At 38.5% G+C, this 72,089-nt stretch overlaps 1 long non-coding RNA gene across 1 annotated transcript; it reads left to right on the top strand.

Moving 5' to 3' along the window:
- Nucleotides 1-33,457: 33,457 nt before the first annotated feature.
- Nucleotides 33,458-36,149, top strand: LOC131606712 (uncharacterized). Its single transcript, XR_009284991.1, has 4 exons — nt 33,458-33,851; nt 34,001-34,133; nt 34,210-34,469; nt 34,702-36,149. It is a non-coding gene; the product is annotated as an uncharacterized LOC131606712 (long non-coding RNA).
- The last annotated feature ends 35,940 nt before the right edge of the window (nt 36,150-72,089 follow it).

Here is a 72,089-nt window from a genome sequence, read left to right as displayed (position 1 = left end):
CCACTTCTATATCTACTTCAAATGATCAACACAACAATGGAAATGGAAATGGATATTCTAGACCACTAGTATTTGATGGTGAAAATTTTGAATACTGGAAATATAGATTGGAAAGTTACTTTCTTGGTCTAGATGGTGATTTATGGGACTTACTTGTGGATGGTTACAAACATACGGTAAATGCTAGTGGAGCAAAGATGTTAACACAAGAAATGAGTGATGATCAAAAGAAACAATTTAAAAATCATCATAAGTCAAGGACTATTCTGCTGAATGCTATTTCTCATGCTGAATATGAGAAGATTTCAAACAGATAAACTGCCCATGACATCTTTGAATCATTGAAGATGACTCACGAAGGAAATGCCCAAGTCAAGGAGACAAAAGCTCTTGCTTTAATCCAAAAGTATGAAGCCTTCAAGATGGAGGATGATGAAAACATTGAAACAATGTTCTCAAGATTTCAAACTCTAACTGCTGGATTAAGAGTGCTTGACAAGGGATATACAAAGGCTGGTCACGTCAAGAAGATCATCAGAAGCTTGCCCAAAAGATGGGGCCCAATGGTGACTGCAGTCAAGATTGCAAAGAATCTGAATGAAGTATCTTTGGAAGAACTGATCAGTGCTTTGAGGAGTCATAAAATAGAGCTGGATGCTAATGAACCTCAAAAGAAAGGTAAGTCAATTGCTTTAAAATCTTTGAATAAAAAATGCACTAACGCTTTTCAGGCGGAGGAAGAAGATTCTGAAGAGTCAGAATCAGAAGAAGAAGAAGATGAACTGTCCATGATCTCCAGAAGGGTAAACCAACTCTGGAAGAGTAAACAAAGGAAGTTCAAGAACTTCAGAAGTTCTAAGAAGCCTGAAAGAGGAGAATCTTCTGGACTCAGAAGATCTGACAAAAAGAAGGTCACGTGCTTTGAATGCAAGGAGCCAGGTCATTACAAGAGTGAGTGTCCAAAGCTTTGGAGGGAGAAGCCCAAGAAGAAGTTTCAAAAGAAGAAAGGCCTTATGACAACTTGGGACGATTCAGATTCATCAGAATCAGAATCAGACTCTGAAGATGAGCATGCAAACATTACGCTCATGGCCACTGTTGATGATGGATCAGAATCTACATCAGAATCAGACTCAGACTCTGAAGAGGTATTTTCTGAACTATCTAGAGATGAGCTAGTTTCCAGCCTAACTGAAATTCTGGAAATCAAGGCTAAGCTTAGTATCAAATACAAAAATCTGAGAAAGCTCTTTGCATCTGAAACTAAGAAGCTTGAATTAGAAAATTCTGAACTCAAACAAAAAGTTTTAAAACTATCCAAAGATGCCGAGTCATCTTCTGGCTCAGAAAAGTCTATTCCAAGCTTGAACAATATTCTCAAGGAATATGACTTGAGTTTCAAGAAGTTCTTATCTAGAGGTATTGGAAGAAGTCAACTTGCCTCTATGATATATGCAGTTAGTGGAAACAAGAGAGTTGGCATACGTTATGAGGGTGTGTAATACGGTGAACTGACTTTTTATTAATCGGAATGTCGCGGTAAGCAAGAGTCGCCACCGACTTTTATTTTATCCAAACAATATTCGGAAAGGCAAAAAGAAACAGAAAAAAACCTTTTTAGAAATCTAAGTTCGGGGGGTAATTTATGCAAAGGGAAGGTGTAAGGCACCCTTTGCATCCATGGTTTTCCATGGGCTCTTAATTGCTTTGCTTGCTCGTTTTCAGAAAAAGTAGATGAAAGAGATAGGGACTTTAGCTTGTGAATAAGCGTTGCCCTTTTGAAAAATTATGAGAAAGAATATAATAAAAAGGTTTGAGCATTGCAAGGCAATTAGGGGCAATTACCTTAAATTCAGATGATAGGTCTCTTTTTAGCCTTTCAGAATGAAAGGGTCTATCCTTGCCATAAGAGGGCAGGAAGCCTTTCGTTTGGAGGTTGAAGGGTCATCGAAGCATCCTTTGCCATAAGACTGTCCCATGCCATAGAAGGGCAGGTAGTCTAAGGTAAGGATCAGAATAAGCCTTTTCGTAGGCAGCCAGAAGATACCTCAGCCTTTTCCGTAGGCAACTTCCGAGGGTCGAGGTCATGTAGTGTATCGAAGGCAGCATCATTTTAGGGTCCCATGACCTTTTATCGAGGCAACATGGCTGAGGTATCCTCATATTCGAGGGACTGGCTATTCTGCAAAAAACACAAAGGCAACAGGCAACAAGGCAACAGGCAACAAGAACAGGCAACAAGGCAACAGGCAACAAGGCAACAGAGAGGTTACCCAAAAGTGTGCGTGTGTGCACCAATCATGTGATTATATTCAAATATATTATCTTGAAAATTAGCGATTCTAAATTCAATTCATGGTTGCCACTCCCTATTTTACTAACCACACAGTTTATTATAAAGCAGTAACAATAGCAATATAGGGAAGGGGGAAAATGAAACCAGCGGATCCCAATAGGGTTTGACATAAGTAATAATAGAACAGAAAAGATTTAGGGTTACCAATGACGTAGCTTTGGCATTCGACAAACCCTGAAAAGGTGGGAAAATGGCAAACAAAAATAGGGTGAGTGCATTATCAGATTCGGAGGCAAACGGGACTAACCCTAAAATAAAGAATAAATAAATTTTAAAATAATAAAAATAGACAAAGATACTTAGCTTGTTTTGACCTGATAGGGTTGGCAAGAAGCCTCGGGGTCAACCCTGAAAAAGGCAAAGGCAAGGAAGAAGGCAAGACAAACCCTAGTATTTAAAAGAAACAAAATAGACTTTTAAAAAATAAAATAGGGTACTTAGCTTTGAGTCTTGATCGAGCGCATAGTCGAAATGAACCATGTTGATAACCCTGAAAAGGCACAAACGAAAAAACATGTTTCTTAGTGTAGAGTAAACCCTGGTTAGGATTCAAAGGGAGTATAATGATAAATCGATTTAATTAATTATTTGTTTCGCAACCTAGTAAATTAATCGGGCAAAAAGCATTCTCCTATTTTTATGAATTAAAATGAGATCAATATGATTTTATTAAAGATATTAAATATATTAAAACTAATAAAAATAATTAAAATAAATAAGTAAAATAAGTATCATGAATAATAAGATAAATAATATAAGAAAAAAAATAAATATTAGAAATAATTACTATTGTTTGTAAAAAACAGAAAAAAGAGTAAGAGGTTTTTGTTTAAATGAAATATATATGAAAGAATTAAATAAAAAAAAATATAAAGAGAATAAGAGAGGACTCAGCTTGGATTCAATGTGATGCGTGGCTGAGCTCCCATGGTGGACTGTCGTCCTGGAGCGCATTGGATCTGGTGATGGTGGGATCCGACGGCCGAAACTTGAAGGTGCATCATGGTTTTAGACTGACTGTATGCATGGGATCCTGTGGAAATAAAACACACAAAAATATGGTATACCGTGGGTATCGAACCCAGGTTCATTCGCTCACAAGCATACAATGGCTGCCATCTGCGCTGTATCCCAATGTTGTTTATAGTGTGAGCGTATAACCTCATATATTATAAGCCGCTCATTCCAGAATTTAAACTGAGCTTTCGCGCCCAGCCTGTACCATCTTCTTCGTGAAGATGCGTTCTCCTTCTTCACCCTGCGACATCAAATCCTTGGCAAACGATAAATAAATGGCATATAATCATACGAATTGATTCAAAATCGCACCCTGAAGATGAATACGTTCTTGCTATGGTCCAATTTCATCCATATCGAATAATCCCAATTCAAAGCTTGGAACCCTAACAATGGTGGATTCCGTATGCAAGCGAATAAACACAATTAAATTTCCAGAATCACTCATGACATCATTGTAAACGCAAATATGCAATTCAAATTCATTTATAATGCATGAAAAATCAAAATCGGAATTGGATAAAATTGGTCAAACCGAACGGAATTGGTGACGGTTCTTGATGTCTCAGTGCACGAATATGATTGCAAAACGTCCAGCCACGCTTCAGGAGTGTTCTTGGATCTTCAAAACTCTCTGAATTGATCTGTAACCACAACAAAGATTTTGCAATTTTTTTGAACTTTTGAGAACTTCAAAACCCCCTCTTGCTGCAGAATTTCGTCCCCTTCAGCATTAGGATTGCTTCAAGTATTTATAGAGAGGAGAATAGGTTAATATTTTTGAAGAAAATCAATTAGAATCTTTGATTTCTATCTTGGAGAAATTGATTGGAAAATTTTGTCAAAAGCTTCTAACTTTGGCCAATATTGATTCAATTTTGTTCCAATCAAATAGTGCACGAATTTTGATTGAGTTTGGAATATATTTGGTGATTAAAATAAATCCAAATCATATCTTTTATAAAATATTGGATTTTCTCCTAATTTACATGATTTTAATTCTTTTTAATTAGAATAAAAAATCACAATAAATTAAATAAACCAAATAAATTCGTGGGAATTGGTTCTTAGGCTTTGGGTGACTTGTGGGTCAAGATTGAATCAAAATATCTTGGGTCCATTTGCAAAAAATTCCAAGTTTCTTCACATTTTTCCCTCCAAAATAGTCCAACTTTGACAAGGCTTATCTCTCTCAATTTTTGAGGTATGGAGGTGTTCTAGGACTTTTTAGAAACCTCAGAGAGTCCTCTAACCAGTGTCTTTGGTCTCATATCAAAATTCTTTTCCATGCTCATTTTATGTCCTTTTTAAAAAAAGTGTCTTTTTGTTGACTTTTGGAAAAGACCTATAATGTATGAAGCCATATCTCTTAAACCATTGACCTATGGGCTCTGATTCTTGGACCATTGGATAGAGGAATGAATTCCCTTCGAAATGAGCTTTGGTGGGAATTTTTCTGATGAAGTATGAATATTTGGTGAATTTTCAAAGTTTGGTTGACTTTTTCAGTTCATGCCTAAAATAGTAACTTTTGACTTTTGATTTCTCTGATCTTTCCTTGCATCATCATGATCAACCCTTGATCAAATGATGATTTTAGGGTTATGAGAATGTTGTTGACCAAATATCTTGAGTTTTGACTGTATAATGACTGTTTTGCCCTTGGGAGTCGACTGTTGACCTAATCAGGATTTGAGGGACTAAATTTGCTCTGTTTGACTTGAAACTTTATATGGAGATACTTTGGGATGTTAGTGACCCTATGGAACCACCTTGAGCCATTGATTCAATGATTTTCCTCTGAATTATTCAATCCCTAGTTTAGAACTTCTGTGTGGGAGACTGTGTTTTGGAGCTTTGTCTTTTGATTTGGTTTTGTGTATGAAAAATAGCATGGGCAAATTTTGGGGTATGACAGCTGCCCCTGTTCAATTATCTTAAACCTGAAGATGTAGAGTGGTTTGCGCGCCAGTCGGTATCTGAAGGTGGAAGATGATTGAACATAAGAATACCAAGAAATTTGCCCTATTTGAAGTAGGGACTTTTGTCGGAGATGGGCTTGTGGATGCCATCTGGTAGTTGAATTTTGAGAAGATGTTGTTTGCGCGTTGATCGTGTCATTACCGTTCGTGGTAGATGAATTAGATCCTTGGGAATTGATCGTGTCAGTATCGTTCGTGATACTTGAATTAGATCTTGGAAAGATGATCGTGTCTTCATCGTTCGTGATGATAGAATTAGATCTGAGGAGATAATCGTGTCTTCATCGTTCGTGATGATAGAATTAGATTCTCTTGTCGTGTCAGCACCGTTCGTAGTAACTGAATTAGACTGGGAAGACCAGTGATCGTGTCCACACCGTTCGTGATGATAGACTTAGACCTCTGAAATTTGATCGTGTCAGTACCGTTCGTAGTATCTGAATTAGATCTTCTGTCGTGTCAGTACCGTTCGTAGTAGCTGAATTAGACTGAGAAGGTCAGTGACCGTGTCTACACCGTTCGTGATGATAGAATTAGATCTCTGAGAGTTGACCGTGTCAGTACCGTTCGTAGTAACCGAATTAGATCTTTTGTCGTGTCAGTACTGTTCGTAGTAGCTGAATTAGACTTTGAAAGTGATCGTGTCATTACCGTTCGTGGTAAATGAATTAGATCTTCGAGCGTTGATCGTGTCAGTACCATTCGTAGTAGCTGAATTAGATCTTGGAAAGTTGGAGATTTCGTTCATTTGTCGGTACCTGTATTCTGAAAAAGGTAAGGTTAATCTTTATGCAATGTCATGATGCATGGGTTATGTAATGAATCTCTCAAAATAAATGAGAGCTTTTGCATGTTATGTATGAGTTCATTATGAGGTAATGTATGCAGCGTATGAACATGTTTATGACATATGATATGTGAATATGATTTATGTTGTCTTTGATTAAGAAAGTAGATCTTTATGTCCTTGTAATTGTACTGTCTGATCTTGTCTTGAAGATGCTCAGCTGGGAATTTATGATTTCTGCTTGGAGATGATCAGTGACTTGATGTTCCCTGATTGGTGATAAAGACATTAATAAACTATGTGGGAGGAGAGCAAAGTGTTGGAGAACCGGTAGTGCTGAAGATGTAAACTTTGTTGGGGAACCATGTCTTTGTCGGGAGTGTTTAAAGATATCTTCTTAATGATTACTCTGTGGGGATATGATCTTATGAACCCGGCTATGTGGGGAGACGTGGGTGTCTTGAAAATTGCCCCCAGTATTATAGTAACTACCATTCCTGGATTTGATTAGGACACACCGCTGAGTATTGATCAAGATGTCATCTAGACTTGCATAGGTTTGCCCCTGCTAGTAGGAACTTGGGAAGATCCGCCTCGCGAGGACTTTATGAGAGGTGTACTATGGGAGACATGCCCCTAGTAATCATAGGCCCAGGACAATTCCCCATGTTGATTGGGAAATAGCTTCAGATCTACTTGGATGCATGCCCCTGATTGTTTTTGGCATCTTTGAGAGATTCTCAGGATCTCGACTTGATTGCCCCAAATTGATCGGGAAAAACGTGCCATGCCCCTTGTATACATAGCAGACATTGCTTCTGAAGTGGTTTTGTTTGTCGGGATAACTTTCAGTCATTAGTTGTACTCTGTGCAAGTTCTTTCTGATGCTAACATTTGAAATTATGTAGCAGAATATGTTTAATAATGAATTCATGAGATGCAATGCATACGTTTGTCTTGAGTTTTTGTGAAAACGTTAAAACAAGAGATGTAAAAGCGCGATATTTATAAAACACGATGTTTGTAAAGAACCGGATATCAACTCAACATTTGTGGTACACCTTAAGGAGTCAGGATACCTTTATTGTGACAGTATGCTTTCGAACTAACCATGCTTCAGTTAGGACTTTCAAGGGTTGTAACGTGGTTTGGTTCACGGTTTAAGAAACAAAGGATAGAGGCTCAAAATTTATTTGTACCCATCCCAATCTTCGTGATGTTCTTCGATCCTAAGCTCAGTTAATTCAACTTATGCATTCAGGTTTCAAGAGACTTTTGTATTTGCACCTTTGATAATGATGATGGTTCGCCAGCAATGAGAACTTTTGTGATGGCAGTCACTTCTTCCTTTTGGTAGTCACAACATTGTGTTGTTCAGAAATTTATTGACTTCTCTTTTTTCATCTTTTTGATATCCCTAACTTTTGCCTGAACTATCTATTTTGAGTTTACAGTCAGCGGGATGCCTTGATTTTTTGCCTAAGTCATCTTTTGATTTTTGACTTAGCAGGCTTTTCTTTGTATATATGTTTTTTCATTTTTTCTTTTTTGAAAGATATTGACTGCCTTGCTTAATGATTGATGAACCATCATTGGCTTTTTGATTGACATCTCTGATACTTCTTTGCTGTGTGTAGACGAACACTTGTGTTTGAAACCTTTATTGGAAGGTGTACTGAATGATTCTCTCAAAATAGAATGCACAGTCAAATTAACTGAGAACTACCCTGCCCCAGGTTATGATTAAGGGTTCAATTTGCATATGAAAAAAAACTTTCTACACCTTAGGCTCAACGGGGTTGACGAGGGATTAACATCCTTATATCTCCACTGTTAGGAATTGAAACAATGCCTGTACATCGTCAGCATAGTCCGCTCAAAAGCATATTGTATGAGGTTGCGGTATCGTTTTCGTCATCCTCCCTCAAAAGGTATACAACTTTAGCAGGAATTGAGTATCACAAAACACATGCAAAGTATGTAATTTAAAATGAGTGATAACGACATAATGTATTCAAGACAAACATATGCAATGCACTGATGATAATTATTAAAACAGATAATTTCTATCATAAGTCGAATGTTTAAATAAACAGGAAATAACTTGCAAATGAAAGTAGATCTAATGATCCAAAAGTTTGTCCGTCAAGACGTCCATAAATCTTGTCATGACTAGGCATAGGAGCGGTGATCACCACAGGGGTGTCAGAAGGGTGGTGCTAGAATTCATTGGCTCGATTATCCTGAGCCTCTGGATCATATGAGTGAATTGACTGTTGTGACTCAGTTGTCGTGATTCAGTTGTCGTGAATTTGTTGTCGTGATTCCATCATCGTGACTCAGTTGTCGTGACTTTGTTGTCGTGATTCCATTATCATGACTCAGTTGTCGTGATTCCATTATCGTGACTCAGTTGTCGTGACTTTGTTGTCGTGACTCAGTTGTCGTGACTTTGTTGTCGTGATTCCATTATCGTGACTCAGTTGTCGTGACTTTGTTGTCGTGATTCCATTATCATGACTCAGTTGTCGTGATTCCATTATCGTGGTCTTTTCTGATTTGAGTGTCATGATTAAATCTTTAATCGCACGCTTCAATGGTCTACCATCCTTTACACCATAACCAGGATTGTTCGAATAATAAGCGCATCTCGCATTGTAATTGTACTCCAAGAATAGGAGTGCTTTTAATTCTTCTTGCCCCTTGGCTGAGTTCAGAATCAAAGTTTGAGATCAGATGTTGTGAGCCTGAAGGTGTTCACCTGATTGCTCGAAATCCATTTGGGCTGAAGTAAACAGCAAGAGAGGATGAGATACCTATTGTGAGAAACCTGCTATGCGATGTTATGAAGGCAAATGCAATGTTTTCAAAGATCTAGAGGAAATTTAGTTTGCGACGTTAGAGAATGATTGGTTGCGTCTTTGTCTGAAGAATTGTGAATTTCGTCTTTGAACATCCTTCTTTGAGAATCGAGCTCACCATATCGAGTGGGTCATCGCCTCCGATTTGGGGTGCTTCTGAATTTGAAGGTGTATGGCTAGAGGAAAATAAATCCTCTTGCCCCTTGATAGGTATTGTGTCTCTGAATCGTAAGGTATGCGGCCAGAGGAAAATAAATCCTCTTGCCCCTTGATAGGGATTCAGTCTTTGATAAGGGCACCTGAAATTGTGCGCCCTAAATCCCTAAGATCCTTGAAAGGGTTAGTTAAATCATGTTATGCTTATGATGTCATGATGTCATGATGTCATGCGAATGCAGTTCATTAAGCATAGTGTGAGATAGTAAGGACAAACAAGTCCTTTCAACAAAACCTGCGAGGAAACGAAGGTTAGTAGCAAACACAAACAAGTCACGCAAGTCACACAAGTCACACAATGTTTGGCTTAAGGCTTGCATGGAGTCTGATCAGGTGTCCTTCCCAAGGGTATTTCTATGGATAAGGAGATTTCAGCAACGGGTTCTACCGAGTTACCCAGAATTGTCAGCCCTCCTAAAGCACCCTCGAACATGATACATACATACCATGCAATGATACTTTGAGAAAGAACCTATCTGAGCTGTAGTATCGGGTAGCGACTATGCTCTCAACATACATCAAGAGTAGTCCCCCCACTACGTTCCTAAAAGCCAGGATGGGTTAAAGGTAACTAAAGGTCCTTAAGCTCCGACTCACCCACAGACATCCGCACGAACCTCCCTCATACAAGAGAAGCATGCAAACACCCATGGAGGCCTAACTTAAGCGTGAACTCTCATATTGACCAATCCTCCACATACATGAAGGAGGTCGCCATGACTATGCCACTTCCTATCTTAGATGTACTTGAATCCGGGTGTAGGATTCGTCCTTCAGTTAACTCCCAAAATGCCCCTGAAAAAATAAAACAAGCAAAACAAATAATAGAAAACATTTAAGTGATTCCTAAACTTTTAAGGTAACCCCTCTTTTATCGAAGTAAATCCCCAGTGGAGTCGCCAGTTCTGTAATACGGTGAACTGACTTTTTATTAATCGGAATGTTGCGGTAAGCAAGAGTCGCCACCGACTTTTATTTTATCCAAACAATATTCGGAAAGGCAAAAAGAAACAGAAAAAAACCTTTTTAGAAATCTAAGTTCGGGGGGTAATTTATGCAAAGGGAAGGTGTAAGGCACCCTTTGCATCCATGGTTTTCCATGGGCTCTTAATTGCTTTGCTTGCTCGTTTTCAGAAAAAGTAGATGAAAGAGATAGGGACTTTAGCTTGTGAATAAGCGTTGCCCTTTTGAAAAATTATGAGAAAGAATATAATAAAAAGGTTTGAGCATTGCAAGGCAATTAGGGGCAATTACCTTAAACTCAGATGATAGGTCTCTTTTTAGCCTTTCAGAATGAAAGGGTCTATCCTTGCCATAAGAGGGCAGGAAGCCTTTCGTTTGGAGGTTGAAGGGTCATCGAAGCATCCTTTGCCATAAGACTGTCCCATGCCATAGAAGGGCAGGTAGTCTAAGGTAAGGATCAGAATAAGCCTTTTCGTAGGCAGCCAGAAGATACCTCAGCCTTTTCCGTAGGCAACTTCCGAGGGTCGAGGTCATGTAGTGTATCGAAGGCAGCATCATTTTAGGGTCCCATGACCTTTTATCGAGGCAACATGGCTGAGGTATCCTCATATTCGAGGGACTGGCTATTCTGCAAAAAACACAAAGGCAACAGGCAACAAGGCAACAGGCAACAAGAACAGGCAACAAGGCAACAGGCAACAAGGCAACAGAGAGGTTACCCAAAAGTGTGCGTGTGTGCACCAATCATGTGATTATATTCAAATATATTATCTTGAAAATTAGCGATTCTAAATTCAATTCATGGTTGCCACTCCCTATTTTACTAACCACACAGTTTATTATAAAGCAGTAACAATAGCAATATAGGGAAGGGGGAAAATGAAACCAGCGGATCCCAATAGGGTTTGACATAAGTAATAATAGAACAGAAAAGATTTAGGGTTACCAATGACGTAGCTTTGGCATTCGACAAACCCTGAAAAGGTGGGAAAATGGCAAACAAAAATAGGGTGAGTGCATTATCAGATTCGGAGGCAAACGGGACTAACCCTAAAATAAAGAATAAATAAATTTTAAAATAATAAAAATAGACAAAGATACTTAGCTTGTTTTGACCTGATAGGGTTGGCAAGAAGCCTCGGGGTCAACCCTGAAAAAGGCAAAGGCAAGGAAGAAGGCAAGACAAACCCTAGTATTTAAAAGAAACAAAATAGACTTTTAAAAAATAAAATAGGGTACTTAGCTTTGAGTCTTGATCGAGCGCATAGTCGAAATGAACCATGTTGATAACCCTGAAAAGGCACAAACGAAAAAACATGTTTCTTAGTGTAGAGTAAACCCTGGTTAGGATTCAAAGGGAGTATAATGATAAATCGATTTAATTAATTATTTGTTTCGCAACCTAGTAAATTAATCGGGCAAAAAGCATTCTCCTATTTTTATGAATTAAAATGAGATCAATATGATTTTATTAAAGATATTAAATATATTAAAACTAATAAAAATAATTAAAATAAATAAGTAAAATAAGTATCATGAATAATAAGATAAATAATATAAGAAAAAAAATAAATATTAGAAATAATTACTATTGTTTGTAAAAAACAGAAAAAAGAGTAAGAGGTTTTTGTTTAAATGAAATATATATGAAAGAATTAAATAAAAAAAAATATAAAGAGAATAAGAGAGGACTCAGCTTGGATTCAATGTGATGCGTGGCTGAGCTCCCATGGTGGACTGTCGTCCTGGAGCACATTGGATCTGGTGATGGTGGGATCCGACGGCCGAAACTTGAAGGTGCATCATGGTTTTAGACTGACTGTATGCATGGGATCCTGTGGAAATAAAACACACAAAAATATGGTACACCGTGGGTATCGAACCCAGGTTCATTCGCTCACAAGCATACAATGGCTGCCATCTGCGCTGTATCCCAATGTTGTTTATAGTGTGAGCGTATAACCTCATATATTATAAGCCGCTCATTCCAGAATTTAAACTGAGCTTTCGCGCCCAGCCTGTACCATCTTCTTCGTGAAGATGCGTTCTCCTTCTTCACCCTGCGACATCAAATCCTTGGCAAACGATAAATAAATGGCATATAATCATACGAATTGATTCAAAATCGCACCCTGAAGATGAATACGTTCTTGCTATGGTCCAATTTCATCCATATCGAATAATCCCAATTCAAAGCTTGGAACCCTAACAATGGTGGATTCCGTATGCAAGCGAATAAACACAATTAAATTTCCAGAATCACTCATGACATCATTGTAAACGCAAATATGCAATTCAAATTCATTTATAATGCATGAAAAATCAAAATCGGAATTGGATAAAATTGGTCAAACCGAACGGAATTGGTGACGGTTCTTGATGTCTCAGTGCACGAATATGATTGCAAAACGTCCAGCCACGCTTCAGGAGTGTTCTTGGATCTTCAAAACTCTCTGAATTGATCTGTAACCACAACAAAGATTTTGCAATTTTTTTGAACTTTTGAGAACTTCAAAACCCCCTCTTGCTGCAGAATTTCGTCCCCTTCAGCATTAGGATTGCTTCAAGTATTTATAGAAAGGAGAATAGGTTAATATTTTTGAAGAAAATCAATTAGAATCTTTGATTTCTATCTTGGAGAAATTGATTGGAAAATTTTGTCAAAAGCTTCTAACTTTGGCCAATATTGATTCAATTTTGTTCCAATCAAATAGTGCACGAATTTTGATTGAGTTTGGAATATATTTGGTGATTAAAATAAATCCAAATCATATCTTTTATAAAATATTGGATTTTCTCCTAATTTACATGATTTTAATTCTTTTTAATTAGAATAAAAAATCACAATAAATTAAATAAACCAAATAAATTCGTGGGAATTGGTTCTTAGGCTTTGGGTGACTTGTGGGTCAAGATTGAATCAAAATATCTTGGGTCCATTTGCAAAAAATTCCAAGTTTCTTCACATTTTTCCCTCCAAAATAGTCCAACTTTGACAAGGCTTATCTCTCTCAATTTTTGAGGTATGGAGGTGTTCTAGGACTTTTTAGAAACCTCAGAGAGTCCTCTAACCAGTGTCTTTGGTCTCATATCAAAATTCTTTTCCATGCTCATTTTATGTCCTTTTTAAAAAAAGTGTCTTTTTGTTGACTTTTGGAAAAGACCTATAATGTATGAAGCCATATCTCTTAAACCATTGACCTATGGGCTCTGATTCTTGGACCATTGGATAGAGGAATGAATTCCCTTCGAAATGAGCTTTGGTGGGAATTTTTCTGATGAAGTATGAATATTTGGTGAATTTTCAAAGTTTGGTTGACTTTTTCAGTTCATGCCTAAAATAGTAACTTTTGACTTTTGATTTCTCTGATCTTTCCTTGCATCATCATGATCAACCCTTGATCAAATGATGATTTTAGGGTTATGAGAATGTTGTTGACCAAATATCTTGAGTTTTGACTGTATAATGACTGTTTTGCCCTTGGGAGTCGACTGTTGACCTAATCAGGATTTGAGGGACTAAATTTGCTCTGTTTGACTTGAAACTTTATATGGAGATACTTTGGGATGTTAGTGACCCTATGGAACCACCTTGAGCCATTGATTCAATGATTTTCCTCTGAATTATTCAATCCCTAGTTTAGAACTTCTGTGTGGGAGACTGTGTTTTGGAGCTTTGTCTTTTGATTTGGTTTTGTGTATGAAAAATAGCATGGGCAAATTTTGGGGTATGACAGGGTGAAAACCCATACAAACTTGAACCTGTAGATGATATGAAAATCACATACAAGCCCTTGTATGATCAGTTCAAGTATGGCCACTCCCATGATATTAGGCTCACATCACATGCTAAGAGTTTTCACATTACACACACTATGAAGCATGTGACACAAAATAGAAAATATCATGTTGCTCAAACTAAGAAATATCATGTTGTACCTCCTGTTGTTTATCATGCTAAACCCAAGTTCAATCAGAACTTGAGGAGAACTAACAAGAAAGAACCCAAGAAAATGTGGGTACCTAAGGAGAAGATAATTTCTATTGCAGATATCCTTGGCAGCAAAGAAGACAAAGCAAAACATGTCATGGTACCTTGACTCTGGGTGCTCGCGGCACATGACGGGAAAAAGGTCTATGTTCCAAGACCTGGTGCTTAAGTCTGCTGGAGAAGTCAAGTTTGGAGGAGATCAGAAGGGCAAGATAATTGGCTCCGGAACCATAAGTATTGGTAACTCTCCTTCCATAACTAATGTACTTCTTGTAGATGGATTAGCTCATAACTTATTATCCATAAGTCAATTAAGTGACAATGGTTATGACATAATCTTAAATCAAAATTCTTGCAAAGCTGTAAGTCAGAAGGATGTCTCAATCCTATTTACAGGCAAGGGAAAGAACAACATTTACAAGATTGATCTTCAAGATCTTAAGAATCAAAAGGTAACTTGTCTTATGTCTGTTAGTGAAGAGCAATGGGTCTGGCACAGAAGATTAGGCCATGCTAGTTTGAGAAAGATTTCTCATATTAACAAACTAAATCTGGTCAGAGGACTCCCTAATCTGAAATATAAATCAGATGCTCTTTGCGAAGCATGTGAGAAAGGGAAGTTTTCCAAACCTGCATTCAAGTCTAAGAATGTTGTTTCTTCCTCTAGGCCGCTAGAACTTCTGCACATTGATCTGTTTGGCCCAGTCAAAATAGCATCTGTTAGGGGGAAGAAATATGGATTAGTCTGTAGCAACCTGCCCTAAAAATTAAAGATTAGAGTCGCCACCTATTCTACCAAGGCGAATAGGAAACCTCGCGCAGTTAAAAGATCAGGGTAAGATACTATATTCAGGTCGAGGGAAGGTGTTAGGCACCCTCAACCCTTTCCTAAGATTTGCATCATAATGATCAAGGTTTACGGCAAAAAATAAAGAAAGGCTACAGAGAGTCAGAAGGGTTAAAGGCAAGATTATTAATATTAAAGGTTTGTAATTCAAAGAAATGAAATCGGGACAAAATGAGATTTATGGGGGAGGGGACTCGCCTTGTTGCCAAGTGCCTACGTACCTCCTTATGGAGGATCAGAGTCTACGTAGTTCGGGCACAGGGATGTACGCCTTAGAATTTGATATGATATGGTTGGAAGGCTTTTTGAATGGCCTATCGTAGTTTTGAATAAGGATGAAAATCCGTAGTTTGATTTGAAGTATTTTGAATGTTTTTAGATTTGGGAAGTGTTTTAGGATTGGGCGTACAACCCTGAATTTAATATGTACTATTAACCGCAATGATCAATAGATTCGATCACCATAGTTAAAAGATTAGTAGTGTATCATTACCAATTTTAATTGATGGATTCAATTATCACTAATAACGAATAAAAGTATTTTTTTAGAAATTTTAATGATTTAATTTGTATCATTATCCCTCGTAATCGATTGATTCGATTAAAAATAATAATGAATTTAAATGGGAAGATAGGCTAATCATCGCAACCAATAAAATGGTTGAAACCCTTTAGCCAAATAAAACTTATTTTATCTTAATTAATTAAATAGTTGATAATTGATTATTACCCACCGCGATCAATTAATTTAATCGAAGCGAATAAAATTCTAAATTGTTTGGCTAAATACCTAAGTCGGTTGGAAAACCCTAATCCTAATACTTTGGCCACTGGCCAATGGGATTGACCGAACCCTAATGCATTGATAAGCCATCTCTAGGTTTTTATGATTTATAATTAAAGTTAGATTAATTAAACGAGATAATCGAAATAAATCGGGAAAAATAATTCTAGATAATCATAGCCCCTAATCCTAGTTTAATTTCTAATCCTAAATAAATTAACCAAATCTAAATATAATTAAATCCAATTCAAATAGTTAAATAACAAAAATAATATAAAAAATTACATTGAAAAACCTGGCAGTCATCTGGTGTAGCACGTTCTTGAGGATCTATGGTGATCCTTCAGCCTTTGATGCCTTGGATCTGGATTGATGGGAACCGTATGGCCCAGATTAAAGGATCGTCGTGGGCGTGCGTGGGATCACATGCATTGGAATACCAAGCATCCATTAACAAGTGAATAATACACAAAAATAATTGTCTGAGACAAGTTTCGAACCGTCTCTCTCACGCATGGGGACCCAGGCCAGTATCCACTGAAGCACGCTCGCTTGTTGTTAAGAAATACGTTTGCGAACCATAATATATGAAAAAACTAACGAACCAGAATTCAAAACGTGAAGCGCGCGGACACTGTTCCTCGCCGTCTTCCTCGTTTTTCTTCATTCCTGCAGATTTCGTACTCACAGACCATGGAAATTAAATGTAAAATAAATACATGATTCGATTGGAAATTGTATTACAAACACGATAATGGCTTTAGTTTGGTCTAATTTTACTTGTTTTGAGAAACCCCAATTTAGAGCTTGGATAACCTATCAATGGTGAAATACCACACTTGCATTCAAAGTTAAATTAAATTGCCCAGAAACGAGCTAAACATCATACCAAACAACAATATGAAATCAAAAGGTGTTTACACATGGTGAATCTACAAAAACGAACACGACTTTTATTAGAGCAAACCGTGGTGAATATTAGTGTGTTCTTGATGCTTCTGGGCTTGTTAATGATTGGGATATCTTCAAGAAACACCCAGGTGCTGATTGGAATATTCAAAACGTCTCGAAACCTTCTCCAACTCCAAATTCGATCTCTCCTACTTCTCCATATTTTTTGAATCCGGTTAGGGTTTTGGAGGCCAAAAAAAACCTCCCCTTGTGCTTGTGACGATTGCATATATATATTGGAGTAATTTAGGTCAACAATTCTGGATCCAATCTTGATAATTTGTTGAGATTGACATTTGATTTTGAAGAATATTGGAACCTTCCAATTTGGTCTTCAATCCAATCTATTATTCTTCAATTAGCCTTATACGGCTCTTGCCTTGATTATGGAGAGATTCAAGGTGTAATTTGTGATTGAGTCCAAAAATCTCATATTTTAATATTTAAATGAAATAGAAATTCAAGTAAATACTAATAAAAATCATAAAAATAAATTGATGGATTTAGAGACTTCTCTTAGGGTCATGGGCATATTTAGAATCCAAATGATAGGCCCATTGGTTTGAAAGATCAAGTTTCTGCACTTTTGTACTTTATGCATTTTCTTCAATATTTTAAATGAGTAAAAGAAATAAAATAATAATTGAAACTAATGATAATGATAATTCAATTAAAATTATAATAATACTAATCAATAAATATTAATCCTAAATTATGATATTAATACCAATTCTAATAAGACTGTCATTACCCTAAAAATAATCTTGACTGAAACCTAATTAATCCTAATAATACTATCAAAATTAATAATAATACTCCTAATAATAATATTAATAAGAATAATAATAATAATGAATAATAATAGTTAGTAAAATTACAAAAAAAGTAAATGGTAAGTTGAATAAGAATGAGTAAAAAATAGATTATAATGACTAAAAACCCCCAAGAAATAATAAGATAGATGGGCCAAATGACTGGGCCCAAGTACCTTCTAATTTTAACCGCATCTTAACTCAGGGTATTTTATAAGAGGGTGGGTTTGACAATAGGAATGTCAAACCCCATGACTCTTAATTTCGGCCCTTGATGAGTTAACAGCCATAGATTTGATCGGGCAAATTTTGGGGTATGACAGCTGCCCCTGTTCAATCTTCTTAAACCTGAAAAGTCAGATAGGCACGTCTGCCTATCGTGATCTAAAGGTAGAAGATGATTGAACACTGAGAATACCCTAAAATTTATATTTTTCGGGAAGGATTTTCTGCGGGAGATGGGCTTAGAGATGCCATCCAGTTGTTTGACAAGATGCTTGTCCAGAGCATATGCTCTTCATACCGGAATCATATGGATTGTGTCTGAGGAGATATGAAGTAATGTCTTACATAAGACTACCTGAAGAGGTTCCTGAATAGGGTATATCAGCGGTTGATGCGAAGAAGCTTAGGCTTTGAACAAAGCTTAGGAAGAATGTCTTGGAGAAGAATAACTAAGGAGTTCTTTAAAAGAACTAGGTATGTCTTAGAAAATATTGGATAAATATTTTAAGAAGGCTACCTAGAAAGGCATGATGTGTCTTAAACAAGACTCACCTAGAAAGGCTTCTAAAAAGATATGAAACGTCTTAAACAAGATTCACCTGGAGAGGTTTTTTTTTTTAGAAAGGAGATGGAATGTCTTAAACAAGATTAACTAGAGAGGTTCCTAAAAAGGATATGAAATGTCTTAGACAAGACTACCTAGAGAGGTTATGTTATGTCTTAAACAAGACTAACCTAAAGGAGTTCCTGGAAAGGATATGAAAACGTCTTAAACAAGATTACCTAGACAGGTTATGACACGTCTTAAACAAGATTGCCTAGAAAGGTTCCTAGAAAGGGTATCAAACGTCTTAGACAAGACTACCTAGAGAGGTTATGTTATGTCTTAAACAAGACTTCCTAGAAAGGATATGATACGTCTTAAACAAGACTATCTAGAAAAATTAGGATATGTCTTACATAAGACTAACCTAGAAAGGCTCCTGGGAGTGATACAATATGCCTTAAACAAGACTATAAGGTTTAACTTAGACATGTCTTAAACAAGACTGACCTAGAAAGTCTCCTGGAGAGGATGAGGAGGGATTGGATACATGTTTTAAGGAGATTACCTAGAAAGGTATGATATGTCCTAAACAAGAAAAACCTAGAAAACTTTTTGGAAAGGATGTGATATGTCTTACACAAGACTCACCTGGAAAGGCTCTTAGACCGGATACGGGATACCTTAAACAAGACTTACCTAGAAAGGCTCCTAGAAAGGACACGATTTGGATTGAAATTGAAAATTGACATTGAAATGAGTTTTGGTTACAGCCAAGGGAATAACATACCAAAGAACTCGGTGCCATATCACTGCCAAAGGACTAGCGTGATAAGACGTAACGCAATAAGTCACGATTTGGATTGGAATTGAAAATTGAAATTGAAAATTGAAATTGAAATGAGATTGGAATAGGATTTGAAATAGGATTGGAATAGGAATTGGAAAAGGATTTGAAATAGGATTGGAATAGGATTGGAAATAGGATTTGAAATAGGAACTGGAAAATTAGTTTGGGATAGGAATCGGAATAAGATTTGAAATAGGATTTGAAAAATAGGAGTTGGGAAACAGTTTGGAATAGGAATCGGAATAGGATTTGAAATGGGATTTGGATTTTGATGTAACAGTTAGACGTGAACTGACTACCAGACGGGAACTGGATTTAATGGTTTTCCAGGACGAGAACTGGACTTTGTAAGGATTTGCCAGGACGAGAACTGAACTTTGTAAGGATTTGGAATTGCAAGTGAAAATTTGGCTTTTATAGTATATGAATGTACCAGATGATATGCATGGTTTGATGTTGGAGTGAAGCGACATGATTAATGCATGACAATGATTTATGATGACTTGGATGTTTTGATTGATGCCCCAATGTTGGGTGGTGAAGGCGTGGCAAGACTGCTTATGCAACAAGGTCACTTGCCACACGATGGTAGGATGTTGTGCTCATGCACACGTTGGTTGATGTAATGAGTGGAACGAATTAATGTCTTCTATAAGACTACCTGAAAAGGTTTCCGGAATGGATATGAACATTTGTCTTCAAGAAAATTACCTTAAAAAGGTTCTTAGCAAAGGACGCAGTTTGTCTTAAAGAAGACTACCTAAAAAGGTTTTGAGCGAAGGATAAGGAATGTCTTAAAGAAGACTGCCTGGAAAGGCTGAAGGATATGTCTTAAAAAGACTACCTAAAAAGGTTCTTGGAAAGGATAATGGATGCCTTAGAAAAAGGCCACCTAAAAGGTTCTTAGAATGTCTTAAAGAAGACTATTCGGAGAGGTTCCTGAAAAGGATGACAAATTGTCTTAAAGAAGCCTACCTGAAAAGGTACTTAGAAAACGAATGTCTTGGAGAAGACTACCCTAAAAAAGGTTCTTGGAAATGACGATGATTGTCTTAAAGAAGACTACCTAAAAAGGTTCCTAGAAAGGATGATGAACGCCTTAGAAAAGACTACTTGAAAAGGTTCCTAGAAAGGATCGTAGGATTTGTATTAAAGAAGACTTCCTAAAAAGGTGTGGTGTAATGTATCAGCCAATGTATGTAATGCATGATTTATACGTACTTGCATGATGCTCCAATGATAGGTTGTTGATAACCAAAGCGTGTATAGTTCGCTGATGTTGAAAGGTTGTTGGAGGCGGTGGGGTGTGATGCTAGCGCGACTTCCCAATACCTGTTTTTTGAACTTTGTAGTTAGGAGAAAGATTGATACGAGGTTGTAAAGCATGAAGACGCCTTTTCCTTTTGTTGTGCGTCTTATGGATTTGGTATCCATTGCCCCAATATTTTCGTGGAAAAAGATGCTTATGAGGGAAGTGCCCCAAGAAATAGCCTTGTTATATGCTTCGACGTTTAGATTGAAGGGTGTGCCCCTGACTTCCCAGATATAGAGGGTTATCCATCGTGTTCTATCCATTTGAATTTATCCCATGTTTGACATGCCCCTTATTGAGATTGCTTCGAGATGTGACCCAGGTCGATTGGACCTTAGGAAGAATGCCCCTAGTTAATAGGATGTTTGGTTGTATGCCCCTGTTTAGGAAAACCCTCTGGGCGTGGTTTACCCATTCAAGAGTCTTTATCAGAAATGATCGCCTTTGTGCTAAGTGTATATTCGTAGATGGCGTTGTACCCTTTGAGAAGTAACTCTGATGCAATGCGTATGCAGATTTTGAAATCGAAGTTCGTTAAGAAATAGGACCGGATGATTAGAAATGAATGCTTGAAGAAGCGTAGTGATTAGAAATGGTTTCAACAAACTCAGGAGTCAGTATAACAAATCCTGCTTAATATGCTTTCATAGTTAACCTTGCCTCAATTAGGACTTTTGACTGTTGTAACTTGGCCTGGTTCAAGGTTTAAGAAACAACGGATATAAGGCTCAAAATTTATTAAACCCACCCATTTCTCCTTGATGTTCTCCAAGTCCTAAAAATTCGCTTAATCCAATGAACGTGCTTTGTTTGTAAGAGAATTGTTTTAGTTCTGATGTTGAGCAGAAGCCTTAGTAGGGATCCAAGCATTGATGGTAAAAATTTTGTAAAGATCCAAGCATTTATGAGAAGCTTCGACGATTTAGCAGTCACAAGATTGTTCTTTGTATTTTGTCTTTGTTTTGTTTTTATCCCTTATTTTTGCATTAACCAACTCCCTGGAATTTGATCCATCGGGATGCCCTAAATTTTGCATAAGTCCTTTGGTTTATTTTCATGGAATTTTCCCTTCTGACTTAGCGGGCGTTTTTCTTTTGAATGCTCCTTTTGAGATTTGATCCTTGGATATTGAATATTGTGACTGCCATGATTAACTTTGATTGGTAAGCTTCGACTTTGATACTTCCTTGGTCTTGAATAATGTGTTGAGGAAGAAGATGTTGTGAATGCTATCGCCATTGCCTCCTCAATCTTGGATGAACGCGAGGAAGAAGATATGCTTGAACCTTATGATTAAACCTTGCTTGAATCCTTGCTTGGATTGACTGATTCTCTTGACAACCAAAATGCATCATTGAATTAATCGAAATCTACCCTGCCCCTGGTTAAAATCAAGGTTTATTGGAAGAGTAGAAACAAACTCCAACTCCTGGCTCGAGGGGGTAACAAGGGATTAACATCCTTATATATCCACTGTTTGGGAATTGAAACAATGCTTGTACATCGTCGGTTCGGTCTTACCTTGAAAGCATATGTTTAGCGGAACTTAGTTATTTGTATTCGTCATTCTCCCTTAAGTTTGTTAATAATTGAAAGTCGAAATTGAAATAGAATAGAAGGGTGCGAGTGGAAAGTCGTAGTAGTGAATGAATGAAGCGAATGAATTGATTTCAAAACATGCATGACTTTATTGAATTACTATTCGAAAGGTACAACGTTTTACATCAAATAACATTTTGTGATCATAGGAATTACAACTTGAAAGATAAACCTATTAATCCTAAGGGCAATCCCCTTTGTGAATCTGTCGACTTTGTTTTACTTCTTAGTTCATGGACTTGTAGGAGTGAAGGGTAACCTTGAACTTTCCTTGGGCACGTCGAATCTGTCGGGAATAAATTATTAGCGGTGGGTTTTCGTCGTATCGGAACTTCATGAGTTTCCTTTGACTAAACCTCTTTTGCTTTTTCTAAGGATAGTATCACACTGTTCGCAATCCCCGGGGTTCGTAGATTGATAAAGGAAATTTAGGACCCTTTTGCCCCTTGGTGGGGAGTCAACATGTGTCGCTTTCCCTCCATCATAGTTATGCATCTTCGTTTAGGATATTGCCCCAGTCGGACTGACCCTTGCCCCCAAGTTATCGTAGAGCGTCCTTGTAAACTTCGCTATGTTCGTAGATGAACCCCTTTAAAACTAGATACCCCTTAAGTGTATCTATGAGGGAACTTCTTTGTTGGACTGATCCTTGCTCGACGATAATCTTGGCATAATCTTGTTGCGAAAAGGCATGGACATGTGGAAGGCATGGTGAAAGGCATTCCTTTTTCATTTGTATGACTGAGCTCATAACTAATTTATCTTTCTTTATCCATAGTTTACAATCCTCTTTATTTCTCTGAGAGTTTCGGGAAACCGTCTAGCATGGTAAGTATAGATGCGAGCGAAGATAGAAATGCAAATGTTTGAATGCATGAAAATGCAAATGCGTGTGTATGCAAAAGACTCCTTTATTTTTTTTGTTATTACTCCTTGTATGTAATGCAATGCGGATGTGCGATAGATATAATCCTAAGGATAGCCTATGCGGATTTAGGGATAACATTTGACTCTAATGAGATACTTGTAAGCTAGATATTATGACACGTTAATGGGAATAGATTAGGGAGTTCATGGAAAGTAGCAGTTGATGACCGTTCAGGACAGTCACCAAGTCTCATGACCTTCGAGAGGTCGTTCGACGTGTACTTACGAAGTTGTCCCTCGTGGGAAGGTTCTCTATGTGGAACACAACTTATCTAAGGACGATATTGGAGGGAATGAAATCCCTACAGGCTTAGGGATGAAAGATGTATAAATGGGAATTCAAAACCTTACGAGTTAAGGGATGCGCGGGAGCAAGCACGAGGTGACCGTTCAAGACAGTCACTATATCTCATGGCCATCGAGAGTCCAATGGACATGCGTTAATGAAGATGTCCTTCGTGGGAAGGACACGTGGTTGTAAAAATACATAGATGTAAAAGGAAAATCCCTACGGGCTAGGGAGTGCATAGGAGTAAGCATAGAGTGACCGTTCAAGACAGTCACTGGATCTCATGGCCATCGAGAGGCCAATCGATGTATGCTAATGAAGATGTCCTTCGTACGAAGGACACGATTTTAGGAATAGAATCCCTATAGACTAGGGAATGCGTAGATGGAAGTACGGGGTGACAGTTCTAGACATGCACTAGATCTCGTGGCCATCGAGAGGCCAATCAACGTGCATTAATAACGATGTCCTTCGTACGAAGGAAGTGATTTTAGGAATAGAATCCCTACAGGCTAGGGAACACGTAGGGACACCTGCAAAATTGAAACGCATAGACATTCGAAGTATATAAATTGCATACATACAATAAACACATAAGCACATAAGCCCCAGGTTCATAGGTTCGACGTAGCGGCTTTAGGGAGCCTACCCTTTCCATTGGTATGTCCTAGACACGGGTCTCATGGGGTCGTTCGTAGCCTCTGAGACTTTTTGTCTCTTTGGATTTTAGAACAACTCATTTTATCCAATGAGGTTCGAATTTTTGGGGTAGGTTCCCAGAGAGATCAACCAAATACCAAGTCCTGCCCTCAACAAGTGTTGCACCCCAAAATTTGCCCTCTTTGGTTGAGCTATAAGTTACGAATGGCGTTTATTTCGTCATTTGAAAATCGAAGAAAAATAATAAAGAGTTCCGTTATTTCGAGATCATTAAGTCAAGAGGTTTGTGGGATGAATTGCAAGATAGTGAATCATGATAAAAGGGTATGAGCTTAAAAGAGAGCATTGTGTCCGAGGCGCCATTATATTTGCAATTTATTGGTGGCTCAACGTACGAGTTAGGTTTGAATGAAAGAATTGAGATTTGAATTAGGGTCCCGATGATTCGGGAATGAGTTTGATTTGATGATATAACTAATCCTATTATTCAAATTTCGTTCAAGGCATTTTGTTCCTCTAGGATTCAGGTCAAGCTAAGATCCACGAGTGTTATTCAAAGTTTATCCAAAGTTGTCATCATTTTAAAGGGTTATGGCCTATTGATTCAAGATATTGCAATCTCATGTTCAAATCTTATTCTTCATCAAAGTGTGTTTCAAGGGCTATCGATAGAGATTCCAGATCGGTTTGAGTTAGAAAACTTAATTGGATCGGAACAAGTTGGAAACTTAATTGGATAAGTGTTCAAGTATCATCATCATCCTTTCATTCAAATCCATATAATTCATTACAAAGTTCAAAACCATGTTCATTACAAAATATTCAAGTGTCCATTACACTATTCAAGGGTCCAGGCCCATTACAAAAATACAACAACAAAAAAGGCCTTCATTAAATCCCAAATAAATACAACAATAACAGTTCCAATTTGCAGCTACATCAGGATCTCCCTTTCCTTGCTTGTACGGATTTGTCAAGTTCGAACCAAACTTCTTCACCACTGACTCTGCAGTAACGAACCGACCTTGCTCCACTTAAACCAACAAAGTTCTTTGCACTCCAGAGGGAAAAAACCGAGGTTGTACCTGCAAAAGAATGAATCTCAAGCTAACCGAACCGCTTCAAAACCGGTTCACATTAGAGCCAAAGTCTATACATCAGGGGAGAATTCCAATTGAAAAGGAGCATATAACAGAAAATTGAGAGGATTTTTGATAAGCAGAATCACATAACAATTGCAAGGGGAAAAAAATTGATAACAACAGAATCGAAAAAAAGAAAGGTCCATAACAGAAAATAGTTCATACACAAAAAAATCTCCGATGCTCCATTCATCTTCAATCACTAATATTCAACCTGCAAAAAAAATCCAAAAAAAGAGTAACAGAAACATAAAAAACTCTCGGAATATTCGACTTCATCGCGTTTTATCCTGCATTCACGCTCCATAACCAATCTTCATCGTGTTCATCACTTCATCATCACCATGATCTTCTTCATCCATCTCCCTTCATTCAACAGAATACAGAAAAAAACTCAGAACGCTACAACAACGCACTAATTTTCACCGCATATCTTGCATCGCGTCCTTGAATCATCACACCTTCAACAATTCAACGTTCATTCATCAACATCACTAAAAAACAATCGTTCAAAAGAAGAATTCAATAACGGAAAAAAGATCGAAAACCTGTAACAGAAGATCACCTCTTCATTCTCACGATTCTTCAATCGACCTCTTCTTCATCAATCTCCGCGCACAACTTCGTTTCGGCAATCGTTTTGATCTTCAACTCTTCTCTTCCATCAACGCATGATCATCATTTAATTCAACCAATTGCAACAACACCAACGCGGCAACAATCGGTAATCATTCAACATCATCATCAATGCAACACGCCTCCATCAACGATCAGCGCAATCACAACAGAAGCATATCGTCACACTATCGCATCTTGTAACACCCTTCTAAACCCCGCGGCAATTTTAATAATTAATCAGAGTAAAAACATATGCACAAGGGTGCCACAATTATTTAAAACAAATAAATCAACTAAGGTCAAAGTCATGCTTTATTAGGAAACGATTCACCACAAAACACAATCGTTTAACACAGCGGAATACTAAACATCATCAAATACAACCAAAATGAAATCATAATTCAACGCCAAATAAAATGGATAATTTCATAAAAACTCTATAACTATCGTTCCCCAGTGTTACAGATCAGAGCATGACCGACACGACCCAACATAAACGGATAAACTCTATGAGTCATCCTCACCGAGCACTAATGCCGCTACTCCTCAATCTGAAAATGACAACATGTAAGGGTGAGTCTCATTCTCAATTAGTAAATATTATGCAATTCATAAGCAACAAGCATCATAATATACCGTTCACCCAATTATACATATTCAGATTCACATCCATTATTAATTCACACAATAATAGATTGCAACACACACTACAGAAATCCATACAATCATATTATGACAAAATGCATATGACACAACTGACACTATGCATGTGGTACCAATAAACCGTGGAATCAATCCACCTAACCGATCTACGCCTCATCGAGATACGGCCCACCGACACAATTTCCACACAATGGGAAATATGTCCACCAACGATCCAAACATCACCGAGATCCAACATCAATGCATATGAATGAATGAAACACATATAACATACTTAAAACACACCGAATCACGATGAACAACTCATCTCAACACCACATCACCGAATAAGTATGTACATGTCTTCAACATCATTCAAATAGTCATGCATCCTTCACAATCTTAATAACAAATCACACCAATTCATCATCACATCAAACACATTGTCACACCTATCTCATATGCACACAATTGTTCAATTCTTATCAAGTAATTAAATCGAGTTTTAAAGAAATAAGGTCGGATAATACCAATATTCATCGTTCATCATATAAAACATTTAATCACTTGCACAACGCCCAAAACGGCACTAAGAAAGGATTCACGGATCAAAAGATACGTTATTTTTAAGTTTGGAAAATTTTACACACAGCAAGGTTCGCTCAGCGGAGCAAGGCAGAAGCGAAACCCTTCCAACCCCCGCTCAGCGGACCTCAAGCGACGTCAAACAGAAGCGAACTACGTTGGGACCTCCGCTCAGCGGACCCCCCTCTGCTCAGCGGACCGGCGATTTCAGCAAACCCCAAGTCTGCGACAGACCCTGCAATTTCACTCCCCTTTCACCCAAAAACGATTCCAGACATCACATACAGGCATACAATCATCATATATTCAATTACACACCACAAAAACATCACTTAACGCATTATTAACCAAATAGTTCACACAATCATCATCAATTCAATCCAAATTAGAACATCCTAACCTACCAATCCCAATGTCTAATTGAACCAAACCATACATCAATCTACCTATCACCTAAGATCACATAAGAGATACTAAAAGGAAGAGTCCCCCCTTACCTCGATGAATCTCTTGAATGCTCTCCTTCCAGTTTCACGTTCTTGCCTCTTTCTCTTCTCTTCTTTTCACGTGTTCTTCCTTTCTCCCCAAATGGTTCCCTTTCTTTCTTATTTAATAAAATAAAATAAAATATCACAACTTAGTAAAAGGCCTAACCAATATAGCACCCCTCTTTTACTAACATCACACCATAAGCCCAATATCTCATATTCCATCATTTTCCAATTAAATCCAATTTAAAATTCTAAAATTCCAATTATTTAATTTAACTCTTAATTAAATTAATAAACTGAAATCATGGGGTGTTACAACTCTCCCCCACTAAAAGAGTTTTCGTCCTCGAAAACATACCTTAGACGAAAAATTTCGGGTAAGAGTCCTTCATCTGGCTCTCTAACTCCCATGTAACATTTCCACTGGCTGGTCCTCCCCAAACCATTTTCACCGTTGCTATATCTTTACCTCGCAACTGCTTCACTTTACGATCTTCGATCCTCATAGGTAACGTCTCTACAGTCAGATTATCTCGCACCTGTATATCATCTACTTGAATCTCATGAGACGGATCCGCAATGTATTTCCTCAACTGAGATACGTGGAACACATCATGCAAATTAGCGAGTGCAGGCGGTAAAGCAACCTGATAAGCAACCTTTCCAATCTTCTTAGTAATCTGAAATGGACCAATGAAACGCGGAGTTAACTTCTTCGACTTCAAGGCTCTCCCAATACCAGTCATCGGAGTAACTCGCATGAATACATGATCTCCTTCCTTAAATTCAATATCCTTCCTTCTCTTGTCATGGTAACTCTTCTGACGACTCTGAGAAGCTCTCATCTTTTCCTGAATCATCTTGATCTTTTCTGTAGTTTGTTGCACAATCTCCGGTCCAACCACCGTATTTTCTCCAGATTCGTACCAACACAAAGGTGTTCTACATCTCCTACCATACAATGCTTCAAACGGAGCCATACCAATACTCGAATGATAACTATTGTTGTAGGTAAACTCAACCAAAGGTAAATAACTATCCCAAGCACCACCTTTCTCTAATACACAAGCTCGTAACAAATCGTCTAACGATTGAATCGTTCTCTCCGTCTGTCCATCTGTCTGCGGATGATAAGCAGAACTCAACCTCAATTTAGTACCCAAGGCTTCCTGCAATCCTGTCCAGAACTTAGAAGTAAATCTCGGATCTCTATCCGACACAATACTAGCCGGAACACCATGCAAACTCACTATCTTCTCAACATACAACTGAGCCAGCTTCTCCATCGGATAATCCATTCTTATTGGAATAAAGTGAGCAGATTTCATTAACCGATCTACAATAACCCAGATAGAATCACAATTCATGCTCGTTCTAGGTAAACCAGATACAAAGTCCATAGAAATTCCATCCCACTTCCAATCGGGAACAAACAACGGTTCCATCAATCCAGACGGTTTCTGATGCTCAATTTTCGACTTCTGACAAATTAAGCAAGCATAAACAAACTCGGCAATTTCCTTCTTCATTCCAGGCCACCAAAATAGCTTCTTCAAATCATGATACATCTTGGTAGCACCAGGATGAATGCTCAATCCACTCCGGTGTCCTTCTTCCAGAATACTCTTTCTGATCTCAGCAACATCGGGTACACACACTCGGTCTCCAAACCTTATGACACCATTCTCGTCAATTCGGAATTCACCTCCTCGACCTTGGTTAATCAATGTCAACTTATCTACCAAGCCAACGTCCGATTTCTGTCCGTTTCTAATTTCTTCAAGGATACTATTAGTCAACTTTAACATCCCAAACTTAACGCTATTAGAAGTACTTTCGCATACCAAACTCAAATCTCGGAATTGCTCAATTAAATCCAATTCTCGCACCATTAGCATAGACATATGCAAAGACTTCCTGCTCAATGCATCAGCAACAACATTTGCTTTGCCAGGATGGTAATTCAAACCGAAATCATAGTCCTTCAAAAATTCTAACCATCTTCTCTGCCTCATATTAAGCTCTTTCTGATCGAAGAGATACTTCAGACTCTTATGATCGCTGAATACCTCAAATCGAGAACCATAGAGATAATGTCTCCACAACTTCAACACAAACACAACAGCCGCCAATTCCAAATCATGAGTTGGATAATTCTTTTCATGAATTTTCAACTGTCTTGAAGCATAGGCCACTACCTGCTTATCTTGCATCAAAACACCACCTAAACCCATCAGTGAAGCATCACAGTACACGTTAAAAGACTTCGCTGGATTAGGCAAAATTAAGATCGGAGCACTTGTCAATCTTTTCTTCAATTCTTGAAAACCCTTTTCACATTCTGAATCCCATACAAATACTTGTCCTTTTCTTGTTAACTTAGTCATTGGTAATGCCAACTTCGAAAATCCTTCAATGAACTTTCTATAGTAACCTGCCAGACCAAGAAATCTACGAATCTCTGAAGCATTCTTCGGCGTCTCCCACTGAGATACTGCTTCTACCTTCATAGGATCCACTGCGATACCGTTCTTCGAAATTACGTGGCCAAGAAAACTTACTTCCTTCAACCAGAATTCACATTTAGACAATTTCGCATACAACTTCTTCTCCTTCAATAACTCCAACACCACTCTTAAATGCTCTGCATGTTCTTCATCACTCTTCGAGTAAATCAGAATGTCGTCAATGAACACTACCACGAACTTGTCAAGATACGGGTGAAATATCCTGTTCATATACTCCATGAAAACACCAGGTGCATTAGTAACACCAAATGGCATAACAGAATATTCATAATGTCCATACCTCGTTCGGAATGCCGTCTTCTGAATATCTTCCGCCTTCACACGAATTTGGTGATATCCAGACCTCAGATCAATCTTGCTAAACACGCAAGCTCCAACCAACTGGTCCATCAAATCATCAATCCTCGGCAAAGGATATCGATTCTTGATTGTCACTTTGTTCAGTTGTCTATAATCAACACACAGCCTCATTGAACCTTCTTTCTTCTTAACCAACAGTACCGGCGCACCCCACGGTGACACACTAGGACGAATAAACTTCTTCTCCAACAATTCTTCTAACTGTTTCTTCAGTTCAGCCAATTCCGATGCCGACATGCGATACGGTGCCATCGACACAGGATTAGTTCCAGGAATCAATTCTATAGCAAACTCCACTTCTCTTTCAGGTGGCAACTCACTAACATCTTCTGGAAACACTTCCGGATACTCATTCACTACCCGTAGCTCACCAGTGCTATCGCCCCCTTTCACTTCCATCGAAGAACACAACATAAATACCACCGCTCCATCATTGATAGCCAAATTCATCTGTTTGACTGACATAGTCAAATCCTCAACACTAACCTCTTCAGGAAAGATAACCGTCTTCGTAAAACAATTGATATGAACTCGGTTAAATTGCAACCAGTTCATTCCCAATATGACGTCAAGTCCTTCAAGAGGAAGGCACACTAAGTCCATTCCAAACTTCCTACCAAATATGTCAACAGGACAGTTCAAACAAGCAGAAGAAGTAGTTACTGAACCCGACGCAGGAGTGTCAATAATCATACTTCCATGAATAACAGATATTTCTAATCCCAATCGTTTAGCACAATCCAATGAAATGAACGAATGAGTCGCTCCAGTATCTATAATAGCAACTAAAGGTGTGTCATGGATAAAATACGTACCTTTAATTAGACGATCTTCTGGAGTAGTCTCTGACCCAGACAAGGCTAAGACTTTTCCACCAACCTGATCCTTCTTCGGTTTAGTGCAGTGCGGACTGATGTGACCCTCTTCGCCGCAATTGTAGCAAGTCACAATCTTCATCCTACAATCTGAAGCAATATGACCCGCCTTACCACACTTGAAGCATTTCTTCTCTCCACCCTTGCACTCATTCCTTCTATGCCCAGTCTCTCCACAATTGTAGCACCTAACGGTAGCACCAGAATCTCCCCCACTAGGCCTCTTCCAATCCCCAGCCCTAGGATTTTCTCTACCATATGGCTTACCTCTATCCATAGGCTTCTTACCTTTCTTGTCAACCAACTCGACAAATCGCCGAATTCTCTGGTACCTGATCCCTTGCTTGATCTCATCACGAAGACCATTCTCAAACTTGATGCACTTTGAGAATTCACTAGCCTCGTCATTGTTGTAGTGAACATAGTACTTCGCCAACTCGACAAATTTCGAAGCATACTCTGGTACAGTCATATTACCCTGAGTCAGCTCCAAAAATTCAATCTCTTTCCTGCCTCGAACGTCTTCAGGAAAATACCTCCTCAGAAACTCTCTCTTGAACACAGCCCAGGAAACAGCTACACCATCAACATCTAATTCAGCCCTGGTAGCCATCCACCAGTCATCAGCTTCTTCGGATAACATATGAGTACCATACCTCACTTTCAGGTTCTCAGCACAATCGATGACTCTGAAAATCCTCTCGATCTCCTTAAGCCATTTCTGAGCACCTTCAGGATCATGTGTGCCCTTGAACAGCGGAGGATTTTTCCGCTGAAAACTGTCCAGCTGTTGTCGCTACCGCGAAAAATGGAATCAGAGTCGCCACTAATATATTCATCCCATCACGGAAAAGGAATATCAGAAACCTAACTCGAAACAAGAACAAGGTCTTTCGACCAGAGAACAGGGCACGGGAGTCGGTTACGCAAGGGGAAGGTGTTAGCACCCCTCACGCCCATCGTACTCGATGCTATCCACCTATGTTTGTTTCTATCTAAAGGGTGTATCTATGTCTAAACCTAAATGCGAATGAATGCAAAAATAAATACGGGGAAAAGAAGGAATTATTTACAAGTGTGCTCGCTTAGGCCCCGCGACCCAATGCCTACGTATCCCTTACAAGGAATCAGAGCGACCGTAGTTCGGCTCAAGATTTTCTATGTTTTGGTGTTTTTTAGGTGAACCGAGGTTAAAGTCGCACTCCACGATGCTCGACCTTTGGAGACTTATACGCCTAGTTATGGAATGGATTCAACATGTTCTTAAGAATGCCACGAGGGCGAGAGATAGAAGAGAGTTTGAGCGTTTCGAGGAAATCCCTAAAGCAAGGGAAACTCGAGTTACTCTTTGGTTTGTGTCTTTTAGAATTTGGGAACTTACACTCGAATGGAACCCTAAAGCAAGGGAGATCCAAGCACTCGAATGATTCCCTAAAGCAAGGGAGATTCAAGCTTCCATTCCCTTTTTAATGATTTTCACTTTTTTATTAATGTTTTTTTAAGTGTTTTCTTTGTATTTTTTAAAGGAATTTATTCAACTATTTATTAAGTGTTTTAATGTTGTAAAAGAAAAAGAATAAAAAAGTGGGGTACTAGCCTAGTTTCTAAGCCTAGAGTTATTGTCATTCTAGTCTAAGTCTAATGTTAACATGGTGACTAAATTCTAAAGGGAGCATTAAAATGGTATTAACAACATAGGCCAAAGTATGGCCAAAATCACACAACAATTATACCAAAAAAACATGGAAATGATACAAAAGAATAAAAGAAGCAATTCAAGTACTAATACAAAATTAGCCTAAAAAATACTACTATTTTTATGAGCTTTTTATGTGTTAAGGGAATTCTAATTCAAGCCTAAATTGTACTAAAACTTAAATTTTAATAAGCCTAAACTATCATTTTTTATTGGTGTGATTATATGCATTCTATTACCTAAAAGAAGTAGTAAAAAAACTAAGTAGAAAAATCTAAAAAAAACTATCAATTAAACATGGGCTCAGGGGGTGTGAAATCCAAAGTGGCGGTGTGAAAAGCAATGGGGCGCAGGAACTAACATGAATTAGGCCCAACAGTTATTTTTGTGTTAGACTGATTCAGCAAGACCGTGTCATGGGCCAAAGGGGGGTGAACTTAGGAATGGCCCAATGCATTTGATCCAGATTTTAGTTATTATCATATTTTGCTATCAACAATAATAAAAACAATTAATTAAATGAAACAAAAAAATAAAATGAAAAATAAAATGGGATTAGGGTTGAATTACATGTGACCTTTCAGATGACCTTATTCCTCTCCCTCTACTCAAACGGCGGCGACGGTGACTTCGACCTTCCTCTCCGATTCAAAACACCACAGCGGCGATTATCTCCCCTTTTTCTCCGATCAAATTCTCGCCTCGTCTCTCATCTCAAACTCTCTTGTATTTCGGTCTCTCAGCCTTCGTCTCTCTCCCAGTTCCCCCAATCTCCGCCGTGAACAAATCGAGACGAATCAACATCGCCTCTCTCGATCTCATTCTCAGCCCTCCGTTTTCCACTCCCAATTCAATAATCTCTAGCCTCGGGGAAAAACTCCGGTGCCTCCTCAATAACGGCGATAATGAGAAAACTGGAGAATACGACTTCGATACCTCAGGTACGCTTTACTCCTTGTCTCGTGTTTCTGATTTTCTTTCTTATCTTCTTCAACTTCGTCTTTTTCTGATTTTGCATTTCGTGTTGTGCGAATGGTGGTGTCGATGAACATTGCTATTGAATCTCACGGTGATTTTCTGTTTTTTGCAGAGTATTGATAATATGCGTGAGATCACAGCGATGTCGACAAAGAAGATTGACGCTTGTGGATTCGTGAAGTTGTAGTGGAGGAGATGGTGATTCAGTGGCGATGAACCGTATGAAGCGTGTGAGGATTCTGAAGGTGATTCCCTGAGCTCTTCCTCTATGATTCTCTTTCTTGCTTTCTTTTTGAGTCTCAGATGTGATTGTTGTTGTAGTTGAAGGTTAGTAGCATTGAAGATTTTGTTATATTGTGGTTGAGATGGAAGAGACGAAGGTGAAGAATTGAAGAAGGTTTTCTCATTTTGTGATAAAGAGAGTGTTGGAGATGAAGATTCCAGGTGAGGAGAAATGGAGAGAAGAGTGAAGATTCTGAATTCAGAGTGTGTGAATGGTGTCTAGTGGAAGTGCGAATCTGAAAATGAATGGTGAAGACCTTGAATTCAGAGAATGAGCTCAGCTATATAGGGATTCAAAGGTTAGTTTCCTTCTTGATTTTTAAGTTATTCCTTTTCTGTTACTCCTATTCTTCTTCTCTTTCTGTTATGAGCTGTTAGATTCTGTTAGGTTAGTTACAAAACTGTTTGATTGGTTTTTGGTAGTTATAGGTTGTTAGAAAGTTAGTTATGAATGTTAGTGGGTTGTAAATCGGTGAGGAAGTTAGTTTGGACTGAACTTGGTTTTTCTTTGAATGTGGTTTTATGCTGCAGGTTTTGAATTGATGCAGGGACTGGTTATGGTGAGAAGTGAGGCTGGTTTTTGAATTATGCAGGTTGGTGGTAGCTTGGCTCAAAGACTTTGGAGGTCTATTTGGTTAAGTATTGCTGCTGACTTCCTTTTTTTGAATTCTATGGACATTGTGTATATGGATTGGACTGAATATTGAATATTGTAGAAGCTCCATGAAGATTAATGAAGTTTTAGTTTTTCATTGCAATTTGATACTTCTCTTTTTGAAAAAAACTTTGAATTCTCTTTTTGTAAAGAACTTTGAATGTTAGGCCCAATTCGAGACCAAAGTTGATTGACATTGAACTTGAACTATATTTTTTTTGTATTTTTGAATGAATTTGATGATGTTGAATGGAACTCAAAACACTATTAGAATCTTGTACTTTTTGATCTCGAAGACAAATTTCTAATACACAAATCCTTCTTCTTCTCTTTTTTTTTTTTTGAGAACTTGCACCCAATTTAAGAACTTTGGTTCCTTTTTATTTATCCTTCAAACTCAAATCCGCTTTGACCCTCAATGGACAAAAACCAAATCACTTTGCCGCTTCAATAAGCTCCGACTCAATTCAAATCCTTTAATCTAAATGTGAGTCAAGCAGCCAATATTAGGAAGAATAGTGCCTTGGTCATTGAAACAGTCATGTCATAAAGAATATGGACTTCATGTATTAAAAGACAGATGGATCCACTACTCCATAAACCACAGTTATTGCATCATAACTACCTTAAGATCCTTGAAGAATATAAGAATTGAAGCGCAATAAGAAATCCAATAAAATCTCAGTGAATTAATGATTGCGTATGCCACATATAGGAAACTCTTTATTATTTTCTTGATTTTTTGTGAATCTTCATAGAGGGAAACTTTGTAGCCTTAGAAGAAAGAAGTCCACCATGAACGACCATATAAAACCTTAACTTTCGAGATCCTTGATCCAACGCAAAGTTATTTGATTAATGAATGTGTGAATGTTAGATGGCCTAAATGACAGATGCGTATGAATGTGGAGTAAAAACCTGTTAGGAATAAATATGTGGGCAAATTTTGGGGTGCAACAGCTGCCTGTCAGCACCAATACCAGCCCCATTGGCATTCCCTCCCAGTACACCAGCAATCATGCCCGGAGCCTCAGCAATTGCATCGTCATTTCTTCCTCCTCTTCCGGCCATTGTTCTGCTAAATATCAAACAATATTCATTAGAACAAGAAGTATCGATAGTGTCAACCTTACACTATTCGCATACGAGGGATTAACTGACACTAAGACTCTGACTCAAACGACCGACTATGCTCTGATACCACTATTGTAACACCCTTCTAAACCCCGCGGCAATTTTAATAATTAATCAGAGTAAAAACATATGCACAAGGGTGCCACAATTATTTAAAACAAATAAATCAACTAAGGTCAAAGTCATGCTTTATTAGGAAACGATTCACCACAAAACACAATCATGTTTAACACAGCGGAATACTAAACATCATCAAATACAACCAAAATGAAATCATAATTCAACGCCAAATAAAATGGATAATTTCATAAAAACTCTATAACTATCGTTCCCCAGTGTTACAGATCAGAGCATGACCGACACGACCCAACATAAACGGATAAACTCTATGAGTCATCCTCACCGAGCACTAATGCCGCTACTCCTCAATCTGAAAATGACAACATGTAAGGGTGAGTCTCATTCTCAATTAGTAAATATTATGCAATTCATAAGCAACAAGCATCATAATATACCGTTCACCCAATTATACATATTCAGATTCACATCCATTATTAATTCACACAATAATAGATTGCAACACACACTACAGAAATCCATACAATCATATTATGACAAAATGCATATGACACAACTGACACTATGCATGTGGTACCAATAAACCGTGGAATCAATCCACCTAACCGATCTACGCCTCATCGAGATACGGCCCACCGACACAATTTCCACACAATGGGAAATATGTCCACCAACGATCCAAACATCACCGGGATCCAACATCAATGCATATGAATGAATGAAACACATATAACATACTTAAAACACACCGAATCACGATGAACAACTCATCTCAACACCACATCACCGGATAATACCAATATTCATCGTTCATCATATAAAACATTTAATCACTTGCACAACACCCAAAACGGCACTAAGAAAGGATTCACGGATCAAAAGATACGTTATTTTTAAGTTTGGAAAATTTTACACACAGCAAGGTTCGCTCAGCGGAGCAAGGCAGAAGCGAAACCCTTCCAACCCCCGCTCAGCGGACCTCAAGTGACGTCAAACAGAAGCGAACTACGTTGGGACCTCCGCTCAACGGACCCCCTTCCGCTCAGCGGACCGGCGATTTCAGCAAACCCTAAGTCTGCGACAGACCCTGCGATTTCACTCCCCTTTCACCCAAAAACGATTCCAGACATCACATACAGGCATAGAATCATCATATATTCAATTACACACCACAAAAACATCATTTAACGCATTATTAACCAAATAGTTCACACAATCATCATCAATTCAATCCAAATTAGAACATCCTAACCTAACAATCCCAATGTCTAATTGAACCAAACCATACATCAATCTACCTATCACCTAAGATCACATAAGAGATACTAAAAGGAAGAGTCCCCCCTTACCTCGATGAATCTCTTGAATGCTCTTCTTCCGGTTTCACGTTCTTGCCTCTTTCTCTTCTCTTCTTTTCACGTGTTCTTCCTTTCTCCCCAAATGGTTCCCTTTCTTTCTTATTTAATAAAATAAAATAAAATATCACAACTTAGTAAAAGTCCTAACCAATATAGCACCCCTCTTTTACTAACATCACACCATAAGCCCAATATCTCATATTCCATCATTTTTCAATTAAATCCAATTTAAAATTCTAAAATTCCAATTATTTAATTTAAATCTTAATTAAATTAATAAACTGAAATCATGGGGTGTTACAACTCTCCCCCACTAAAAGAGTTTTCGTCCTCGAAAACATACCTTAGACGAAAAGTTCCGAGTAAGAGTCCTTCATCTGGCTCTCTAACTCCCATGTAACATTTCCACTGGCTGGTCCTCCCCAAACCACTTTCACCGTTGCTATATCTTTACCTCGCAACTGCTTCACTTTACGATCTTCGATCCTCATAGGTAACGTCTCTACAGTCAGATTATCTCGCACCTGTATATCATCTACTTGAATCTCATGAGACGGATCCGCAATGTATTTCCTCAACTGAGATACGTGGAACACATCATGCAAATTAGCGAGTGCAGGCGGAAAAGCAACCTGATAAGCAACCTTTCCAATCTTCTTAGTAATCTGAAATGGACCAACGAAACGCGGAGTTAACTTCTTCGACTTCAAGGCTCTCCCAATACCAGTCATCGGAGTAACTCGCATGAATACATGATCTCCTTCCTTAAATTCAATATCCTTCCTTCTCTTGTCATGGTAACTCATCTGACGACTCTGAGAAGCTCTCATCTTTTCCTGAATCATCTTGATCTTTTCCGTAGTTTGTTGCACAATCTCCGGTCCAACCACCGTATTTTCTCCAGATTCGTACCAACACAAAGGTGTTCTACATCTCCTACCATACAATGCTTCAAACGGAGCCATACCAATACTCGAATGATAACTATTGTTGTAGGTAAACTCAACCAAAGGTAAATAACTATCCCAAGCACCACCTTTCTCTAATACACAAGCTCGTAACAAATCCTCTAACGATTGAATCGTTCTCTCCGTCTGTCCATCTGTCTGCGGATGATAAGCAGAACTCAACCTCAACTTAGTACCCAAGGCTTCCTGCAATCCTGTCCAGAACTTAGAAGTAAATCTCGGATCTCTATCCGACACAATACTAGCCGGAACACCATGCAAACTCACTATCTTCTCAACATACAACTGAGCCAGGTTCTCCATCGGATAATCCATTCTTATTGGAATAAAGTGAGCAGATTTCGTCAACCGATCTACAATAACCCAGATAGAATCACAATTCCTGCTCATTCTAGGTAAACCAGATACAAAGTCCATAGAAATTCCATCCCACTTCCAATCAGGAACAAACAACGGTTCCATCAATCTAGACGGTTTCTGATGCTCAATTTTCGACTTCTGACAAATTAAGCAAGCATAAACAAACTCGGCAATTTCCTTCTTCATTCCAGGCCACCAAAATAGCTTCTTCAAATCATGATACATCTTGGTAGCACCAGGATGAATGCTCAATCCACTCCGGTGTCCTTCTTCCAGAATACTCTTTCTGATCTCAGCAACATCGGGTACACACACTCGGTCTCCAAACCTTATGACACCATTCTCGTCAATTCAGAATTCACCTCCTCGACCTTGGTTAATCAATGTCAACTTATCTACCAAGCCAACGTCAGATTTCTGTCCGTTTCTAATTTCTTCAAGGATACTATTAGTCAACTTTAACATCCCTAACTTAACGCTATTAGAAGTACTTTCGCATACCAAACTCAAATCTCGGAATTGCTCAATTAAATCCAATTCTCGCACCATTAGCATAGACATATGCAAAGACTTCCTGCTCAATGCATCAGCAACAACATTTGCTTTTCCAGGATGGTAATTCAAACCGAAATCATAGTCCTTCAAAAATTCTAACCATCTTCTCTGCCTCATATTAAGGTCTTTCTGATCGAAGAGATACTTCAGACTCTTATGATCGCTGAATACCTCAAATCGAGAACCATAGAGATAATGTCTCCACAACTTCAACACAAACACAACAGCCGCCAATTCCAAATCATGAGTTGGATAATTCTTTTCATGAATTTTCAACTGTCTTGAAGCATAGGCCACTACCTGCTTATCTTGCATCAAAACACCACCTAAACCCATCAGTGAAGCATCACAGTACACGTTAAAAGACTTCGCTGGATTAGGCAAAATTAAGATCGGAGCACTTGTCAATCTTTTCTTCAATTCTTGAAAACCCTTTTCACATTCTGAATCCCATACAAATACTTGTCCTTTTCTTGTTAACTTAGTCATTGGTAATGCCAACTTCGAAAATCCTTCAATGAACTTTCTATAGTAACCTGCCAGACCAAGAAATCTACGAATCTCTGAGGCATTCTTCGGCGTCTCCCACTGAGATACTGCTTCAACCTTCATAGGATCCACTGCGATACCGTTCTTCGAAATTACGTGGCCAAGAAAACTTACTTCCTTCAACCAGAATTCACATTTAGACAATTTCGCATACAACTTCTTCTCCTTCAATAACTCCAACACCACTCTTAAATGCTCTGCATGTTCTTCATCACTCTTCGAGTAAATCAGAATGTCGTCAATGAACACTACCACGAACTTGTCAAGATACGGGTGAAATATCCTGTTCATATACTCCATGAAAACACCAGGTGCATTAGTAACACCAAATGGCATAACAGAATATTCATAATGTCCATACCTCGTTCGGAATGCCGTCTTCTGAATATCTTCCGCCTTCACACGAATTTGGTGATATCCAGACCTCAGATCAATCTTGCTAAACACACAAGCTCCAACCAACTGGTCCATCAAATCATCAATCCTCGGCAAAGGATATCGATTCTTGATGTCACTTTGTTCAGTTGTCTATAATCAACACACAGCCTCATTGAACCTTCTTTCTTCTTAACCAACAGTACCGGCGCACCCCACGGTGACACACTAGGACGAATAAACTTCTTCTCCAACAATTCTTCTAACTGTTTCTTCAGTTCAGCCAATTCCGATGCCGACATGCGATACGGTGCCATCGACACAGGACTAGTTCCAGGAATCAATTCTATAGCAAACTCCACTTCTCTTTCAGGTGGCAACTCACTAACATCTTCTGGAAACACTTCCGGATACTCATTTACTACCCGTAGCTCACCAGTGCTATCGCCCCCTTTCACTTCCGTCGAAGAACACAACATAAATACCACAGCTCCATCATTGATAGCCAAATTCATCTGTTTGACTGACATAGTCAAATCCTCAACACTAACCTCTTCAGGAAAGATAACCGTCTTCGTAAAACAATTGATATGAACTCGGTTAAATTACAACCAGTTCATTCCCAATATGACGTCAAGTCCTTCAAGAGGAAGGCACACTAAGTCCATTCCAAACTTCCTACCAAATATGTCAACAGGACAGTTCAAACAAGCAGAAGAAGTAGTTACTGAACCCGACGCAGGAGTGTCAATAATCATACTTCCATGAATAACAGATATTTCTAATCCCAATCGTTTAGCACAATCCAATGAAATGAACGAATGAGTCGCTCCAGTATCTATAATAGCAACTAAAGGTGTGTCATGGATAAAACACGTACCTTTAATTAGACGATCTTCTGGAGTAGTCTCTGACCCAGACAAGGCAAAGACTTTTCCACCAACCTGATCCTTCTTCGGTTTAGTGCAGTGCGGACTGATGTGACCCTCTTCGCCGCAATTGTAGCAAGTCACAATCTTCATCCTACAATCTGAAGCAATATGACTCGCCTTACCACACTTGAAGCATTTCTTCTCTCCACCCTTGCACTCATTCCTTCTATGCCTAGTCTCTCCACAGTTGTAGCACCTAACGGTAGCACCAGAATCTCCCCCACTAGGCCTCTTCCAATCCCCAGCCCTAGGATTTCCTCTGCCATATGGCTTACCTCTATCCATAGGCTTCTTACCTTTCTTGTCAACCAACTCACGAGAGTGAGATGACTTCAGCTTAAGGTTATCCTCCTCGAAGATCCTACTACAGTCCACCAAATCGACAAATCGCCGAATTCTCTGGTACCTGATCCCTTGCTTGATCTCATCACGAAGACAATTCTCAAACTTGATGAACTTTGAGAATTCACTAGCCTCGTCATTGTTGTAGTGAACGTAGTACTTCGCCAACTCGACAAATTTCGAAGCATACTCTGGTACAGTCATATTACCCTGAGTCAGCTCCAAAAATTCAATCTCTTTCCTGCCTCGAACGTCTTCAGGAAAATACCTCCTCAGAAACTCTCTCTTGAACACAGCCCAGGAAACAGCTACACCATCAGCATCCAATTCAGCCCTGGTAGCCATCCACCAGTCATCAGCTTCTTCGGATAACATATGAGTACCATACCTCACTTTCAGGTTCTCAGCACAATCGATGACTCTGAAAATCCTCTCGATCTCTTTAAGCCATTTCTGAGCACCTTCAGGATCATGTGTGCCCTTGAACAACGGAGGATTGTTCCGCTGAAAACTGTCCAGCTGCCTGTCAGCACCAATACCAGCCCCGTTGGCATTCCCTACCAGTACACCAGCAATCATGCCCAGAGCCTCAGCAATTGCATCGTCATTTCTTCCTCCTCTTCCGGCCATTGTTCTGCTAAATATCAAACAATATTCATTAGAACAAGAAGTATCGATAGTGTCAACCTTACACTATTCGCATACGAGGGATTAACTGACACTAAGACTCTGACTCAAACGACCGACTATGCTCTGATACCACTATTGTAACACCCTTCTAAACCCCGCGGCAATTTTAATAATTAATCAGAGTAAAAACATATGCACAAGGGTGCCACAATTATTTAAAACAAATAAATCAACTAAGGTCAAAGTCATGCTTTATTAGGAAACGATTCACCACAAAACACAATCATGTTTAACACAGCGGAATACTAAACATCATCAAATACAACCAAAATGAAATCATGATTCAACGCCAAATAAAATGGATAATTTCATAAAAACTCTATAACTATCATTCCCCAGTGTTACAGTTCAGAGCATGACCGACACGACCCAACATAAACGGATAAACTCTATGAGTCATCCTCTCCGAGCACTAATGTCGCTACTCCTCAATCTGAAAATGACAACATGTAAGGGTGAGTCTCATTCTCAATTAGTAAATATTATGCAATTCATAAGCAACAAGCATCATAATATACCGTTCACCCAATTATACATATTCAGATTCACATCCATTATTAATTCACACAATAATAGATTGCAACACACACTACAGAAATCCATACAATCATATTATGACAAAATGCATATGACACAACTGACACTATGCATGTGGTACCAATAAACCGTGGAATCAATCCACCTAACCGATCTACGCCTCATCGAGATACGGCCCACCGACACAATTTCCACACAATGGGAAATATGTCCACCAACGATCCAAACATCACCGGGATCCAACATCAATGCATATGAATGAATAAAACACATATAACATACTTAAAACACACCGAATCACGATGAACAACTCATCTCAACACCACATCACCGAATAAGTATGTACATGTTTTCAACATCATTCAAATAGTCATGCATCCTTCACAATCTTAATAACAAATCACACCAATTCATCATCACATCAAACACATTGTCACACCTATCTCATAAGCACACAATTGTTCAATTCTTATCAAGTAATTAAATCGAGTTTTAAAGAAATAAGGTCGGATAATACCAATATTCATCGTTCATCATATAAAACATTTAATCACTTGCACAACGCCCAAAACGGCACTAAGAAAGGATTCACGGATCAAAAGATACGTTATTTTTAAGTTTGGAAAATTTTACACACAGCAAGGTTCGCTCAGCGGAGCAAGGCAGAAGCGAAACCCTTCCAACCCCCGCTCAGCGGACCTCAAGCGACGTCAAACAGAAGCGAACTACGTTGGGACCTCCGCTCAGCGGACACCCCTCCGCTCAGCGGACCTGCGATTTCAGCAAACCCCAAGTCTGCGACAGACCCTGCGATTTCACTCCCCTTTCACCCAAAAACGATTCCAGACATCACATACAGGCATACAATCATCATATATTCAATTACACACCACAAAAACATCATTTAACGCATTATTAACCAAATAGTTCACACAATCATCATCAATTCAATCCAAATTAGAACATCCTAACCTAACAATCCCAATGTCTAATTGAACCAAACCATACATCAATCTACCTATCACCTAAGTTCACATAAGAGATACTAAAAGGAAGAGTCCCCCCTTACCTCGATGAATCTCTTGAATGCTCTCCTTCCGGTTTCACGTTCTTGCCTCTTTCTCTTCTCTTCTTTTCACGTGTTCTTCCTTTCTCCCCAAATGGTTCCCTTTCTTTCTTATTTAATAAAATAAAATAAAATATCACAACTTAGTAAAAGGCCTAACCAATATAGCACCCCTCTTTTACTAACATCACACCATAAGCCCAATATCTCATATTCCATCATTTTCCAATTAAATCCAATTTAAAATTCTAAAATTCCAATTATTTAATTTAAATCTTAATTAAATTAATAAACTGAAATCATGGGGTGTTACACATCTCCTCCAACGAATCTATATCTCCTCCAACGAATCTTTATCTCCTTCCTCTTCAAATCTGCGCACAAGAACAACAACACCGATTCAAACAGATGCGAAATCGGAGATGAGAAACGAAATTGAACGAATCTGAGACTGAGAGATTCGAGACGAAGAGAGAGCGAAGCTGAGAGGTGGTGATGTTATGCTTGTGTGCTTCACGATGGCGATCGATCGGAGATGATGGAGATCCTTCGCCGGAGAACGAGACGTCACCGTCGCGGCCATGAGAGTATTGAGGGAGAAGAAGGGGATCGTGAAGTCTGATAGCCACAATCATGTAAACCTAATCCTCTTTCTTAATCATTTGTCTTTCAATTAACTGATGCACTAATTTGATGTTAATGTTGCAATATAAACGTGATTAAGCATTGGTTATTAATAATTAATAAAATCTGGATTATTTGAGTTGGATCAAGAAGATTTACGGATTATTAACCTTGGGCCATTACACGAAATTCAGTGTGTTCACCCCCTTCTTGGCCCATGACATCATTGTTTGACACAGCTGAATGAACAAAAAACATGTTGTTTGGATCACCAGCCTGGGCCTTGCGCTCTGTATTCTATGTACACCATATTTTCACATTAAACCCCCTGTTCTCATATTTTTCTCATTAGGATTAGAATTGTTTTCCTTAATTTCTTAGCATAAATAAATGACATAAAATCATAATAAACTTTGTTAGATTTAGGATTTAATCTTGATATTGTTTTGTTAGATTTTAGAAATTAATCAAGTAGTTTGTTTCGGTAGCTTTCGGTTGAATAAAATGACATGAAAAAAAAACAATATTTTGTTAGACCTTTGCATGATAAAAGATAATAAAAACAAGTAATGTCCTTTTGCTCGTTAGAATTTAATTGTTTTGTACATAGTTTTGTTCCGTTGCTCTTTTAAATAAAAATGTCATAAAAAAACAATTTAATCTTGTTAGACTTTTGTTTAGGATTTAATTAGAATTTAATTTCTATTATTTTCTATGGTGGGTGCGTGCCTCCTTGTTATTACTGATTTGGTTGTTGAGATGTGCGAGGTACTTCGAGAGAGCCTTTGATTGCTATTCGACTTGCTTCGTGTTCCACTTTATTTATGGGACCCGAATTCGCTTCCGGTGCGATTGATTTACGTCGTGTTCCACTTTATTTGTGGGACACGAACCTATTTCTGATGCCAGTCACCTGATCTCTCATTCATTGAGATGTATACTCTTGTATTGTCTGGTTTGTGTTCTCTTGCAGGTTTGTGTGGTTATGCTCGATGTGTACCATATGTGACTCGTGATTTATTTTCACGACGACGCTTTTGACTTGCTTTGCTTGATGATGGCTTACGCGAAGTATTTCGGACTTCTCTGCTTACGCTTGCTAGCTCATTGCGGATTTGCTATCCGTTCGGTATTGTCTCCTTGTCCCTTTTACCGCTTTCCGCATCATCCTTTAACATGAGAAGTAGGACCTAGACATGCATCTGGCCAAGTCCTCGAAAGAGGCTCTATTTTTGTTGGTGTGTTTATATCCATGCTTTGCGGCAGGGAGTCACGGTGTAATAAGTCCTATATGGCACTTCGTTAAGTCCTCGTGGAAGGCATGCGGAAAGGGTTAGCAATCAACCCCCGCCTAGTCTCATCGAGTCTGTTCGGTATGCGCACGCTACGCGTGGCTCGCTTCTGAACCTGCACAAGATCTTGTTATCGAGTATGTCAGGAAAAGGGTTCGTGTAGCCGGACCCCCGCCTTTCTTATAGCTCGCGTTGCTTGACGTTGATGCTCGGTGTACACACGCACCATTTTCCTTTACGATCCGTGGCGGCTTGGTTGCTGAGAGGAACTCGCTCCTCTTGTCTATGGCCCGATCATTTTCGCGAGGTCTGATGCTTGGTTGACTTGGGTTGAGCTGTTCCCCTTGGCTATGGCGGGACCGCCTTTCTACCATTCGGCCAGTGCCGTTGGTTTGTTTGCTTTACGAGCGGATGCTCGTTTGTGTGCTATACTTGTTTGCATTCGTTTCTCCCCGTAGGTTGTTAGTTTAGTTTAGACTGTTACCCTTTGTATGCTAGCATTAGGTAGCAAGCTTTCCCCCGTAGCTTAGGTTTTCCTCATGCATCTTTTAAAACACAAACCACACTCTTTGATTTTCTTTTCTTAAGAGCTTGTTATTTCCGCTCCATTCCCAAGCATAAGTCTCCAAAGGTCGAGCAGCGAAGTGTAAATGTAACTCGTTCACCTAAAAAACACAAAACAAACAGAAATTAGTTAGCCGAGCTACGGTAGCTCCGATTCTACAAAACAGATACGTAGGCAGCGGGGTAGGGCCCGTGCGAGCACAATCCTTTCTTTTCCCTACATCTTGCATTCATTTTAGTCCAGATTAGCGTAGTTTGCTTACACACCCATAGTTTTAGACACAGGCGTGGATACCATCGAGTACGATGGGCGCGAGGGGTGGTAATACCTTCCCCTCGCATAACCGACTCCCTTACCTTTTTCTCTGGTCGTGAGACCGTTGTTTTATTTTGTGGTTTGCTGGCATTCCCTTCCTTTTCAAGATAAATATGTTAGTGGCGACTCTGATTCCATTTTTCGCGGTAGCGACAGCTGGCGACTCCACTGGGGACGTCTCGACCTATTGCGGGTCCGGACTTAGCGAGTCGATCCTAGCGCTTGTGTGTTTATCTTTGGGTCTTTTACTGCTTTGCATATTTACCTGTTTGCATTGCATTCTATTTGCGCTTTTACTTTTCTGCATCATATTCTGGACTGGCTGGATCTCTGTCTGTTGGGTGGGTGTTACAAGAGGTAAAAGGCCAAATACCCAGGCTATGTGGGAACCATAGGAACCCTAGGATAGAGTGGGAGCATGGTTTGTCTCGAGGTGTACGTCTCGGGATGGATTATGTGACCACGAGCAGAGTAGTGGTTTCAAACGGAGGTATTATTGTCACCCGCATCCGCGCTGTGATGATGCTTACCTTAGGGCGGACCGTATACTGCGTTTCATTACCTTACCTTGGCCTAGATTTTACCCGTTAGTGGGGCGGGAATCAATGATCATGTAACGGGTACATTGTTGGTGACCGCTGTTCTTGTTCGTGGGTTACCGCTGTTCTCGTTCGTGGGTTACCGCTGATCTTGTTCGAGTGTACTATTGGTTCCTGTTCGTGGGGTACTATGGTTCTTGTTCGAGTGGTAATCTATGTTCTATTCCAGTGTGTTGGTGACTATGGTTCTGATTCTATTGGTTATGTCCCGTGATCTACGGGGAGTTCCGAACTGCGCCGAACCTTTGAACCTATGCCGTGTGATTTCTCGGCATCCCAGATATATCCAGTATTGTGGTTCCCACCACTTTGCATCATTGCATATTTACTTTTGAAAAAATGATGTACAAAAAATAGTTAGCATACATGTTCCTTCCATTTCCAAGGAATCATATCTTTAAGCCTCGTGTCGAGCTCTTCCATCTTTTGCTAGCTAAAAAAATCAAAGCATGAGGATTCCTTGGAAATTGAATGAACGTGGCATTGCACGCATATCATGCATCTCATACATTTCATGCATAACAGGTGTTCAGGATTGAGGATTTCTTATTCAGACTTGGAATTCTCACCAGACTCAGAGACTTGATTTGTTCTTATTGTGTGTTCAAAGATCATTCATGGAACAACTTTGTGGGGATTTTACCGAGAAGAAAGCTCAGTTGGGGTTCTTTTTGAAGACTTGTCTTATGTTCATTTGCTTCCATGCTTGCTTTATTTGTAACTGGTTAAGCTCTGTACTGTGTGGATGTTTGCAAATTCTCTGCTTGATGATGATGACACTAGGTGTGAGTCCTAATCTGGGGGCACTTGGTCGTGATGTCAAGATCTACAAGTCTTTGAAATTGCTTGGGGCTCCCGAACGAGGGAAAGCAAGACATTGTCTATCTTGAGCATTGCACCATTCGCATTGCTCGAATCCCTAAAGCACTTACAAATTCCGTGTGACTTCGCCATAATCTTCTGCCAGACAGTTTTCAAAAGTGGTTTACATAGACACCTCTCGTTCTCAAGGTCCTGCTTCACATCCTGAGTCACCTCTTCCTGGAGTTTCCTATTCAATAGCCTTCGCTTGTCAACGGAGACAGAAAGAATATGAGAAGCAAGTCGATGTAATCACAATGCATTGTGTCCAATGGCTTCCCTGCTTGTTGAAATTTCAGTTGGTTAAGATTCATGCTTTGGGGTCTTTCTCATCACATATAGTTCTCCTAATTTTGATGACAATACTCGGTGTGTTCCATTCTGGGACACCTGATCATAATGTCAAGTCTTACAAGGTGTTGAGGTACAAAAAGTCTAAAACTTTCTCGATGCAGGGATGTTTGAGTTTACTCATAATGGTTTCTACTGGTCAATCTCATTTCATCTGCTGCAAGTAGAACGTTTGTTCTTCCTAGAGGAAGTAACTCATGAGAATCACCTGCAATTTGTACTTCCAGAGGCTTCCTTCCCAACAACCATTGTGTGTTCCAAGTCAGGACTTTTATGGCTAAGTGTTAGAGGTTATTGTTGTTTGCCGATAGTAATACAAGTTTCCTCCATTCATGATGGTGTTTTCTGTTTCAGCCATTCAAGTGAAGGCTGTCAGCCATTCGAAGACAAGATTCAAGACCTGATTGATGCAAAGGCTATCACATTCGCACTGGAAGGCCAGAATTGAAGTTCTCCTTTGACTCAATGGATCTGCTGAAGCAATAGGTCCATACGGAGAGAATCTCCTCAACGTTGGTTTCCTAATTCATCATGCATATTCATATGTAATCTTTCTTGCTTTGTTCAATACCGTTGCATGCAAAACTTGTTTGTTTTTGAACTATAATCATAATGCACTAGATATGTTTGTCTTGAAAAAAATCCATTCGCTTTTGCTCTTATATGTTTTTCTATGCTTTTCGTGATACTCAACTCTTGTTAACAAAGTATGACAACTCCAAAGGGAGAATGATGAACATAATACCAATAACCTCAAATGGTATGCTTTTAAGTAGAACCTTGTTGATGATGTACAGGCATTGTTTCAAATTCCCAAACACTGGAGATATAAGGGAGATAGACCTTTGATAACCCCTCTGAGCCTTCGAAGTAGGAGTTTCTTTTCTATACGAAAAAACCCTTATTTTAACCCAGGGGCAGGGTAGTATTCAGTTGACCTGATCGAGCATTCAAAATTCATCAGGAGCACACATCTAAAGATACAACAATGGCTATCTTTCAACATATTGAGGAAAGTCAAATCCACAACGGTTATCCCTCACCTCAGGAGGTCGAGACATCAAAATTATCCCTCACATCAGGAGGTCAAGACCAACATCCAAACCGCTGTGGTTTATCCCTCATATCAGGAGGTCAAAAAATGACGATACCACAATGGTAATTCTTCATTAATCAATGACTCAGGCAGTCACTGTTCACTTCCAACAAATCAAAGATTCAGGATCACACGACTTGTTCAAAAAAAAAGAATGAAAAAAGAAAAGAAAAAGAAAGCCCGCTAAGTCAACAACTTGAAAACATGTGACTTAGGCAAAAGTTAGGGCATCCCGCTGGACATCCAAATCAAAATTCAAAAGAATTTGTCCAGGCAAAAGTTAGGGAAACAAAAAAAGAAAAGTGAAAGCAAAACAAGGATTACGAAATAAGAATCCTCAGCAAAGAACAAAGTCGTGTGATCAGACACCAAAAAATGAAAGGTAAAGTGACTGCTGTGTCCGAACGCCTCATTGATTCCTCAATCATCTCAAATTCCTCTTGAAAGATGGATGCTCGTGTCAAGTTAATTGAACTTAGGACTGGAGAACATCACGAAGGGGGTGGGCACCAATTATTTTGAGCCTAAAAATCCTTTTTTCTAAAAAACCGTGAACCTGGCCACGTTACAACCCTTAAAAGTCCTAATTGAATCATGGGTTCGTTCGAAAGCGGACTATACATGAGAATACGGTAAGCTGACTCCTAGGAGATCCGCTAAACGCTTGAGTTGGTATCACTCCATCTTTTCTTTCATAAAAACTCGATGTTACGACATCTTTTCAAAAAGTTTCTATAAACTTCAAGACAAACATACTCTTTGCATTAGAATTATATTTCTTATAATAAACATTCTTTGCATATGAACAAGTGCTCGACATCAAGAAAGTTTCTATCATGAACTTCAGATGAAAAGTTTTATTCCTCCCGAAGGGCAAGTTGTCTTCTGAACTCCGTTGATCAGAGGTAATAAAATCTCAAAGTCTAATCACCCTTAGGGGTACAAAAGCGTTTGAATACTTTGTCTAGCAAGTTTTCACTCAATCTGAGGCAATCAGGTCAAGATTCGAAGAATCTCTCAAAATGCTAAGCAATCAGGGGCATTCACCCAAGCGTAGCTGAAGCTACCTCCAACACAGGCCTTGCAGGGGCACGTCTTCAAAGTCCCTACAGGCTGGGGCAAGACACTATGCATTGGCATTTTATCCTCATCAGGAGGTGTGCAGTTTAAAAGTTCAAGTCTGAGCTAAACAACTTATTAGGAATCGTCATCCTCAGCAGTGAGAAGCTAAAAGTCCAATACTTATTGGCATTTTTACAATCAAGGCGAATATGCAGAACACTATGAACGCCAATATCTGTTTGGTCCCTTTGAAGTCAACACTTTCTTGACCCCTTAAGCTCACTTCCTGGTGGCACTCTCTTGGAAAATCAATGCCTGGTTGATACTCTGGCCGATACTTGTTTGGTATTCGAATCACTGCTTGCCTATCAACTCATTGAATTTATTGCCTGTATAGAAAGTTTCAAAGCCAAGATGTATGACAATCTGTTTGCTCTTGCATTTGCCCATTGTGAGTGAGCATCACTATCCTCTGCCATGTGAGGAAATCCCAAAGATGTTTTGCTATATCCTGGGGCATTTTATCTGCTTACCTCGCAGGTACATCCTTTTGAGCGCATCATGTCAGCGCATTGGCGGATCTAGCCAAGTAAGAGATCCTCATTCCCCAACTGAGTGCATCAAGATGAGGCTTTCTTTGTTCTAAGATTCTCATCTCCTCAACAAAGCACATTTCAATGCAATCTCCGTGCTTCAAAAGCCTTATTCCCCGCTGGAATGTCTTCTCCCCAGCAGAATCATGATTGAATGGTATCTGATTCCCCAGCATGTTCTTAATGAGGTTCCTTGCCCGAATGCCTCATTTCCCCAGTAGAGCGTTTCTCTCCCCAACAGATTGACCTGTTTTCCCCAGGAGAGTCATCTTATTCCCTAGTGGAGTTGTCTTAACAAGAGGTTCTTATGCCAAGTTCCTTATCCCCAGCGGATTTCTTATCTTCTCAGTGGGTTGTTATGCAGAAGTATTCATCTTCCCCACTGAGTCTTTCCTCAGCAGAGTTTCACTTGCATCCTCAGCATAATCTGTGTCCATCAAGGATCTCCCCAGCGGAATGCGTCCTACACAAGCAAGTTGGTCACTCCCCATCAGAGTTGCCTCCATGACTTGCCCTTATCTCCACATCCCCAGAGTGTCGAGAATTTACTTCTCCAGTGAAGTGACCAGGGTATTCCCAAAGTAGTTAATTGGGATGTTCATATCCCCAGGTAGGATTTATTCCCCAAACAGAGCTCGCATCCAGATTTGATCGTCTCCAGCACATTTCTGATTCATCTTTGCCAGCTCGTAGTTTGTGACTTCTGGTCACTCATCTTGTCCTCCCCGCAGAGTTCTATAATCTCTCTAGGACTTCTTCAGCAATTCAGTTCTCCTCCGCTGTCTCCTTAAGCAGCGTCCGAGTCATGCATCATTCGCTTTGCATTCTCTAAGCGTATAGCGTCTTCCTTCTCGGGAACGTTATTCCATACACATTCATACATGCATCATGCATAAATCATATCATATATGTTGCTTCCTGCAGGAAAGTTATCCAGATTCAAATGCTCCCCAGAGAGCAATATTCGCCTAGTCATTACGAGCATTATCCTGATGTTGAGATCAGAAGAGGATTGTCAATTCATTCATTGAAGACATTCCGTTCCCGGCGCACACAGTTCGGATGAGATATCTGTCCTTATTTTGATATTCAGATCAGTTGAAGGGACCGCCTCCGGATCTCCCAAGATCTTCCTAAGGAGCCAGCCACTGATATCTAGATCAGATAGAGATGTCTGCCTGGTTGACTTTGTCATTCAGAAGAGGATTGTTCTACTTATTTTCTGGCGTAGCTCAGATCAGTTCAAAGACATTCCTATTCCCGATGCCCCCAGATCGGTGGAAGATATTTGTTCCTCTCCTGATATCCAGCTCAGTTGAAGGAACCGCCTCCGGATCTCTATAGATCTTCCGAAGGAGTAAGCCCTCTGATACATCAGATCAGTTGGAAATATCTACTCCCTGACGATTTAGTTCGTTCAGAAGAAGAAACTCGCCTGCCCAGTCCTGATGCTTAACCATCAGTTGAAGACGCTTTCTTTACCCGGCGTACACAGTTCGGAAGAGATATTTGTTCCTATCCTAATATTCAGATTCAGATTAGTTGAAGGAACCGCCTCCGGATCTCTGTCGATCTTCCGAAGGAGCAAGCCACTGATATCATTAGATCAGATGGAGATGTCTGCCTGATCGACTTTGTCTTTCAGATGAAGATTGTCCTACTTATTTTCTGGCATCATGTCCAGATCAGTTTAAAGGCATTATTTCCCTGGCGTACACAGTTCGGAAGAGATATTGTTCCTATCCTGATTACCAGTTCAGTTGAAGGAACCGCCTCCGGATCCCAGTGGTCTTACGAAGGAGCTAGCCGCTAATTCCCAGATTAGTTGGAATATCTACCTGATGATTTAATTGCACCAGAAGAGATGTCTGCCCAGATTCCCAGATCATGATTCCCAGATCAGAGATACCTATTACGCGTTGATGTCCGATTCAACCAATGTATCTCCCTCGATTCCCAGATCGACTTAAGACATCTATCCCGATGCAAGTTCGGAGACATCTGCTATGTGTGATACTCAGATCAGTCGAGATGTTCCTTCTCTTGATGCCCAGATCATTTGAAGTGTTTCCCCTGCCTGTGGGTGCCCGTTCCTTCTTATCGCAAGTTGGAGCTTATTTAATTATCCTGGTCAATTGAAGTTTTTTCTCCTTGCTTGCGGGGTGGTACATTCCTTCTTATTGCAAGATGGAATCTTCTATTGATCAAGAGCGCAAATTTTCGAGTTCATTCTGGTATTCAACCTCCTTCCACCTCAACGATTCGAAACTTTCATTTCTCACTCGCCAGGTTCAAGAAGTTTGAATAGGGGCAGCTGTTGCACCCCAAAATTTGCCCTCTTTAGTTGAGCTATAAGTTACGAATGGCGTTTATTTCGTCATTTGAAAATCGAAGAAAAATAATAAAGAGTTCCGTTATTTCGAGATCATTAAGTCAAGAGGTTTGTGGGATGAATTGCAAGATAGTGAATCATGATAAAAGGGTATGAGCTTAAAAGAGAGCATTGTGTCCGAGGCGCCATTATATTTGCAATTTATTGGTGGCTCAACGTACGAGTTAGGTTTGAATGAAATAATTGAGATTGGAATTAGGGTCTCGATGATTCGGGAATGAGTTTGATTTGATGATATAACTAATCCTATTATTCAAATTTCGTTCAAGGCATTTTGTTCCTCAAGGATTCAGGTCAAGCTAAGATCCACGAGTGTTATTCAAAGTTTATCCAAAGTTGTCATCATTTTAAAGGGTTATGGCCTATTGATTCAAGATATTGCAATCTCATGTTCAAATCTTATTCTTCATCAAAGTGTGTTTCAAGGGCTATCGATAGAGATTCCAGATCGATTTGAGTTAGAAAACTTAATTGGATCGGAACAAGTTGGAAACTTAATTGGATAAGTGTTCAAGTATCATCATCATCCTTTCATTCAAATCCATATAATTCATTACAAAGTTCAAAACCATGTTCATTACAAAATATTCAAGTGTCCATTACACTATTCAAGGGTCTAGGCCCATTATAAAATTACAACAACAAAAAGGCCTTCATTAAATCCCAAACAAATACAACAATAACAGTTCCAATTTGCAGCTACATCAGGATCTCTCTTTCCTTGCTTGTACGGATTTGTCAAGTTCGAACCAAACTTCTTCACCACTGACTCTACAGTAACGAACCGACCTTGCTCCACTTAAACCAACAAAGTTCTTTGCACTCCAGAGGGAAAAAACCGAGGTTGTACCTGCAAAAGAATGAATCTCAAGCTAACCGAACTGCTTCAAAACCGGTTCACATTAGAGCCAAAGTCTATACATCAGGGGAGAATTCCAATTGAAAAGGAGCATATAACAGAAAATTGAGAGGATTTTTGATAAGCAGAATCACATAACAATTGCAAGGGGAAAAATTGATAACAACAGAATCGGAAAAAAGAAAGGTCCATAACAGAAAACAGTTCATACACAAAAAAATCTCCGATGCTCCATTCATCTTCAATCACTAATATTCAACCTGCAAAAAAAATCCAAAAAAAGAGTAACAGAAACATAACAAACTCTCGGAATATTCGACTTCATCGCGTTTTCTCCTGCATTCACGCTCCATAACCAATCTTCATCGTGTTCATCACTTCATCATCACCATTATCTTCTTCATCCATCTCCCTTCATTCAACAGAATACAGAAAAAAACTTAGAACGCTACAACAACGCACTAATTTTCACCGTATATCTTGCATCGCGTCCTTGAATCATCACACCTTCAACAGTTCAACGTTCATTCATCAACATCACTAAAAAACAATCGTTCAAAAGAAGAATTCAATAACGGAAAAAAGATCGAAAACCTGTAATAGAAGATCACCTCTTCATTCTCACGATTCTTCAATCGACCTCTTCTTCATCAATCTCCGTGCACAACTTTGTTTCGGCAATCGTTTTGATCTTTAACTCTTCTCTTCCATTAACGCGTGATCATCGTTTGATTCAACCAATTGCAACAACATCAACGCGGCAACAATCGGTAATCATTCAACATCATCATCAACGCAACACGCCTCCATCAACGATCAGCGCAATCAAAACAAAAGCATATCGTCACACTATCGCATCTTGTAACACCCTTCTAAACCCCGCGGCAATTTTAAATCTGCGCACAAGAACAACAACACCAATTCAAACTGATACGAAATCGAAGATGAGAAACGAAATTGAACGAATCTGAGACTGAGAGATTTGAGACAAAGAGAGAGCGAAGCTGAGAGGCGGTGATGTTACGCTTGTGTGCTTCACGATGGCGATCGATTGGAGATGATGGAGAGCCTTCGCCGGAGAAGGAGACGTCAGCGTCGCGGCCATGAGAGTATTGAGGGAGAAGAAGGGGATCGTGAAGTCTGATAGCCACAATCATGTAAACCTAATCCTCTTTCTTAATCATTTGTCTTTCAATTAACTGATGCACTAATTTGATGTTAATGTTGCAATATAAACGTGATTAAGCATTGGTTATTAATAATTAATAAAATCTGGATTATTTGAGTTGGATCAAGAAGATTTACGGATTATTAACCTTGGGCCATTACACGAAATTCAGTGTGTTCACCCCCTCCTTGGCCCATGACATCATTGTTTGACACAGCTGAATGAACAAAAAACATGTTGTTTGGATCACCAGCCTGGGCCTTGCGCTCTGTATTCTATGTACACCATATTTTCACATTAAACCCCCTGTTCTCATATTTTTCTCATTAGGATTAGAATTGTTTTCCTTAATTTCTTAGCATAAATAAATGACATAAAATCATAATAAACTTTGTTAGATTTAGGATTTAATCTTGATATTGTTTTGTTAGATTATAGAAATTAATCAAGTAGTTTGTTTCGGTAGCTTTCGGTTGAATAAAATGACATGAAAAAAAAACAATATTTTGTTAGACCTTTGCATGATAAAAGATAATAAAAACAAGTAATATCCTTTTGCTCGTTAGAATTTAATTGTTTTGTACATAGTTTTGTTCCGTTGCTCTTTTAAATAAAAATGTCATAAAAAAACAATTTAATCTTGTTAGGCTTTTGTTTAGGATTTAATTAGAATTTAATTTCTATTATTTTCTATGGTGGGTGCGTGCCTCCTTGTTATTACTGATTTGGTTGTTGAGATGTGCGAGGTACTTCGAGAGAGCCTTTGATTGCTATTCGACTTGCTTCGTGTTCAACTTTATTTATGGGACCCGAATTCGCTTCCGGTGCGATTGATTTATGTCGTGTTCCACTTTATTTGTGGGACACGAACCTATTTTCGATGCCAGTCACCTGATCTCTCATTCATTGAGATGTATACTCTTGTATTGTCTGGTTTGTGTTCTCTTGTAGGTTTGTGTGGTTATGCTCGACGTGTACCACATGTGACTCGTGATTTATTTTCACGACGACGCTTTTGACTTGCTTTGCTTGATGATGGCTTACGCGAAGTATTTCGGACTTCTCTGCTTACGCTTGCTAGCTCATTGCGGATTTGCTATCCGTTCGGTATTGTCTCCTTGTCCCTTTTACCGCTTTCCGCATCATCCTTTAACATGAGAAGTAGGACCTAGACATGCATTTGGCCAAGTCCTCGAAAGAGGCTCTATTTTTGGTGGTGTGTTTATATCTGTGCTTTGCGGCAGGGAGTAACGGTGTAATAAGTCCTATATGGCACTCCGTTAAGTCCTTGTGGAAGGCATGCGGAAAGGGTTAGCAATCAACCCCCGCCTAGTCTCATCGAGTCTGTTCGGTATGCGCACGCTATGCGTGGCTCGCTTCTGAACCTGCACAAGATCTTGTTATCGAGTATGTCAGGAAAAGGGTTCATGTAGCCGGACCCCCGCCTTTCTTATTGCTCACGTTGCGCGACGTTGATGCTCGGTGTACACACGCACCGTTTTCCTTTACGATCCGTGACGGCTTGGTTGCTGAGAGGAACTCGCTCCTCTTGTCTATGGCCCGATCATTTTCGCGAGGTCTGATGCGTGGTTGACTTGGGTTGAGCTGCTCCCCTTGGCTATGGCGGGACCGCCTTTCTACCATTCGGCCAGTGCCGTTGGTTTGTTTGCTTTACGAGCGGATGCTCGTTTGTGTGCTATACTTGTTTGCATTCGTTTCTCCCCGTAGGTTGTTAGTTTAGTTTAGACTGTTACCCTTTGTATGCTAACACTAGGTAGCAAGCTTTCCCCCGTAGCTTAGGTTTTCCTCATGCATCTTTTAAAACACAAACCACACTCTTTGATTTTCTTTTCTCAAGAGCTTGTTATTTCCGCTCCATTCCCAAGCATAAGTCTCCAAAGGTCGAGCAGCGGAGTGTGAATGTAACTCGTTCACCTAAAAAACACAAAACAAACAGAAATTAGTTAGCCGAGCTACGGTAGCTCTGATTCTACAAAACAGATACGTAGGCAGCAGGGTAGGGCCCGTGCAAGCACAATCCTTTCTTTTTCCTACATCTTGCATTCATTTTAGTCCAAATTAGCGTAGTTTGCTTAAACACCCATAGTTTTAGACACAGGCGTGGATACCTTCCCCTCGCATAACCGACTCCCTTACCTTTTTCTCTGGTCGTGAGACCGTTGTTTTATTTTGTGGTTTGCTGGCATTCCCTTCCTTTTCAGGATAAATATGTTAGTGGCGACTCTGATTCCATTTTTCGCGGTAGCGACAACTGGCGACTCCACTGGGGACGTCTCGACCTATTGCGGGTCCGGACTTAGCGAGTCGATCCTAACGCTTGTGTGTTTATCTTTGGGTGTTTTACTGCTTTGCATATTTACCTGTTTGCATTGCATTCTATTTGCGCTTTTACTTTTCTGCATCTTATTCTGGACTAGCTGGATCTCTGTCTGTTGGGTGGGTGTTACAAGAGGTAAAAGGCCAAATACCCAGGCTATGTGTGAACCATAGGAACCCTAGGATAAAGTGGGAGCATGGTTTGTCTCGAGGTGTACGTCTCAGGATGGATTATGTGACCACGAGCAGAGTAGTGGTTTCAAACGGAGGTATTATTGTCACCCGCATCCGCGCTGTGATGATGCTTACCTTCGGGCGGACCGTATACTGCGTTTCATTACCTTACCTTGGCCTAGATTTTACCCGTGAGTGGGGCAGGAATCAATGATCATATAACAGGTACAAATTGTTGGTGACCGCTGTTCTTGTTCGTGGGTTACCGCTGTTCTCGTTCGTGGGTTACCGCTGATCTTGTTCGAGTGTACTATTGGTTCTTGTTCGTGGGGTACTATGGTTCTTGTTCGAGTGGTAATCTATGTTCTATTCTAGTGTGTTGGTGACTATGGTTCTGATTCTATTGGTTATGTCCCGTGATCTACGGGGAGTTCCGAACTGCGCCGAACCTTTGAACCTATGCCGTGTGATTTCTCGGCATCCCAGATATATCCAGTATTGTGGTTCCCACCACTTTGCATCATTGCATATTTACTTTTGAAAAAATGATGTACAAAAAATAGCTAGCATACATGTTCCTTCCATTTCCAAGGAATCATATCTTTAAGCCTCGTGTCGAGCTCTTCCATCTTTTGCTAGCTAAAAAATCAAAGCGTGAGGATTCCTTGGAAATTGAATGAACATGGCATTGCACGCATATCATGCATCTCATACATTTCATGCATAACAGGTGTTCAGGATTGAGGATTTCTTATTCAGACTTGGAATTCTCACCAGACTCAGAGACTTGATTTGTTCTTATTGTGTGTTCAAAGATCATTCATGGAACAACTTTGTGGGGATTTTACCGAGAAGAAAGCTCAGTTGGGGTTCTTTTTGAAGACTTGTCTTATGTTCATTTGCTTCCATGCTTGCTTTATTTGCAACTGGTTAAGCTCCGTACTGTGTGGATGTTTGCAAATTCTCTGCTTGTTGATGATGACACTAGGTGTGAGTCCTAATCTGGGGGCACTTGGTTGTGATGTCAAGATCTACAAGTCTTTGAAGTTGCTTGGGGCTCCCGAACGACGGATAAGCAAGACATTGTCTATCTTGAGCATTGCACCATTCACATTGCTCGAATCCCTAAAGCACTTACAAATTCCGTGTGACTTCGCCATAATCTTCTGCCAGACAGTTTTCAAAAGTGGTTTACATAGACACCTCTCGTTCTCAAGGTCTTGCTTCACATCCTGAGTCACCTCTTCCTAGAGTTTCCTATTCAATAGCCGTCGCTTGTCAACGGAGACAGAAAGAATATGAGAAGCAAGTCGATGTAATGACAATGCATTGTGTCCAGTGGCTTCCTTGCTTGTTGAAATTTCAGTTGGTTAAGATTTATGCTTTGGGGTCTTTCTCATCACATATAGTTCTCCTAATTTTGATGACAATACTCGGTGTGTTCCATTCTGGGACACCTGATCATAATGTCAAGTCTTACAAGGTATTGAGGTACAAAAAGTCTAAAACTTTCTCGATGCAGGGATGTTCGAGTTTACTCATAATGGTTTCTACTGGTCAATCTCATTTCATCTGCTGCAAGTAGAACGTTTGTTCTTCCTAGAGGAAGTAACTCATGAGAATCACCCGCAATTTGTACTTCCAGAGGCTTCCTTCCCAACAACCATTGTGTGTTCCAAGTCAGGACTTTTATGGCTAAGTGTTAGAGGTTATTGTTGTTCGCCGATAGTAATACAAGTTTCCTCCATTCATGATGGTGTTTTCTGTTTCAGCAGCTATATTTACGGCTCCCAACCGATGGATAAGCAAGACTCCGTGTTCTTGAGTTTGCATCATTGGCAGCTCAAATCCCTAAAGCATTCACAAACTCCAGTCGCTATATTTGGGGCTCCCGACCGAGGGATAAGCAAGACGCCTTGTATCTTGAGTTTGTGAACCACTGGCACGACTTAAATCCCTAAAGCTGAGCACTTACAACTATGGTATAGCTTTGCCGAAATCTTTTTCTAGGAAGTGATCTAAAGTGTTCTTACATAACGCTTGGTGTGTTTTCCACTCAGGGGCACCCGGTTATCTGAGTGAAGGCTGTCAGCCGTTCGAAGACAAGATCCAAGACCTGATTGATGCAAAGGCTATCACATTCGCACCAGAAGCCAAAATTGAAGTTCTCCTTTGACTCAATGGATCTGCTGAAGCAATAGGTCCATACGGAGAGAATCTCCTCAACGTTGGTTTCCTAATTCATCATGCATGTTCATATGTAATCTTTCTTTCTTTGTTCAATACTGTTGCATGCAAAACTTGTTTGTTTTTGAACTATAATCATAATGCACTGGATATGTTTGTCTTGAAAAAAATCCATTCGCTTTTGCTCTTATATGTTTTTCTATGCTTTTCGTGATACTCAACTCTTGTTAACAAAGTATGACAACTCCAAAGGGAGAATGATGAACATAATACTAATAACCTCAAATGGTATGCTTTTAAGTAGAACCTTGTTGATGATGTACAGGCATTGTTTCAAATTCTCAAACACTGGAGATATAAGGGAGATAGACCTTTGATAACCCCTCTGAGCCTTCGAAGTAGGAGTTTCTTTTCTATACGAAAAAACCCTTATTTTAACCCCGGGGCAGGGTAGTATTCAGTTGACCTGATCGAGCATTCAAAATTCATCAGGAGCACACATCTAAAGATACAACAATGGCTATCTTTCAACAGATTGAGGAAAGTCAAATCCACAACGGTTATCCCTCACCTCAGGAGGTCGAGACATCAAAATTATCCCTCACATCAGGAGGTCAAGACCAACATCCAAACCGCTGTGGTTTATCCCTCATATTAGGAGGTCAAAAAATGACGATACCACAATGGTAATTCTTCATTAATCAATGACTCAGGCAGTCACTGTTCACTTCCAACAAATCAAAGATTCAAGATCACACGACTTGTTCAAAAAAACAAAGAATGAAAAAAGAAAAGAAAAAGAAAGCCCGCTAAGTCAACAGCTTGAAAACATGTGACTTACGCAAAAGTTAGGGCATCCCGCTGGACATCCAAATCAAAATTCAAAAGAATTTGTCCAGGCAAAAGTTAGGGAAACAAAAAAAGAAAAGTGAAAGCAAAACAAGGATTACGAAATAAGAATCCTCAGCAAAGAACAAAGTCGTGTGATTTAATTTAAAAATATAGTAAAAACAGCAATTAAATAAAAATTTAAATTACTGTAATTTAAGACTTTAAATAAATAAATTAAATTAAATTTAAATATTTAAAGAACTAACCTCAAGTTCGGCTGCTTATAATTTAGACAATGCATTAAAGCAGCAAATATTTAAAAATATAGATATTTATTTAAACTTACGTGAATAGATGGAAACGTAAATAAATAAATAAATAGATAAAATAAATATTTAAATATTTATAAAAATAAGTAAACCCTAAAAGTGGCAAATTAGCCAAACCCTAAAAAGTTTGCCAAAAACCTAAATAGTTCGCCACAAACCTAAACCCTGCCAAAACCTATAGGAGTATAGTAATTCACCACTAAGTGTATCCCCAGCAGAGTCGCCAGCTGTAGCAACCTGCCCTAAAAATTAAAGATTAGAGTCGCCACCTATTCTACCAAGGCGAATAGGAAACCTCGCGCAGTTAAGAGATCAGGGTAAGATACTATATTCAGGTCGAGGGAAGGTGTTAGGCACCCTCAACCCTTTCCTAAGGTTTGCATTATAATGATCAAGGTTTACGGCAAAAAATAAAGAAAGGCTACAGACAGTCAGAAGGGTTAAAGGCAAGATTATTAATATTAAAGGTTTGTAATTCAAAGAAATGAAATCGGGACAAAATGAGATTTATGAGGGAGGGGACTCGCCTTGTTGCCAAGTGCCTACGTACCTCCTTATGGAGGATCAGAGTCTACGTAGTTCGGGCACAGGGATGTACGCCTTAGATTTTGATATGATATGGTTGGAAGGCTTTTTGAATGGCCTATCGTAGTTTTGAATAAGGATGAAAATCCGTAGTTTGATTTGAAGTGTTTTGAATGTTTTTAGATTTGGGAAGTGTTTTAGGATTGGGCGTACAACCCTGATTTTAATATGTACTATTAACCGCAATGATCAATAGATTTGATCACCATAGTTAAAAGATTAGTAGTGTATCATTACCAATTTTAATTGATGGATTCAATTATCACTAATAACGAATAAAAGTATTTTTTAGAAATTTTAATGATTTAATTTGTATCATTATCCCTCGTAATCGATTGATTCGATTAAAAATAATAATGAATTTAAATGGGAAGATAGGCTAATCATCGCAACCAATAAAATGGTTGAAACCCTTTAGCCAAATAAAACTTATTTTATTTTAATTAATTAAATAGTTGATAATTGATTATTACCCACCGCGATCAATTAATTTAATCGAAGCGAATAAAATTCTAAATTGTTTGGCTAAATACCTAAGTCGGTTGGAAAACCCTAATCCTAATACTTTGGCCACTGGCCAATGGGATTGAGCGAACCCTAATGCATTGATAAGCCATCTCTAGGTTTTTATGATTTATAATTGAAGTTAGATTAATTAAACGAGATAATCGAAATAAATCGGGAAAAATAATTCTAGATAATCATAGCCCCTAATCCTAGTTTAATTTCTAATCCTAAATAAATTAACCAAATCTAAATATAATTAAATCCAATTCAAATAGTTAAATAACAAAAATAATATAAAAAATTACATTGAAAAACCTGGTAGTCATCTGGTTTAGCACGTTCTTGAGGATCTATGGTGATCCTTCAGCCTTTGATCTGGATTGATGGGAATCGTATGGCCCAGATTAAAGGATCGTCGTGGGCGTGCGTGGGATCACATGCATTGGATTCGCAAGCATCCATTAACAAGTGAATAATACACAAAAATAATTGTCTCAGACAAGTTTCGAACCGTCTCTCTCACGTATGGGGACCCAGGCCAGTATCCACTGAAGCACGCTCGCTTGTTGTTAAGAAATATGTTTGCGAACCATAATATATGAAAAAACTAACTAACGAGAATTCAAAACGTGAAGCGCGCAGACACTATTCCTCGTCGTCTTCCTCGTTTTTCTTCATTCCTGCAGATTTCGTACTCACAGACCATGGCAAATAAATGTAAAATAAATACATGATTCGATTGGAAATTGTATTACAAACACGATAATGGCTTTAGTTTGGTCTAATTTTACTTGTTTTGAGAAACCCCAATTTAGAGCTTGGATAACCTATCAATGGTGAAACACCACACTTGCATTCAAAGTTAAATTAAATTGCCCAGAAACGAGCTAAACATCATACCAAACAACAATATGAAATCAAAAGGTGTTTACACATGGTGAATCTACAAAAACGAACACGACTTTTATTAGAGCAAACCGTGGTGAATATTAGTGTGTTCTTGATGCTTATGGGCTTGATAATGATTGGGATATCTTCAAGAAACACCCAGGTGTTGATTGGAATATTCAAAACGTCTCGAAACCTTCTCCAACTCCAAATTCGATCTCTCCTACTTTTCCATATTTTTTGAATCCGGTTAGGGTTTTGGAGGCCAAAAAAAACCTCCCCTTGTGCTTGTGACGATTGAATATGTATATTGGAGTAATTTAGGTCAACAATTCTGGATCCAATCTTGTTAATTTGTTGAGATTGATATTTGATTTTGAAGAATATTGGAACCTTCCAATTTGGTCTTCAATCCAATCTATTATTCTTCAATTAGCCTTATACGGCTCTTGCCTTGATTATGGAGAGATCCAAGGTGTAATTTGTGATTGAGTCCAAAAATCTCATATTTTAATATTTAAATGAAATAGAAATTCAAGTAAATACTAATAAAAATCATAAAAATAAATTGATGGATTTAGAGACTTCTCTTAGGGTCATGGGCATATTTAGAATCCAAATGATTGGCCCATTGGTTTGAAAGATCAAGTTTCTGCACTTTTGTACTTTATGCATTTTCTTCAATATTTTAAATGAGTAAAAGAAATAAAATAATAATTGAAACTAATGATAATGATAATTCAATTAAAATTATAATAATACTAATCAATAAATATTAATCCTAAATTATGATATTAATACCAATTCTAATAAGACTATCATTACCCTAAAAATAATCTTGACTAAAACCTAATTAATCCTAATAATACTATCAAAATTAATAATAATACTCCTAATAATAATATTAATAAGAATAATAATAATAATGAATAATAATAGTTAGTAAAATTACAAAAAAAAGTAAATGGTAAGTTGAATAAGAATGAGTAAAAAATAGATTATAATGACTAAAAACCCCCAAGAAATAATAAGATAGATGGGCCAAATGACTGGACCCAAGTACCTTCTAATTTTAACCCCATCTTAACTCAGGGTATTTTATAAGAGGGTGGGTTTGACAATAGGAATGTCAAACCCCGTGACTCTTAATTTCGGCCCCTGATGAGTTAACAGCCGTAGATTTGATCAGGCAAATTTTGGGGTATGACATAGTCATCGTAGATGATTATAGCAGATGGACATGGGTAAAGTTCTTGGAACACAAGGATGAGTCTCATACAATGTTCTTTGACTTCTGCACTCAGATCCAATCTAAGAAAGAGTGTAAAATCATAAAGGTCAGAAGTGATCATGGTGGCGAATTTGAGAACAGATTCTTTGAGATTTATTTCAAAGAAAATGGTATTGCCCATGATTTCTCTTGCCCTAGAACTCCACAGCAAAATGGAGTTGTAGAGCGAAAGAATAGGACTCTACAAAAAATGGCCAGAACCATGATCAATGAAACCAATATGGCTAAGCATTTCTTGGCAGAAGCAATAAATACTGCATGTTATATTCAGAATAGAATCTCTATAAGACCTATTCTTAGTAAGACTCCTTATGAATTGTGGAAGAACAGAAAGCCCAACATTTCTTATTTTCATCCATTTGGATGTATAGGTTATATTTTGAACATTAAAGATCATCTGAATAAGTTTGATTCTAAGGCACAAAAGTGTTTCCTTCTTGGATATTCTGAATGCTCAAAAGGCTACAGAGTATACAATACTGAAACATTGATTGTTGAAGAATCAATCAATATCATATTTGATGATAAGCTTGGTCTTGAAAAGCCAAAGCAGTTTGAGAATTTTGCAGATATTGAAATCTCTAACTCCGAAGCTGAAGAACCCAAAAGCAAGGTGTCAGAAGATCAAGTTGCTGCTTCATTGGAGAATATCATAATTTCTGAAGAGTCAACTATCAGAAGAGCTTCTAGACTCAACTATACTCACTCAGAAGATGTTATCCTTGGGAAGAAAGAAGATTCTATCAGAACCAGATTATTCCTTAAGAACAATGCAGAATGTCAATTTGGTCTAGTATCTCTTATCGAGCCAACTTCTATTCATCAAGCTCTGGAGGATGCTGACGGGATAATTGCCATTCAAAAAGAACTCAATCAGTTTACAAGGAATGACGTATGGGATCTTGTTCCAAGACCAAAAGGATTCAACATCATTGGAACCAAGTGGGTCTTCTGAAACAAGCTAAGCGAAAAAGGAGAAGTTGTAAGAAACAAAGCCAGACTGGTTGCTCAGGGCTATAGTCAGCAAGAAGGTATAGACTATACAGAAACCTTTGCACCAGTGGCCAGGTTAGAATCTATTCGCTTATTAATTTCCTTTGCCACTCAGAACAACATCACTCTGTATCAGATGGATGTTAAGAGTGCCTTCTTAAATGGTTATATAGATGAGGAAGTATATGTCCACCAACCTCCTGATTTTGAAGACTCTAAGTCTCCAGAACATGTTTTTAAATTAAAGAAATCATTATATGGCCTGAAGCAAGCTCAGGAGCTTGGCATGAAAGATTAAGTTCTTTCCTTCTGGATAATGGTTTCACTAGAGGACAAGTGGATACTACTCTCTTTTGTAAAACCTTTAAAAAGGATATTTTAATTTGCCAAATTTATGTTGATGATATTATCTTTGGAACCTCTAATGCTACACTGAGTTTGCTAAGTCTATGCAGGCTGAGTTTTAAATGAGCATGATGGGAGAACTCAAGTACTTTCTTGGGATTCAAATCAATCAAACTTCTGATGGAACCTATGTTCATCAAACCAAGTACGTGAAAGAACTTCTGAAGAAGTTTAACCTTTCAGAAAGCAAAGAAGCAAAAACTCCTATGCATCCAACGTGTGTTCTAGGTAAGGATGAGGTAAGTAAGAAGGTAGATCAGAAGCTCTATAGAAGGTATGATCGGATCTCTTCTATATCTTACTGCTTCTAGACCCGATATTTTATTCAGTCTTTGTCTGTGTGCAAGATTCCAATCAGATCCTAGAGAATCTCACTTAACAGCTCTTAAGAGAATTCTGAGGTATCTGAAAGGTACTACTAATGTTGGTTTAGTCTACAGAAGATCTAAAGAATACATCTTAGTAGGATTTTGTTATGCTGATTACGCTGGAGATAGAGTTGAAAGGAAAAGTACTTCTGGAAGTTGTCAATTTCTCGGAAGTCACCTGATCTCCTGGTACAGCAAGAAGCAAGCTACAATTGCCCTCTCTACAACAGAAGCAGAATATGTTGCTGCTGCTAGATGTAGTACACAGATGCTCTGGATGAAGAGTCAGCTAGAAGATTATCAAATATATGAGAGTAACATTCCCATCTTCTGTGATAATACTTCTGCTATATGTTTATCTAAGAATCCAATCTTACATTCCAAAGCTAAACATATTGAGATTAAACATCATTTCATTAGGTACTATGTTCAGAAGGGTGTTCTATCTTTAAACTTTGTTGATACAGACCATCAATGGGCTGATATCTTTACAAAACCCCTTGCTGAAGATAGGTTTAAGTTCATTCTGAAGAATATCAGTATGGATTTATGCCCAGAATGAAAGGATGAGAAGTTTTGATATATGGACTAGATTTGAAATGATCATTCATTTTCTTTTATAAGAAGTTCTAATTGTTAATCAGTTAGATATTCTGATTCTATTATTGCTAACGTTTCATATGTCTAAGTTGATTCCGAATCTCTTTTAAAGTAAAACAGCTATCACCAGCTTTTCTAGAAGATGAACACGTGTTCACTCCAAGGGGACAAGCATGCGTGCAGTTGATGAGACGCCGCCCTAGGTAACTGTGCAAATCATTTCAAATATCACGTTTTTGCCCTAAGGTCATTCATCATTAAATGCTATCTGATTCAATTTCTGTAATCTTGTTCATTCAGAATCATATTGCATTTCATTTCAAATCCTTTTCTATATAAACTCATCTCCATATCATTTCATCTCTTTCCACTCTCTCTCTTTGTTCGTTGTCTATTATTATTCATCTCTCTCGTTTTGCATAAACCTTAGTTACTAAACCCTAATCTCAGTGTGTATCCATGGCTTCATCTTCGAATGATCAACGCAAGGCATCATCTTCAACAAGCTATAGAGAATCATCCTGCTATGCAATCTCCTCGTAAGGAAAATCAAGTTGATGTTCTCATGGTCGATGTTGTTGTTGAGAATCCCATTCTCTGACAGCTCTTGAGTAGTTTATTTCAGCAGTCGGCACCATCTCTCACACACTTTACGCAGGGAAGCCGATGAATATAAGTGAGTGTTCCGAAAAAAAAGAAGAAAAAAAGAAAAAGGGAATGCACCTTCTAAGTTTGGTGACCCTCACCCGGTCACTTAACCCAACGGTTGTGGAACCTTCAAAAGTTGAAAATAAGACTCTTTGTTAGTTGGTTCAACAGTTTCTGGTGCTGAACTTGGTAGGGAGGATTACGGTCCGATCCCCCGCAACTACAACTGAGTAAACAAAGGGTTATGCCACGTAAGTACCAGAACCCCATGCAGAAAAGGATCAGAGTCACTAACCGGTCGTCTTGCTATAAGTGTGTGGAGATAACGGGCTTAATGTGATTGCGCCTGAATGAAAAAGAGTAAAAAGGAGGATGAGTAAGTTAGACTTTGGCATAATAACATGATTCGAAGTGGTTTGTATGTTCAGGAAGCTTATGACCGCATAATTGCGGAATTGTGTTCCTACGATATCTTTAGTGTGAAAGATTAGTACCTATTGATGCAACCTTAACTGCAGAAGAGTTTGTAGTCTGGAATGAGTAACAGATGTTGTGTGTTTCTTGAGTTTGATTTAATTTTGCTCGGAGTGCAAAAGTTCAAGTGTGGGGGAATTTGATCAGTGCATTTTGATGCACGTTCCTTTATGTTTGTACTTAGGCATTTCTATGGTTTGGTTTGTTTATTTTTCTATTTTATTATGTTTTTATATTTTAATTTATTTTTATTGTTATTTGATTTTCGTATTTAATTTTCAGCTTTAGCAGTCTGCACGGAAACGATCATAACTAGAGCTCCGGGAATTCGATCGAAGCGTTCTAATAATCGTCGGAAAGCTAAGAGAAAGAGCTAAAATTCTCGTGTTGAAGTCAAAGTCAGATTCGGAACGGATATTTTCCAGAATTTCGTTTGAAGCTGCAACATTAGTTTTATTTAGTTTTGGGTCGATTAGTTTGGGCCTGAGTTATGTTTGTTTGACCCAGTTCGGTTATGACCCGAATTCTTGTCTCTCCCATTTTACCTAGGTCTGGCCGTATTGTTTACATTCACTTTTACTTTTCACGAAATAATTTTGAAAGCTTGGTACGAATGATGAGGAACTAATCCCTGAAGACAATTTCTGCTGGTTACGGTTTCCAATACTTTGAGGTTTTTAATCTTTAATCCAATTTCTTCTCCCTTTTGATATTAATCTATATGTCTTGTTTGCTTAATTCGAGTTGTATAGAATATTATTGATTTATACCGATTGATTGATGTTCCTTTACCTTTATCGTATTTTATCGTTGCTTAATTGTTAAACTGCGTAAGTTAGAATCACGTTTGCTTAATTCGTGATTGCGCTGATCCGTTTGCTTAATTCAGAAAATAGGAATGAAATCTTATTATATCAAGTTCGCTTGTTATTTGGTGTTATAATCGGTAAGGGAATAGAATTTGCTTAGGGGATTGAAGGTTATTGAACCAGTGATAAGTCGGTAACCGAATCAGTAGAATTGTCGTTTTAGCTTATTTACATAATCACTTATTTTAATCACTTTTTCACTCTATTATTATTATATAGATCCTAAACCAACCCCCCCTTAATCGATTTTGATTAGTTAATATAATACAAGAATCCTTGTGAGAACGATATTCGAGTTGTCGTTACCGCTAAACTACCGTTTTACAAAATACTCGTTTTTGATTCGTGCGCGACAGCGGATCACTAACCATAGATGATGAACCGTTCAATGATCCCATCAGGATATAGCGTTCATCAATCTTCTGAGATTACAAGTGTGCTTCTTAGTTAAGCATGTTTTCTCCTATTCTAAGTGCATATGTTTACGACACACTGACTAGAAGTCACTTTTGGTGCCTAAACAATCTATCAGAAGTTTTTAAGATATAACACACTACGAGAAACAACGTTATGTGTTTTTACATATTATTACAAGAAATAAGATATCTTGCAGTCTTCTTTTCTTCAACTTCTGGATGAGATCTTCTTCTTCTTCTTCTGAAAGCAGATTAAGAGCAGTAGCTCTTGTATTTGCTGCTTCTTTCAGTATTGGTCTTTTCTTGTCTGCTTAAGGAGATTAGAGCTTCAGCTCTTTGAAAGTAATTCCTTCTTGCAAGACCATCTTCTTTTCTTCTTCATAAGTAGATATGGAGCAATAGCTCTCATGTTAATTGCTTCTTGTGCTTAGATCTTCATCTTCTTCTTGAATACTGATCATGAAGCTTGTTACAGCCGATAACACATTTAATGATCATAAGCAAACATGAAACACTCTTGAGCAGCAACTCAATGTATTCACTTTCTCTAGTCATTCAATGTGACCAAGATGTGAACTGATCCAGTATTATTGGATTTCTTAAGACTCCATTGGAGGATACTACTTAACAGCAGAAATTTCTTTTTCACTCTTTCAATGTTTTCTTCACATAGGCTTATAATTAGTGTATAACAACACTATGGATTGATTGATCACATACTAAGTATGTGTTGCCTCTTGTGTAACTTCTGAAGCATGGTTTCAAATTTTTCTTTTACCCTTTCATGCTCAGCTGCTCTTCTACATATTTCTCTCAAGATCTTTCTCTTGTTTCACTCTCTAGATGCACTATGGATACACACTCTGGATGCACACATTCAAGTTTGAAGTTTGATATATATATATATATATATATATATATATATATATATATATATATATATATATATATATATATATATAGCTTGATGTGTTACCGTTGAAATCTAGCCGTTGAGATTTGTTTGAAGATTACTTTGAATGCTTTGTCTCGATTGAATAAGTAATGACAAGTGTTGTTGATTGCAGAATCTTATCTCTAGCGGGATGATGACAGTTGGTAGCGTGTTTCCTTGGTTAAGCTTGTCTTTCCAATGCGCTGCATGTGGGTTGCTTCTTAAATCAACCTTGGGAGTTGTTCCATTAATTTGTTGCAACCGGTTTGCTAATGATGATGTTTGTCAAAAAAATTCTTTTGATTATGAACTTTTGCACTTTGTAGGCTGAGGTTGTATTTTCTTTTCTTGTCCGTGTGTGACTTTGTTGTTGTAGCTTTTTGTATGTCACTGCGTTACTTTATCAGAACTTCTGATCTTTTATTCATGTGATCTTCTAGTTGTAACGAGACTTCATATATTTGATATTTCTGTTTGATTTCTTGAAGCTTGTTTGATACTCTTTCTGATATTGTGCTTGTCTGAGTTTGATGCCACCGTATAAGGCTTATAGCATAATATCTGCACACTCAATGAAATCATTATTTATAAAATTGTTAATCACAAAATATACGTTTGTTATCATCAAAACCAGATTCTGAACATAGATTCTCAATCTTGTTCTGACAATCTCCCCCTTTTTGATGATGACAAAAACCATGTATTTTGATGGAACAATTTTATGAGGTGATAATAATTAAGCAAGTATATTTCATCCCCTTTTATATGTTCAATCAAGCAACTTATTTTTCAATAACTTATTCATCAAAATCTATTCTTTCTCCCCATTTTTGTCATAATCAAAAAGCTTTTAAGAGGGTCAAATGAGATTAATAGGACTAGTTGTACTAAGATAATTTCTCCCCCTGAGATGTGTAATCTCCCCTTGAAATAGATAATCATATAAACTTATTTATGATTTATAGCTCCCCCTGAGAGAAATTTTTCTTTGGCTCTCCAGAAGATTGATAGATGTAGCTATGCAAGTACGTGCATCTTCTAGAAATTCTAACAGAGTATTCCTTAAGTTTCAGATGTTCCTGTATTCAAAGCAAATACTTCTGGTACATAAGTTAAGAATGTATTTGAGATTTTAGTTTCATTTGTATCAAGTCTGAATATTTTATGTCAGAACATGTTATAATTCCAGTATATCAATTTTCAAATTTTCTCCTTCTTTTGAGATGTATATCTTTTAATGAGTAATTCAAAATTTTCTATTACTTAATTAAATCTTCCTAATTCTCCTGTTAATTCTCCCTGAGTTAAATAACTAGATGAACTTATCATAGCTCCCCCTTAGATGAATAGTTTATGGGAACCCTTTCTTACTTTTTTTAAAACTTTCTTCTTCAGTATATATGACTTATAATTCTGAATGCTTTAATGTTCTTAGAATCATAAAATGGTTTTTTAATCCCCCTTCTTGTCATAATAATGGAAAGACGTAAGTAAGGTAAGATATTCGGGAACAGAATAGAACATAACTAAATTTCATTCATATGAAAGAAACATTATAAGGACAGTAGATAAGGATTACATCGAAGAAAAAAACTTAAACATAAAATGCTTCGCATTTTTCTTCAGTTAGTAGGTCATTATGGTTTGGAGATTCTGCATTACGAATTATCTGAGTAATTTCAGCTGATTCAAACAAGGTAGATAGAA

This window comes from Vicia villosa, linkage group LG5 (genome assembly GCF_029867415.1).
Source record: "Vicia villosa cultivar HV-30 ecotype Madison, WI linkage group LG5, Vvil1.0, whole genome shotgun sequence".
Taxonomy (NCBI): Eukaryota; Viridiplantae; Streptophyta; class Magnoliopsida; order Fabales; family Fabaceae; genus Vicia; species Vicia villosa.
The sequence above is the reverse complement of the archived record's forward strand: the minus strand, read 5'-3'. Positions and strand labels throughout refer to the sequence as shown.